This window comes from Salvelinus namaycush, chromosome 21 (genome assembly GCF_016432855.1).
Source record: "Salvelinus namaycush isolate Seneca chromosome 21, SaNama_1.0, whole genome shotgun sequence".
Taxonomy (NCBI): domain Eukaryota; kingdom Metazoa; phylum Chordata; class Actinopteri; order Salmoniformes; family Salmonidae; genus Salvelinus; species Salvelinus namaycush.
The window spans coordinates 39059081-39110693 of record NC_052327.1 but is presented as its reverse complement, the minus strand read 5'-3'; the positions used below and the strand labels follow the sequence as shown (position 1 = coordinate 39110693).

Below are 51613 nucleotides of genomic sequence, written 5' to 3'. Positions count from 1 at the left end.
ATGATCTCCTATACCTGATCATGGCCAATTACAACCAGGCTCGTTATGCAGATTATGCAAATTAAGTCAGAAGCAGAAAGAGGTGGTGAGAGATCACACGAGTGTGCGCAAACATACACATGCTGCAAAACTGCACACTGACACACACTGTGTAAGTCTATACTCCTGAGTGTGTTTGTGAGTGTGTGTATGTGTGTGTGTGTGTTCGGTGATAACAGTAACCTCCTGCATGCTGTGGCCAGGTGGCAGGCACTCAACAGGCTGAATATTGAAGCAACATGGTGTATCATTTTGTTTTGTGCGCACCTCAGTTGGATTGCACTCCCCCACAAAGAACACACACACAGACACACACATAACATTAACACTGTTCGTAACGCACACACGCGCACACACACACACACACACACACACACACACACACACACACACACACACACACACACACACACACACACACACACACACACACACACACACACACACACACACACAGTCAATTCCACTTTGAAATGCTTCATGAACATGCAGATGGTGCAAACAGGACCCGAGGGATCACTGTGTGTGTGTGTGTGTGTGTGTGTGTGTGTGTGTGTGTGTGTGTGTGTGTGCGTGCGTGCGTGCGTGCGTGCGTGCGTGCGTGCGTGCGTGCGTGCGTGCGTGTGTGTGTGTCTGTGTGTGTGTGTGTGTGTGTGTGTGTGTGTGTGTGTGTGTGGGTGTGTGTGTGTGTGCGCATGGAGTCTATCTCCCTGTCAGATATTAACAGTGTTAATGTTAGCCAGTGTATTTTCATTTGGCTAATCCTGCTACCATCTGCTCCCCGTCACACAATGAGCTGCTGAATTAAAAAGTTACTGCCCTGTGTGTGTGGTGTGTGTGTGTTTGGTGTGTGGTGTGGTGTGGTGTGTGGTGTGGGGTTTGTGTGTGTGTGTGAGCACACCAACGAGGAGCTGCCCTTATCATCTCAGGCCAAAGATCACACACTCTGTGCCACGTGCCCAGTTCACTGAGTCAGTGCGTGTGTGTGTGTGTGTGTGTGTGTGTGTGTGTGTGTGTGTGTGTGTGTGTGTGTGTGTGTGTGTGTGTGTGTGTGTGTGTGTGTGTGTGTGTGTGTGTGTGTGTGTGTGTGTGTGTGTGTGTGTATGCGTGCGTGTGTGTGTGTGTGCGTGCGCGAGCGTGTTCGCGCTCATTTTGTAAACTGTGTGAGTGTGTGTGTATGTGTATGTGTGTAAAACTCTCTGAGCCTATGTTATACCACAGTTATATAAATGCAACATACAGTATACAACACAATGTCCTATTCTCTATACGACAGAGGTTCTTGTCATTTCTAGACAATGCATTGCTGTTGACTAACTCCACCTATCAAAACTCCTGTTATCAGTGTGTGTTGTGTGTGGATCCTCTTTAATTCATTGGTAACAGTGGATCCTCTTTAATTAATTATCCAATGCTTCAAAGCATTTTGTTTGTTACAAATTCAAGTAAACACACAGAGTAGTGGACAGAATAGAGAGTGAGTGTGTGTGCTTGCATTTGTGTGTGCACATGCGTTTGTGTGTGTGTGTGCGCGAGTGAGTTTGTGCGTCTGTGCATTTGTGTGTGTCTGTGTTTCTGTTTGTCAAATCAAATCAAAATGTATTTGTCACATGCTTCGTAAACAACAGGTGTAGACTAACAGTGAAATGCTTACTTACGGGCTTTTCACCAACAATGCAGAGAGAGAAATTAAAAAACAATAGAAATAGAATAAATATCCAATGAGTAAGCATAACTTGGCTATAAACACGGGGTACCAGTACAAAGTCGATCTGGAGGGGTACGAGGGAAATGAGGTAGGGGTAAAGTGACTAGGCAGCAGGATAGATAATAAACAGCAGCAGCAGTGTATGTGATGAGTCAAAAGAGTTAGTGCAAAGGAGGATCAAATGCAGATAGTCCGGGTAGCTGTTTGGTTAAGCTTTTACTGCAGTGGACTAAATCATGGTCACAAAGAGAGATCGTTAGTAGTCTTGAACAAGTCTACTTTGAAGCAAAAGTATACATATCACAAACATGGCTAAAAAAAGAAGACACCTGTACCATGTCAGATATAGAGTTGAAAAATATTACATTGTGAGTTTGCATCCCAATTATGCACTTTATATACATCACAGAAGACTGAAATATAACAAAACTGTTTGACATAGAAACATCATATTTTTGTAGTTAAAAAAAAATATATATACTAATTTATTATGATATTATGAAAAATATTAATAGCATTCCACCCATGAGACCAAAGAGAGTGCTTTTGGTCATTGACTGCAGGAAAGGGATAACTATTTAGCAGTCTTATGGCTTGGGGGTAGAAGCTGTTCAGGGTCCAGACTTCGTGCACTGGTACAACTTGCCGTGCAGTAGCAGAGAGAACAGTCTATGGCTTAGGTGTCTGGAGTCTTTGTCAATTTGTAGGACCTTCCTCTGACACCACCTGGTATAGAGGTTCTGGATGGCAGGGAGCTTTGCCCCAGTGTTGTGCATGACCGTATGCACTACCCTCTGTAGCGCCTTGCGGTAGAATGCCAAGCAGTTGCCATACCAAGTGGTGATGCAGCCAGTCAAGATGCTCTCAATGGTACAGCTGTAGAACTGTGTGTGTTTTTGCGTGTGTGTGTGTGTGTTTGTGTGTGCGTGTGCTAAGTGAAATGACAGTTAATTAACAGCTCGTTAGAGACAGCAGCTCCTTTGATCAATTAGAGCTGTTTGGATGTTTGTTTTCCGGCCCCAAGACGTTACCCAAACACACTTGTTTATTCATCCCCCTCTTCTGTGCATCCTTTCCATCTTTGAAGGGTAGAAAGTGTGAGGATTCTTTATGTTATGTTCATCTTGGTGAGAGAAGGTGTCTTGTTCGCACATGATTGGGGAGCTGTGTCTGTTTGTGTGTGTGTTTTCTGTACCCTATGTAATACAGCTGTTGTCAAGGTCTCCTATATTTTATTTTTTATTTATTTAACATTTATTTAACTAGGCAACAAATTCTTATTTACAATGACGGCCTACACCGGCCAAATCCGGACGACACTGGGCCAATTGTGCACCGCACTATGGGACTGCTAACCATGGCCAGTTGTGATACAGCCTAGAATCGAACCAGGGTGTCTGTAGTGACGCCTCTAGCACTGAGATGCAATGCCTTACACCGCTGCTTAGACCGCTGCTTAGACCGCTGCTTAGACCGCTGCGCACTCTTTAGCTACTAGTTAGTCCTGGCAAACACTGGCACACACAGCAATTGCTTAGTGACATATTGTTTCACTGGCGACATTAACAGCATGATAACCCATTGTTTGTGTGTGTGTGTGTGTGTGTGTGTGTGTGTGTGTGTGTGTGTGTGTGTGTGTGTGTGTGTGTGTGTGTGTGTGTGTGTGTGTGTGTGTGTGTGTGTGTGTGTGTGTGTGTGTGTGTGTGTGTGTGAGAAAAAGGTTTATGAGGGGGGTTTATGGGTGTAGTAGGCTTGGTGTCCTTGTAGCTCTCACACATCATGGAAATCCATGCAGAGGTCAAGTCATACACAGCCACCCAGCTCCTAGAAATGCCACAACAGCTAATAAATATGGCTGACTAACATACACGTCAACCATTCTGCTTTTTGACCTTATTGACTCATGATAAATGATCTGGTGTGTGTGTGTGTGAGAGAGAGTCTGCACAGTCAAACCACCACTGGGGTACAGTCTGTAAAGGTCACATAGAGCTCTATCCTATCGTAGCCTCTTCTCTCTTCTCGCTCTCTCTCCTCCTTTTTACCTCTCCCTATCTCCCCGTCCATCACTCCCCCTCTCTGCTGTTGCCAAATAATCATTGTAGAACCTTAGTAGATGTGGCTGACACACTGTCTCCACAGCAACCACACTTAGACCAGGAGGGGGGCTAGGAGCCCATTCACTCTGTAGACAAGGAGAGAAACACACATACGCACGCACGCACAGAGACACACACACACCACACACACACACACATGCACACTCACACGATGACAAAGCATCACATAATCACTTTGGTTCAATCATTTATGAAAGCAGATGTATAATTCAATAACCAGCATGAAAGATTCAGGAAGTGAAGCGCATTGTTTAATCAAACTCTGCCCTCCCTCCCTCTCTCTCTGTCACTCTTTCTTTCTTTCTCCCCCCTCACTCTCTCTTTCACTCACCCCCCCTTCCTCCCTAGGCTCTAATACCATATTGGTAGTGTACACCAGTTTCCCTGTATGTGTGTACAACTGCACCTCTACTCTCCATAACCTCTCCATCAGACCATGCAATTAATTGGCTGGAGAATAAAATAGGCTTCACCTGCTGAGCCAATGACAGACAGCACAACCTGAAGCAGGAAGCACAGGTATCATCTTACTGTATCTCCACACAGCACTCCAGTTACACAGTTAAACACAGCTCAACACAGTCAAACAGTTAAATTACAGCTGAACTCAGCAAACCACACAGCACTCTGGTTTGTTGCTACACACCTATAGTTAGCACAGTCCACCACCCCTACCCCTGTGTGTGTGTGTGTGTGTGTGTGTGTGTGTGTGTGTGTGTGTGTGTGTGTGTGTGTGTGTGTGTGTGTGTGTGTGTGTGTGTGTGTGTGTGTGTGTGTGTGTGTGTGTGTGTGTGTGTGTGTGTGTGTGTGTGTGTGTGTGTGTGTGAGTAGAGATCCTCCAGGAAAGGTGGGGAGGAGGCGCAGGACATACTCCTCACCCCGGACCAGGCCCTAATCCCCGAGACTCGGGAAGAGAAAGAGACAGCGCAAGAGAGGCCGACGTGTGGACACCCTGGCTAAACTATGTCGGCTAGTAGATAAACCTCCATTCTATTGGCAAACATACAATCACTGGAGAAGAACTGGATGAGCTCCATTCGAGACTATCCTATCAACGGGACCTGAAGAACAGTAATATCCTATGTTTCTCAGTCGGGGCTGAACAAGGACAGAGATAATTTACATCTAGCTGGTTTGTCTATGTATCAGCAGGACACAACGACAGCTTCGGGTAAGCTTAAGGGGGGAGGGGAGTGGTCATATTGTTAACAGCTGATTCGCAATCTTTAATATTAAGGAAGTCTTGAGGTTCTGCTCACCTCAGCTTGCCAACTATCATGGATTGCAAAGGGAAACCCAGCCACAAGCTGCCCAGTGACGCGAGCCTACCAGACGAGCTAAATGCCTTATATGCTCACTTCAAGGCAAGCAACACTTGAACCATACATGAGAGCACAGCTGTTCTGGATGACTGTGTGGTCACGCTCTCGGTAGCCGATGTGAGTAAGACCTTTAAACAGGTTAACATTCACAAGGCTGCAGGGTGAGATGGATTTACCAGGATGCATACTCAGAACATGTGCTGACCAGCTGGCAAGTGTCTTCACTGACATTTTCAACCTCTCCCTGACCCAGTCTGTAAAACCTACATGTTTCACGCAGACCACCATAGTCCCTGTGCCTAAGAACACCAAGGTAACCTGTCTAAATTACTATCGCTGCAAAGCCCTCACATCTGTAGCCTTGAAATTATCATGGCTCACAACACCATCATCCATCATCCTAGAAATAGCCTAAGGCTCATTGCTTAAAACAGATTTTTTGATGCTTGTGGTTGTATTCATTTGGGATCTATCGCATCCCGCAACTGTCCCAGACTATGTTTGGAATATTTATTTCTCGCACAGAATAAGTAAAATGTTGTACTATGGGGGATAGTAGATTGACATAGGTTAGTGCTTTTACTGTTCGTTAGGCCTTCTCATCTTGTTGGCTGACAAAAAGTAAATGTGAACATTTCTTCCAATATCTTCCATATGTGCAACGGAATTAAATAAGGATGCATGCAGTTGCATCCCCATGTTTGTCTTCGCTTGTGGTCTGTGAGAAAGACCCGATCACGTGACGGTGAGTCATGTGAGTGAAAGGTGCTTCGGCACACAGCCGGGAGAAGGGAATAATAATTTTCAGCCCAAGGGCACAATGGCCACTGGCCGCAAAATACATGGATTATTTGGGGGGGCCTTACGGTCACACAAAGGGGATGCAGCTGGGACATTCGAGGAATTATCAAGTGCTTGTCAAATTGTGAATGAGAGACTGATTTAGTGTGTACAGCCTGTGCTAAAAACAAAGCAGAGCTCATGCCCTTAATGCAACTTTTTTTCAAATCATCATTAGAGTCACGTCATGTAGCCTAAACTAAAAAACTAAACATATAGCCCAACATTTGTATCACAACTAAAGTAACATAAATAACTCTAAATTAAGCACATAGTTTAAGGACACAAGGCGAGACCCAAATGCAGACAGATGGTTGAGCTCCAATATTTATTAATCCAAGGGGTAGGCAAAAGTTAGGTCGGGGACGGGCGAGAGTTCATAAACCGAGTCAGAGTCCAAAACAGTGCCAGATGAAGGGCAGTCTCGAGGTCAGGCCAGGTAGGGGTTCAGTAACCAGATCCGAGTCCAAACAGCACAAGGGAATAGACAGAACAAGCAGAGTGGTCAGGCAGGTGGGTTCGGAGTCAGGACAGGCAAGGGTTGAAACCAGGAGGACTAGAACCAAAAGAGACTGGGGAAAAAATAGGAGCAACGAAAACCGCTGGTTGACTTGGCAAACAAGATGAACTGGCACAGAGAGACAGGAAACAGGGATATATACACCGGGGATAATAAGCGACACCTGGAGGGGGTGGAGACAATCACAAGGACAGGTGAAACAGATCAGGGTGTGACACATAGGTCAGCTATGTTCACCTCTTTGCATGTGCGCACTCCCTCAAATCCTTTGGTGTCACGAATGTTATGATGAGTGGACCAAAGCGCAGCGTGATCTGGGTTCCACATCTTTTTATTACTAGGTGAAACTCACAGCAAAACAAAAACAATATATCTCAAAAAGAAACGTGAAGCTAACAATAGTGCTAACAGGCAACTATACATAGTCAAGATCCCACAAAGCACAATGGGGAAATGGCTGCCTAAATATGATCCCCAATCAGAGACAACGATAAACAGCTGCCTCTGATTGGGAACCATACCAGGCCAACATAGATCATTATTCACCTAGATAACCCACCCTAGTCACTGTCACGCCCCAACCAACATAGAGAATAAGCAGCTCTCTATGGTCAGGGCGTGACATTTGGAGAAAATAGCCTTTCTATTTTATTCAACTGTGTTCAATTGTATTCTTCATACTATGAAATAATATAAAATAATGCCACGTAATTCTAAGCAAATCTTGTCTGCTAAATGAACTAGTGTTGCCCACGGCCATATGGCATAGCCAGATCAGGGCCTAACATAAGGACAACTCAGAGTATGCTATTCTGTTCTTCTGAAATAGACTACATTTTCTTCATATCCTGTTTCTTTAGATCTGTCTAAAATAAATAATGGATTTATTGTGATGGTGTAGGCTATATTACATGGATTTATTAGACTTTTTCAAATGCAGATATTCCAAAGGTCTGCATCAGTCTGTCGTGGAAATTCTTACACAAGGACACTCGAAGTCAATCTTAAATGAATCATTGTTTATTTGTCAGCGCGCTGGATAGGTTCCAACCAACTCAATGCACCATGTCAATCAGGAACTCTCCTGGGCAGTCCCAGCAGTTTTCTTATATACAGCTATACACAGACAAGTTATATTTGCATGATTTAGCATAATTAATTAATCATTACAATTTTGTTTCATTCATGTGACAGACCAATACCTCACGAGGCTTCTTCTCTCTAAGCTGAGACCTTGAAACTGAGATATCTTTTGTTCGTTCTCAAAACAAGGTCTGGGCGTACTGCCAAATTGCAGCTACTGATAGTGAGGATTTGTACAGTAAGCCACTTGTATTAACACAGAAATTGTTATTAGAACAGCACATGAATAGAAAACAGAAATTAGTTATAAGAAAAGCACAAACATTAAAATTCCCATTACAAGTCGCTTGTAACCTATGCATGGTAGTCAGGAATGCTAAATGTGTTTATGTTCATTAACGGTCAATTACCGGGAGACCGGCAGTTATTTGCTTGTCAATCAACGGCTGAAAAAAATTCATGACTGGCCACAGTCCTAACCCGGACTATCTGCATTTACCCTTTTTGCACTCACTTTCTTTGACTCATCACATACGCTGCTGCTACTGTTTATTGTCTGTCCTGTTGCCTAGTCACTTTATTCCTAGTTATATGAACACTACCATTCAAAAGTTTGGGGTCACTTAGAAATGTCCTTGTTTTTGAAAGAAAAGCTATTTTTTTGTCCATTAAAATAACATCAAATAGATCAGAAATACAGTGTAGACATTGTTAATGTTGTAAATGACTATTGTAGCTGGAAACGACAGATTTTTTATGGAATATCTAAATACAGAGGCCCTGTATATATTATTATGTCGCTCTTGCTGCTGGTGAGTCTCTGATCCACCTCTACGCAGACGACACCATTCTGTATACTTCTGGCCCTTCTCTGGACACTGTGTTAACAACCCTCCAGACGAGCTTCAATGCCATACAACTCTCCTTCCGTGGCCTCCAACTGCTCTTAAATACAAGTAAAACTAAATGCAGGCTCTTCAACCGATCGCTGCCTGCACCTGCCCGCCCGTCCAGCATCACTACTCTGGACAGTTCTGAATATGTGGACAACTACAAATACCTAGGTGTCTGGTTAGACTGTAAACTCTCCTTCCAGACTCACATAAAACATCTCCAATCCAAAGTTAAATCTAGAATTGGCTTCCTATTTCGCAACAAACCATCCTTCACCCATGCTGCCAAAGATACCCTCGTTAAACTGACCATCTTACCGATCCTCGACTTCGGCGATGTCATTTACAAAATAGCCTCCAACACCCTACTCAACAAATTGGATGCAGTCTATCACAGTGCCATCCGTTTTGTCACCAAAGCCCCATATACTACCCACCACTGCGACCTGTACACTCTCGTTGGCTGGCCCTCGCTTCATACTCGTCGCCAAACCCACTGGCTCCAGGTCATCTACAAGACCCTGCTAGGTAAAGTCCCGCCTTCTCTCTGCTCGCTGGTCACCATAGCAGCACCCACCCGTAGCACGCGTTCCAGCAGGTATATCTCACTTGTCACCCCCAAAGCCAATTCCTCCTTTGGCCGCCTCTCCTTCCAGTTCTCTGCTGCCATTAAGTGGAAAAACTACAAAAATCTCTGAAACTGGAAACACTTATCTCCCTCACTAGCTTTAAGCACCAGCTGTCAGAGCAGCTCACAGATCACTGCACCTGTACATAGCCCATATATAAATAGCCCAAACAACTACCCCTTCCCCTACTGTATTTACTTATTTATTTGTTTTGCTTTGCTTTGCACCCCAGTATTTCTACTTTGCACATTCTTCTACTTTCAAATCTACCATTCCAGTGTTTTAATTGCTATATCGTATTTACTTCGCCACCATGGCCTATTTATTGCCTTTACCTCCCTTATCTCACCTCATTTGCTCACATTGTATATAGACTTATTTTTCTACTTTATTATTGACTGTATGTTTGTTTTACTCCATGTGTAACTCTGTGTTGTTATATGTGTTGAACTGCTTTGCTTTATCTTGGCCAGGTTGCAGTTGTAAATGAGAACTTGTTCTCAACTTGCCTACCTGGTTAAATAAAGGTGAAATTATTATTTTATTTTTTTAAATCAGGAACCAGCACTCCTTTGTTTCAATGGCACGTTGTGTTAGCTAATTCAAGTTCATAATTTTAAAAGTCTAATTGATCATTAGAAAACACTTTTGCAATATTGTTAGCACAGCTGAAAACTGTTGTTTTCTAATATTAAAGAAGTCTCGAGGTATTGCTCGCCTGAGGTAGAGTACCTTATGATAAGTTGTAGACCACACTATCTACCAAGAGAGTTCTCATCTATATTATTCGTAGCCGTCTATTTACCACCACAGAACGAAGCTGGCACTAAGACCGCTCTCAACCAACTCTATAAGGCCATAAGCAAAGAAGAAAATGCTCACCCAGAAGCAGCGCTCCTAGTGGCCGGGGACTTTAATGCAGGCAAACTAAAATCAGTTTACCAAAATTATTACCAGCATGTCACATGTGCAACCAGAGAAAAACAAATCCTAGACCACCTTTACTCCACACACAGAGATGCATACAAAGCTCTCCCCCACCCTCCATTTGGCAAATCTGATCATAATTCTATCCTCCTGATTCCTGCTTACAAGCAAAAACTAAAGCAGGAAATACCAGTGACTTGCTCAATACAGAAGTGGTCAGATGACGCAGATGCTACACTACAGGACTGTTTTGCTAGCACAGACTGGAATATGTTCCAGGATTCATCCAATGGCATTGAGGAGTACACCACCTCAGTCATTGGCTTCATCAATAAGTGCATTGATGACGTCATCCCCACAGTGACCGTACGTACCTATCCCAACCAGAAGCCATGGATTACAGGCAACATCCGCATCGAGCTAAAGGCTAGAGCTGCCGCTTTCAAGGAGCGGGAGACTAATCCAGACACTTATAAGAAATCCTGCTATGCCCTCAGACGAACCATCAAACAAGCAAAGCGTCAATACAGGATTAAGATTGAATCCTTCTACACCGGCTCTGACGCTCGTCGGATGTGGAAGGGCTTGAAAACTATTATGGACTTCAAAGGGAAACCCAGACGTGAGCTACCCAGTGGCGCGAGCCTACCAGACGAGCAAAATACCTTTTATGCTCGCTTTGAGGCAAGCAACACAGAAGCATGCACGAGAGCACCAGCTGTTCTGGATGACTGTGTGATAACGCTCTTGGTAGCTGATGTGATCAAAACCTTTAAACCGGTCAACATTCACAAAGCCGCCAGGCAAAACGCATTACCAGGACATGTACTCAAAGCATGCGCGGACCAACTGTCAAGTGACTTCACTGACATTTTCAGCCTCTCCCTGACTGAGTCTGTAATACCTACATGTTTCAAGCAGACCACCATAGTCCACGTGCCCAAGGAAGCGAAGGTAACGTGCCTAAATGATTACCACCCCTTGGCACTCACGTCAGTAGCCATGAAGTGCTTTGAAAGGCTGGTCAAGGCTCACATCAACAGCATCCTCCCGGACACCCTAGACCCACACCAATTAGCATACCACCCCAACAGATTCACAGATGACACATTCTTAATCGCACTACACACTGCCCTTTCCCACCTGGACAAAAGGAACATCTATGTTAGAATGCTGTTCATTGACTACATCACAGCGTTAAACACTGCAAGCGGTACCGGAGCGCCAAGTCTAGGACCAAAAGGCTCCTTAACAGCTTTTCCCTCAAGCCATAAGACTTCTGAACAACTAATCAAATGGCCACCCGGACTATTTACATTGACCACCACCACTTTGTTTTTACACTGCTGCTACTCGCTGTTTATTATCTATGCATAGTCACATTACAAATTACCTCGACTAACCTGTACTCCCGCACATTGACTCGGTACCGGTACCCCCTGTACATAGCCTTGTTATTGTTATGCACATTTCTTGTGTTACTTTTTGATTGATTAGAATTTTAAACTTTAGTTTATTTAGTAAATATTTTATTAACTATTTCTTGAACGGCATTGTTGGTTAAGGGCTTGTAAGTAAGCATTTCACGGTAAGGTTGTATTCGGCGCATGTGACAAATAAGATTTGATTTGATTTGAAAAACTGTTATTTTTATCTTTTGCAAATTATTTTTTTAAATTGCATTTAAAAAATAAAATAAAAACACATTTACATAAGTATTCAGACCCTTTACTCAGTACTTTGTTGAAGCACCTTTGGCAGCGATCACAGCCTCAAATCTTCTTGGGTATGACGCTACAAGCTTGGCACATCTGTTTTTGGGGAGTTTCTCCCATTCTTCTCTGTAGATCCTCTCATGCTCTGTCAAGTTGGATGGGGAGCGTTGCAGCACAGCTATTTTCAGGTCTGTTGATCGGGTTCAAGTCCAGGACATTCAGAGACTTGTCCCGAAGCCACTCCTGCGTTGTCTTGGCTGTGTGTTTAGGATCGTTGTCGGGTTGGAAGGGGAACCTTTGCCCCAGTCTGAGGTCCTGAGCGTTCTGGAGCAGGTTTTCATCAAGGATCTCTCTGTACTTTGCTCAGTTCATCTTTCCCTCGATTCTGACTAGTCTCCCAGTCCTTGCCACTGAAAAACTTTGCCTTCTGGAAGGTTCTGGAAGGTTCTCCCATCTCCACAGAGGAACTCTGGAGCTCTGTCAGAGTGACCCTCTGGTTCTTGGTCACTTATCTGACCAAGGCCCTTCTCCACATATTGCTCAATTTAGCCAGGCGGCCAGCTCTAGGAAGAGAATTGGTGGTTCCAAACTTCTTACATTTAAGAATGATGGAGGCCACTGTGTTTTTTGGGACCTTCAATGCTGCAGACATTTTTTGGTACCCTTTCCCAGATCTGTGCCTCGACATAATCCTGTCTCAGAGCTCTACAGACAATTCCTTCGACCTCATGGCTTGGTTTTTGCTCTGACATTATATAGACATGTGTGTGTCTTTCCAAATCAAGTCCAATTAAGTTGTAGAATCGTCTCAACGATGATCAATGGAAACAGGATGCACCTGAGCTCAATTTCGAGTCTCATAGCAAAGGGTCTGACTAGTTATGTAAATCGAATCAAATCAAATGTTATTGGTCACATACATGTGTTTAGCAGATGTTATTGCAAGTGTAGCGAAATGCTTGTGTTTCTAGCTCCAACAGTGCAGTAATATCTAACAAGTAATATCTAACAATTTCACAACAATACACACAATACACACATATTTAAATTAAATGAATGGAATTAAGAATATATAAATATTTGGATGAGCAATGCCAGAGCGGCATAGACTAAGATACAGTATAATAGAATACAGTAAATACATATGAGATAAATAAGGTATTTCTGTTTTTTATTTTGTATACATTCGCAGAAGTTTCTAAAAACCTGTTTTCGCTTTGTCATTATGGGGTATTGTGTGTAGATCGGTGAGGGAAAAAATGAATTTTAGAATAAGGCTGTAACATAAAAAAATGTGGAAAAAGTGAAGGGGTCTGAATGCTACTGAAAATAGCATGCACCTACAGAGTGAATCTGGATGGGTGGAAGTGGTATGGCCCAGCAGCAAAAAATGACAAAAGGTGAAAAGCTACACAGCTAAAATATTGCTCCTTGGTGGTAAGTAGCTTGTTTCTTGTTGTTAATGTGGGGAAATACAGTGGGGCAAAAAAGTATTTAGTCAGCCACCAATTGTGCAAGTTCTCCCACTTAAAAAGATGATAGAGGCCTGTAATTTTCATCATAGGTACACTTCAACTATGACAGACAAAATGAGAAAAAAAATCCAGAAAATCACATTGTTGTAACGGCTGATTTCCTCCTCTTCGTCTGAAGAGGAGGGGTAGGGATCGGACCAAGACGCAGAGTGGAATGTGTCCATGATTTATTAACAATAAACTGAACACTACACGAAACAAAATAACAAAAGCGAATCAAACCGAAAGACAGTCCCGTGTGGCACGAACACTGACACGAAATACAAACACCCACAAACACACACGTGAACCCCGGCTGCCTAAGTATGATTCTCAATCAGGGACAACGATTGACAGCTGCCTCTGATTGAGAATCATACCAGGCCGAACGCACAAAACCCCAACATAGAAAACAACACATAGACAACCCACCCAACTCACGCCCTGACCATACTAAATAAATACAAAACAAGAGAAAATAGGTCAGGAACGTGACATAACCCCCCCCCCCTCAAGGTGCGAACTCCGGGCGCACCCCCTAAAACTCTAGGGGAGGGTCTGGGTGGGCGTCTGTCCGCGGTGGCGGCTCTGGCGCGGGACGTGGACCCCACCTTAACAATGTCTTTGTCCGCCTCTTTACTCGCCCCCGTGGCCTCCTCCTAACAACCACCCTCCATGTCAATCCCACTATACCAAAGGGCAGCACCGGACTGAGGGGCAGCACCGGACTGAGGGGCAGCACCGGACTGAGGGGTAGCACCGGACTGAGGGGCAGATCCTGGCTGGCGGGCGGCTCTGGCGGATCCTGGCTGGCTGGCGGCTCCGGCGGATCCTGGCTGGCTGGCTCTGGCGGATCCTGGCTGGCTGGCTCTGGCGGATCCTGGCTGGCTGGCTCTGGCGGATCCTGGCTGGCTGGCTCTGGCTGATCCTGGCTGGCTGGCTCTGGCGGATCCTGGCTGGCTGGCTCTGGCGGATCCTGGCTTGCTGGCTCCGGCGGATCCTGGCTGGACAGTTCTGGCTGGTCCTGGCTGGCTGGCTCTGGCGGATCCTGTCTGGCGGACGGCACTGGCTGCTCCTGTCTGGCGGACGGCACTGGCTGCTCCTGTCTGGCGGACGGCTCTGGCTGCTCCTGTCTGGCGGACGGCTCTGGCTGCTCCTGTCTGGCGGGCAGCTCTGACGGCTCGGGACAGACGGGCAGCTCTGACGGCTCGGGACAGACGGGCAGCTCTGATGGCTCGGGACAGACGGGCAGCTCTGACGGCTCGGGACAGACAGGCAGCTCTGACGGCTCGGGACAGACGGGCGGCTCAGATGACGCTGGGCAGGCAGGCAGCTCAGACAGCGCTGGGCAGGCAGGCAGCTCAGACAGCGCTGGGCAGGCAGGCAGCTCAGACAGCACTGGGCAGGCAGGCAGCTCAGACCGCGCTGGGCAGGCAGGCAGCTCAGACAGCGCTGGGCAGGCAGGCAGCTCAGACAGCGCTGGGCAGGCGAGAGCAACTGGAGAGAGAACCCGGAGAGACAGCCTGGTACGGGGGGCTGCCACCGGAGGACTGGTACGTGGAGGTGGCACCGGAATTACCGGACCGTGAAGGAGGACACGCGCTCTTGAGCACCGAGCCTGCCCAACCTTACCAGGTTGAATGGTCCCCGTAGCCCTGTCAGTGCGGCGAGGTGGAATAGCCCGCACTGGGCTATGCTGGCGAACCGGGGACACCATTTGTAAGGCTAATGCCATGTACGCCGGCCCGAGGAGACGCACTGGAGACCAGATGCGTTGGGCCGGCTTCATGACACCCGGCTCGATGCCCAACCTAGCCCTACCAGTGCGGCGAGGTGGAATAGCCCGCACTGGGCTAAGCATGCGTACTGGGGACACCGTGCGCTCCACCACATAACACGGTGTCTGACCAGTACGACGCCCTCTCACTCCACGTTAAGCACGGGGAGTTGGCTCAGGTATCCTACCCGGCTTTGCCACACTCCGCGTGTGCCCCCCCCCCCCCCCCCCCCAAGACATTTTTGGGTCTGACTCTCGGGCTTCCGTGCTAGCCGCGTACCTTCATACCGCCGGTTCCTCTCTCCGGTTGCCTCTGCTCTCCGAGCTGCCTCCAGCTGTTCCCATGGGAGGCGATCCTTTCCAGCCAGGATCTCCTCCCATGTGTAGCAACCCTTGCCGTCCAAAACGTCCTCCCATGTCCAATTCTCCTTTCTGCGCTGCTGCTGCTGCTGCTGCTGTCGCTGCCCTTTTCCACTCTGCTTGGTCCTTTGGTGGTGGGTGTTTCTGTAACGGCTGATTTCCTCCTCTTCGTCTGAAGAGGAGGGGTAGGGATCGGACCAAGACGCAGAGTGGAAAGTGTCCATGATTTATTAACAATAAACTGAACACTACACGAAACAAAATAACAAAAGCGAATCAAACCGAAAGACAGTCCCGTGTGGCACGAACACTGACACGAAATACAAACACCCACAAACACACACGTGAACCCCGGCTGCCTAAGTATGATTCTCAATCAGGGACAACGATTGACAGCTGCCTCTGATTGAGAATCATACCAGCCGAACGCACAAAACCCCAACATAGAAAACAACACATAGACAACCTACCCAACTCACGCCCTGACCATACTAAATAAATACAAAACAAGAGAAAATAGGTCAGGAACGTGACAATTGTAGGATTTTTAATGAATTAAAGTTCTGCTTTTCTGATGTATCAAATACTTATGTCATGCAATAAAATGCTAATTAATTACTTAAAAATCATACAATGTGATTTTCTGGATTTTTGTTTTAGATTCCGTCTCTCACAGTTGAAGTGTACCTATGACAAAAATTACAGACCTCTACATGCTTTGTAAGTAGGAAAACCTGCAAAATCGGCAGTGTATCAAATACTTGTTCTCCCCACTGTATATATATACATATACAGTATATATACAGCACCAGTCAAAAGTTTGGACACACCTACTCATTCTTTATTTTTACTATTTCTCTACATTGTAGAATAATAGTGAAAACATCAAAACTATGAAATAACACATATGGTATCATGTAGTAACCAAAAAAGTGTTAAACATATCAAAATATATTTTAGATTTTAGATTCTTCAAAGTAGCCACCCTTTGCCTTGATGACAGCTTTGTACACTCTTGGCATTCTTGATACACACGGGAAACTGTTGAGTGTGAAAAACCCAGCACTGTTGCAGTTCTTGACATACTTAAAACAGTGTGCCTTGCACCTACTACCATACCTTGTTCAAAGGCACTTAAATCTTTTGTCTTGCCCATTCACACTCTGAATGGCACACATACACCATGGCTTAATTGTCTCAAGACTTACAAATCCTTCTGTAACGGCGTTCCTCCTCCTCTTCATCCGAAGATGTTAATAGTTAATCCCAGCTTCCGTATTCCCCTCTGAATGACCACCCTCCTATTCCACCCACTTAATTTAAAGGGTACCGTCGAGATAAGGGGCAGCACCGGGATAAGGTAGCTCAGGACAGAGAGGTAGGTCAGGATAGAGAGGTAGGTCAGGATAGAGAGGTAGCTCAGGATAGAGGGGCAACTCCGGACTGAAGGGCAGCTCCGGACAGAGAGACAGCTCTGGACTGAGGGGCAGTTCTGGATGGCTGGCTCTGGCGGATCCTGGCTGGACGGCTCTGGCGGATCCTGGCTGGACGGCTCTGGCGGATCCTGGCTGGACGGCTCTGGCGGATCCTGGCTGGACGGCTCTGGCGGATCCTGGCTGGACGGCTCATGGCTGGCTGACGGATCTGGCTGCTCATGGCTGGCTGACGGATCTGGCTGCTCATGGCTGGCTGACGGATCTGGCTGCTCATGGCTGGCTGACGGATCTGGCTGCTCATGGCTGGCTGACGGATCTGGCTGCTCATGGCTGGCTGACGGATCTGGCTGCTCATGGCTGGCTGACGGCTCTGGCAGATCCTGTCTGGTTGGCGGCTCTGGCAGATCCTGTCTGGTTGGCGGCTCTGGCAGATCCTGTCTGGTTGGCGGCTCTGGCAGATCCTGTCTGGTTGGCGGCTCTGGCAGAGCCTGTCTGGTTGGCGGCTCTGGCAGATCCTGACTGACGAATGGCTCTAGCGGCTCCTGACTGACTAACGGCTCTGACGGCTCGGGACAGACGGGCGGCTCTAACGGCACTGGGCAGACGGATGGCTCAGATGGCGCTGGGGAGACGGATGGCTCAGATGGCGCTGGGGAGACGGATGGCTCAGATGGCGCTGGGGAGACGGATGGCTCAGATGGCACTGGGCAGACGGATGGCTCAGATGGCACTGGGCAGACGGATGGCTCTGGCCGGATGAGGCGCACTGTAGGCCTGGTGCGTGGTGCCGGAACTGGAGGCACCGGGCTAAGGACACGCACCTTCAGGCTAGTACGGGGAGCAGGGACAGGGCACACTGGACTCTCAAAACGCACTATGGACCTGGTGCGTGGTACCGGCACTGGTGGCACCGGGTTGAGGGCACGCACATCAGGACGAGTACGGGGAGAAGGAACAGTGTGTACAGGGCTCTGGAGACGCACAGGTGGCTTAGTGCGTGGTGCCGGAACTGGAGGCACTGGGCTGGAGACACTCACCATAGGGAGAGTGCGTGGAGGAGGAACAGGGCTCTGGAAACGCACTGGAAGCCTGGTGCGTGGAGTAGGCACTGGTGGTACTGGGCTGGGGCGGGGAGGTGGCGCCGGAAATACCGGACCGTGCAGGCGTACTGGCTCCCTTGAGCATTGAGCCTGCCCAACCTTACCTGGCTGAATGCTCCCCGTCGCCCGACCAGTGCGGGGAGGTGGAATAACCCGCACCGGGCTATGTAGGCGAACCGGGGACACCATGCGTAAAGCTGGTGCCATGTAAGCCGGCCCAAGGAGACGTACTGGAGGCCATATATGAAGAGCTGGCTTCATGGCACTTGGCTCAATGCCCAATCTAGCCCTACCAGTGCGGGGAGGTGGAATAACCCGCGCCGGGCTATGAACACGTACAGGAGACACCGTGCGCTCTACTGCGTAACACGGTGTCTGCCCGTACTCCCGCTCTCCACGGTTAGCCTGGGAAGTGGGCGCAGGTCTCCTACCTGCCCTCGGCCCACTACCTCTTAGCCCCCCCCCCAAGAAATTTTTGGGGTTTCTTCACGGGCTTCCGTGCTAGCCGCGTACCTTCATATCTCCTCTCCTGGGCTGTGGCTGCCTCCTTCTCCTCCCCAGAGCGGCGATTCACTCCAACCTTAGCCCATGGTCCTTTTCCTTCCATGATTTCCTCCCAAGACCAGAAATCCTGTTTTGTGCGCTGTCTCTCTCTCCCGTTACACCGCTGCTTGATCCTTTGTTGGTGGGTGGTTCTGTAACGGCGTTCCTCCTCCTCTTCATCCGAAGAGGAGGAGCAGGGATTGAACCAAAATGCAGCGTCGTGATATGACATGATTTATTAAAGTAAAGACGAAAAAACACGAAAACACTTTAACAAACTACAAAACAACAAACGACGTAGACGCACCTGAACATAAGAACTTACATGACACGAAGAACGCATGAAACAGGAACAGACTACATAAACCGAACGAACGAACAAACAAACAAACCGAAACAGTCCCGTGTGGCGTAACATACACAGACACTGACACAGGAGACAACCACCCACAACAAACAATGTGAAAACACCTACCTTAATATGGCTCTCAATCAGAGGAAATGAAAACCACCTGCCTCTAATTGAGAACCATATCAGGTCACCCATTAACCAACACGAAACACATAACATAGACTGCCCACCCAAACTCACGCCCTGACCGACTAACACATACAAAATAACAGAAAACAGGTCAGGAACGTGACACCTTCTTTAACCTGTCTCCACCCCTTCATCTACACTGATTGAAGGGGATTTAATGTTTTGTATACTCATTGTGTACCTCAGTCACAAAAATCTTTGCCTCAGTGGTCTCAGTCAGATGCACTTTTGCCAGCTGTTTTCTTAAAGCCACGGCGACCATGCTAAAGGCTATTACTGCATTGGAAGGTTAAAGATCAATAAAACATCTCAAATATACGTCAAATCGAGAGCTTGGGACTTTTTGTAAAACATCTGTTATTGACATAGCCTTGTTCTGTTCAATGTTCTCTACCTACAGTATATAGTACTCTAAATACCCTTATTCATGATGTTAAATCCAAAATAATCAAAATTACTGACACCATTCAAACCAAAGTGGGTTCGTAACTTTAAAGCCATTTATCTCAGAATCATATTTTTGCAGATAGAACCTTATAGTCCCAAGCTCTCAATGTCTATACATTTCAACTGTTTTACATTGCTATTAAGATTTTTACTGTAGGATCATTTGGCTACAGAAGACAATTACATTTACATCCGAAGGCTCGAAGGGGCATGACTCACGCAAGGCTCATCCACGACCTCCGGAGGTGGCGTAGAAGATGTGACAAGTTCGCAAGCTTACATTACAGTAAAAGGTCTAGCCACAAAAAGCTCTCACAGTCTCACTTCAGAATCTGACGTTTGTTCATGAACATAACATTTCCAAAGTTTAGGCATTCATTTCGAATGGTTAAGTTAAGGGTTAAGGTTTGGGATAGGGTTCAAACAAAAACAACTCAACGGTTAATTTTAGGCATTCATTTTGATAGGCAAGGCAGGGCTCCCCATTAGGCCGCCCACGGGGCAAATTCGGCCCTTGAGTAATTTTATTTGTCACCCAACTTTTCAGAACAAATTTAAATAATTTTTGTTGTTGGGCATAAAAGACAGTAGAATCACCAAGAAAGTCAAGTCAAAGTGATTTTAATTGAGGAAACATGTTCCCAAGTACTCCCATGCATAAATAGAGAGTCATATTGATCGTATCCCAATGTAATCAAGGTTTGAAATTATCATTTTTGGGGCAAATACTATATCTGTTTGCGGTCAATATGCAGTGTACAAATTATGTTCTTGCCCCCTGACCTTCTGCTCAAGGAAAAATCGGCCCACGGCTGAGTGTAATTGGAGACCCTTGAGGTAAGGGTTATGGTTTGGGATAGGGTTAAAACAAAACATGTATAAACGAGTGCCTATCACTGGGATTGAACACGCAACTCTCGGAGCCGCAGCTCACAACTTATGCCCATCCGCTATCCCTGTCCACAACGCCCTAGCATACCGCCTGATAATAGCGCTCACCGTTGCCCCTAGTGGACGGTTTTTAAGTAATCTCCAGACGTCCTGGGTACCTGGACATACGTCGAATCTCGCCTTGGATCTTGAGAGACCTGGGTGCTAGCAGAGGGTAATTTCTCAAAACATCTAGAGAATCTCGTCGTGAGAATTTTCTTAGACTTTCTATCCATCTCTCCCTCTCTATCTGTCTATCCCACTCTCTCCTCCTCTTCTCGCTCTATTTCTCTCCTTCTCTCTTTCCCCCCTTCTCTACCATCTGTACATCTGTCTGTCCAAACGTGTGAGCAGAGCCACAGTCAAACTGATCATGAAATTAGCCTACTGTGTGTGAGTGTGTGTGTGTCTTTGGCCCTGCTCTGTTTGTCCAGATGGTATATCACTGCAGAGCCAATGGCCATCTCACTCTCTGTCTTTTTATAATTCTCTCTCTTTATTTCTCTGCCTCTCCCTGTCTCACCTTGTCAGTCATTTGGTCTCACCCTGTCCTGACCACCATTCACTGTGCAGACTGGAAACACAAGAATCACTACTATATAATGTGTCACATCAACAACGCTCCCCAAGTGGCTTTTGAACTTAACTCAGCACCCTGATCACTGACCCCTAACCTCTGACCTGAGCCTGTGATCTCTGAACTGGGCTATATTACTGCTCTCCCTCTGTCCCTGGAGAGACATTAATCACATCACTTTCGGAGAGTGAGAGGGAGAAAGAGAGAAAGGGAGGAGAGAAATTGATGACAATGTCAGACCTCCTCTCCTAAACAGGGTAAATTAACACTGCAGAAACAAAGTGATATAGAAACTCCTACACCACTAATACTAGCTTGCTCATGGCCACATTTATCCACAGTTTTGCTTTTCTAGCTCTATTTCCTAGAACTCAATCAACATCTATTTGTGTACAGCCAAGCATATTCGGACAGACAGTCTGACAGCCAGTCAGTCTAACCTGGGTTGGCCCTGATCTATTATTGACAGTGAACATACTGTGCCAGTCAGTCATTTTTCTAAGTTCATTCTCTGACTTCAGTTATTACCTAGGGGGGGTCTCATCCCACACGCTACTCTCAATTAATCAGCCTGCAGAACAGATGTCAGGGACAATGAAAGATATAGAAAGATCTGGAAGCCTTGGGGAGGGGTGGCTAGGGGAGAAGGGATGAGGAGGAGGAAGGAAAGATGGGGGAGGGTGGTTGGTGGGAGAAGGCGTGTGGGATGGAGTGATGGGGGAAGGAAGGAAAGAAAAGGGGGAGGGGGAATGAAAAGAGACAGTTGGTTTGATGTAACTGTCAGGGTCTCTTGTGTGTACTGTATACTGTATAGGTGTAGAGTGCCTGATAAGGGTGTGGCCTGTATATGGAGGGAGTCTTGTACACCAACCTGGTCTCAGAGCATTTTGTATTATTCTGTACGTAAACCAAGACTCTACATTTAGTATGATATGTTACGTTTCGTATGGTGTGTATTATTTTGTGGATGTCCACCACCCATGTGATATGTTATGAATTACAATTCGTATGATATATTACGAATTTGCAAAATGTTTGATATGTTACGAATTTTCGAATGTTAGCTAGGCTTAGGGTTAAGTTTATGAGTTAGGTTAAAGAGTTAAGATTAGGGTTAGGGGAAGGATTAGATAAAAGGGTTAAGGTTAAGAGAAGGGTTAGCTAACATGCTAAGTAGTTGCGAAGTAGCTCAAAAGAAGTAAGTAGATGAAAAGTTGCTAATTAGCTAAAATGCTAAAGTTGTTCGTAATGAGATTCCAACTCACAACCTAACATATCACACTAAATGGAATGTCTCAGATTTATGTACAGAATAATACAAAAAGCTCAGAGACCAGGTTGTGTACACATGCATGCATAGAAATACACACACACAGACACAAATACACACCCCCGCCCCATTTCCGCTGGGGTTACTAGCCTGACCTAGGAGCTAGCAGCTAATCGTTAATGAAGAAGGGAAGAATGGAGGAGTGAAATAAACCACCCAGCTATTACAGTTTTTATTCATTGCGTACAGGTATTTTTTGGAACAATGTTGTCGATTTTCAAAACAGAGTCCACAAGACACAGAACTCAGTGGCCTTTTGCAAAACATAAATACATTCATCAATACTATACTATACCGTCAAAATTGCAAATAATGGGCCTCCCGAGTGACAATTCGCTGATGACATATGTAACGATCGTCTGTGGTGGTAGAAGGATCGGACCAAAGCGCAGCGTGGTAAGTGTTCATGTCTTTAATATAAATCCAAACTGAACACAGGAACAAAAACAATAAACAAATGATCAAACGAAACAGTACCGTGTGGCGACAAACACTGACACGGAAACAAACACCCACAAACCAAAAGACAAACAGGATACCTAAATATGGTTCCCAATCAGAGACAATGACAAACACCTGCCTCTGATTGAGAACCATATCAGACCAAACGACAAACCCAACATAGAAACACAAAACATAGATAACCCACCCAACTCACGCTAACCCTGACCACACTAAAACAAAGAAAATACAAAAGAACTATGGTCAGAACGTGACAACATATGTATTTTAAGTTTTGCAAAAGGTGGTTTAAGATATGCAAGTCATGTACAAAGGCAAAAAAATTATCAGAAGTTCTGTGAATGTATTTGAGCATCTGATCATTATTGTTCTGCTATAGATACGTTTCAACACGGATCCAAAAATTGCTTGTATGAGAAAAATCCAATACACCATGCTCCATAAACATGGCCTGAGCCCTACAGCGTACCATAATGAAATGGCTTATCTCTTCTGCTGCTCCACACCTGCTACAGCTGCGTGTTAGTGTGTGTGTGTGTGTGTGTGTGTGTGTGTGTGTGTGTGTGTGTGTGTGTGTGTGTGTGTGTGTGTGTGTGTGTGTGTGTGTGTGTGTGTGTGTGTGTGTGTGTGTGTGTGTGTGTGTGTGTGTGTGTGTGTGTGTGTGTGTGTGTGTGTGTGTGTCAGGAAAACAAACACTGAACATTTTTCCTTTGCTACACCGAAGAGAGAGGATCGAAAACCTGCCAAGACGAACTGTGATAGTGTCAAACAGATAAATAGCATTCTTGACAGATTTCTGCTGAGAGAGAATCATGTCTTATTCAGTACAGCAGACGTACACATTTCATAGGTTACGAATAAGCAGTGGGGGGAAAAGTTCCCAATTGTCATACTTGAGTAAAAGTATAGATACCTTAATAGAAAGTTACTCAAGTAAAAGTGAAAGTCAGCCAGTAAAATACTACTTGAGTAAAAGTCTAAAAGTATTAAATATACTTAAGTATCAAAAGTAAATGTAATTGCTCAAATATACTAAGTATCAAAAGTAAAATAATAAATAATTTTAAATTCCTTAAATGAAGCAAAGCAGACGGAACCATTTTCTTGTTTAAAAAATGTATGGATAGCCAGGGGCACAATCCAACACTCAGACATTATTTACAAAATATGCATTTGTGTTGAGTGAGTCTGCCTGGCCAGCGGCAGTAGGGATGACCACTTGTTCTCTTAATAAGTTATTGAATTTGACAATTTTCCTGTCCTGCTAATCATTAAAAATGTAACGAGTACTTTTGGTTGTCAGGGGAAATGTATGGAGTAAAAAGTACAGTATTTTCTTTAGGAATGTATATAAAAATATAAATATAAATAGTAAAGTAAAGTACAGATACCTAAAGAAACGACTTAATTAGTACTTTAAAGTATTTTTACCAAAGTACTTTACACCACTGGGAATAAGTCACACATACTTGTACAAAGAAAGAGGAGGAGGGAGAGAGAGAGTTGAGGGGGAGAAGAAGATAGGAAAGAAAATGGAAGAGGGAGGATAGACAAATATGGGGGATGGAAAAACTGTACATGGTATACAACATGTTCATCAGTCTGTCTCTATTAGGACCTGTTCATCCCCAGCAAGATACACATTCAGCAACAAACACTCATGTAATAATGATGAACACCAAACATGTATTCCTACTGTTGTGTGGTGTAAGGCTGTAGGAAACACACAGCCACATGATTATTTGGAACATTTTAGTCATTTAGCAGACACTCTTATCCAGAGCGACTACAGGAGCAATTAAGTGCCTTGCTCAAGGGCACATTAGCAGATTTTTCACCTAGTCAGCTTGGGGATTCTAACCAGCAACCTTTCAGTTACTGGCCCAAAGCTCTTAATCGCTAGGGTACCTGCCGCCCTAATGAAGTCTGACAACAAACTAAGTCTTGCTTGCTTCTATATGGTTCCAATGTGTAGTCTCAGTGCAGATTGTGGGCTGCTTTCTAAAGTACATAACATGCTGTCCATATTCAGTGAGGGTACAAAACATTAGGAACATAAGAACACCTTCCCAATATTGAGTTGCACCCCCCCTTTTGCCCTCAGAACAGCCTCAATTTGTCAGGGCATGGACACTCCAATGCTTCCCACAGTTGTGTCAAGTTGGCTGGATGCTTGAAGAGGAAAAAGAGAGCCGCTCACTTTAGGAGCTCAGATGCAATAATGTAATAACCTAATAACCAACGTTACGACAGACAAGCTGTCTTCATCAGGGTAAGTTGGCTGGACGTCCATTGGGTGGTGGACCATTCTTGATACACACAGGAAATTGTTGAGTGTGAAAAACCCAGAAGCGTTGCAGTTCTTGACACAAACCAGTGCACCTGGCACCTACTACCATACCTTGTTCAAAGGCACTTACATCTTTTGTTTTGCCCATTCAACCTCTGAATGGCACACATACACAATCCATGTCTCAATTGTCTCAAGGCTTAAAAATCCTTCTTTAACCTGTCTCCTCCTCTTCATCTACAATGATTGAAGTGGATTTAACAAGTGACATCAATAAGGGATCATGGCTTTCACCTGGATTCACCTGGTCAGTCTGTCATGGAAAGAGCAGGTGTCCTAAATGTTTTGTACACTCAATGTAGATACAGGTACAGTATCACATTACCAAAAACCCCATGCTAACAACATCTGCCACTGCATGCTCATTTTAGATACAATCACTTTTGAGTATTTAGTCTTTATTAGGATGCCCATTATCTGCTACCAAAGCAGCTATTACTTTTCCTGGGGTCCAAACAGGGCTAAAGCAGAACAACAGCCTACAACAGCCTATGTCATAAATGAAAATATACATCATACAAGACATTATTAAATTATTACTCCAATATTACACATTTACTATATAAAATCCACAATACCGCGGCGTGTGTGTGTGTGTGTGTGTGTGTGTGTGTGTGTGTGTGTGTGTGTGTGTGTGTGTGTGTGTGTGTGTGTGTGTGTGTGTGTGTGTGTGTGTGTGTGTGTGTGTGTTTGTGTGCGTGCATGCGTGCATGTGTGTTTGTGTGTCTTGTGAGGTGTTGTTTTATCTTTATTTATTTTGTATTTATTTTTTACTGCTCACGCAAGGTACTTGATGTGGAAGAGTTCCATGTAGTCATGGCTCTAGGCAGTATTGTGTTTTTACCATAGTCTGTGCTGGACTTGGGAACTGTGAAGAAACCCCTGGTGGCATGTATTGTGTGGTATATTTGGGTGTCTGAGCTGTGTGTTAACTGTTCGAACAGACAGTTTGGTGCTTTTAAAGTTGTTATATTGCCACATTATTCATTACAAGATTTAGATGAGGTTGAGGGATTAGCTAATGATTTGTCCCAAATACAATGCTTTTAGTTTTTGATATATTTAGGACTAGTTTATTACTTGCCACCAATTCTAAAACTGACTGCAGCTCTTTGTTAAGTGTTGCAGTGATTTCACTTGCTGTGGTTGTTGAGGCTCACTTACACACACCCGCACACAGATATAAGCCGTATCGAAGTACAGTATATCACAAAAGTGAGTACACCCCTCACATTTTTGTAAATATTTGAGTATATCTTTTCATGTGACAACACTGAAGAAATGACACTTTGCTACAATGTAAAGTAGTGAGTGTACAGCTTGTATAACAGTGTAAATTTGCTGTCCCCTCAAAATAACTCAACACACAGCCATTAATGTCTAAGCCGCTGGCAACAAAAGTGAGTACACCCCTAAGTGAAAATGTCCAAATTGGGCCCAAAGTGTCAATATTTTGTGTGGCCACCATCATTTTCCAGCACTGCCTTAACCCTCTTGGGCATGGAGTTCACCAGAGCTTCACAGGTTGCCACTGGAGTCCTCTTCCACTCCTGCATGACGACATCACGGAGCTGGTGGATGTTAGAGACCTTGCACTCCTCCACCTTCCGTTTGAGGATGCCCCACAGATGCTCAATAGGGTTTAGGTCTGGAGACATGCTTGGCCAGTCCATCACCTTTACCCTCAGCTTCTTTAGCAAGGCAGTGGTCGTCTTGGAGGTGTGTTTGGGGTCATTATCATGTTGGAATACTGCCCTGCGGCCCAGTCTCCGAAGGGAGGGGATCATGCTCTGCTTCAGTATGTCACAGTACATGTTGGCATTCATGGTTCCCTCAATGAACTGTAGCTCCCCAGTGCCGGCAGCACTCATGCAGCCCCAGACCATGACACTCCCACCACCATGCTTGACTGTAGGCAAGACACACTTGTCTTTGTACTCCTCACCTGGTTGCCGCCACACACGCTTGACACCATCTGAACCAAATAAGTTTATCTTGGTCTCATCAGACCACAGGACATGGTTCCAGTAATCCATATCCTTAGTCTGCTTGTCTTCAGCAAACTGTTTGCGGGCTTTCTTGTGCATCATCTTTAGAAGAGGCTTCCTTCTGGGACGACGGCCATGCAGACCAATTTGATGCAGTGTACGGCGTATGATCTGAGCACTGACAGGCTGACCCCCCACCCCTTCAACCTCTGCAGCAATGCTGGCAGCACTCATACGTCTATTTCCCAAAGACAACCTCTGGATATGACGCTGAGCACGTGCACTCAACTTCTTTGGTCGACCATGGCGAGGCCTGTTCTGAGTGGAACCTGTCCAGTGAAACCGCTGTATGGTCTTGGCCACCGTGCTGCAGCTCAGTTTCAGGGTCTTGGCAATCTTCTTATAGCCCAGGCCATCTTTATGTAGAGCAACAATTCTTTTCTTCAGATCCTCAGAGAGTTCTTTGCCATGAGGTGCCATGTTGAACTTCCAGTGACCAGTCAGTATGAGGGAGTGTGAGAGCGATGACACCAAATTTAACACACCTGCTCCCCATTCACACCTGAGACCTTGTAACACTAACGAGTCACATGACACCGGGGAGGGAAAATGGCTAATTGGGCCCAATTTGGACATTTTCACTTAGGGGTGTACTCACTTTTGTTGCCAGCGGTTTAGACATTAATGGCTGTGTGTTGAGTTATTTTGAGGGGACAGCAAATGTACACTGTTATACAAGCTGTACACTCACTACTTTACATTGTAGCAAAGTGTCATTTCTTCAGTGTTGTCACATGAAAAGATATACTCAAATATTTACAAAAATGTGAGGGGTGTTCTCACTTTTGTGATATACTGTACATAACATGTGTGTATGTGAGTGTGTGTTGAGCTGTCTAGTCATAGCGGGGCAATTGGTGTTAATTCCACACCTGTCTGATATCCAGCAGATCTGAGTCGTTAATAGAGACCAGTACAGCCTCAGGGGAGACTCACACTCTCTATTCTCTCTCTTTCTGTCTATATTGTTGTCCCCCTGGGTCTCCTCTCACTCTCCTGCTATCCCTCCCTCTCTCGTTCTCTCTCTCATTTTTGAATCCAGTAAATTAGCAGGCACAAGTGATGATTCTGAGAAGATGATTTTAAACTCCAGCACTCTGATGATCTTAATGCTCCTCAGATTTAATGGATCTTATACCAATGTTTGCTCGAAACCAATTCTGTCATCAAGTTTGCTGACGACACCATGGTTATAGGCCTGATAACCAAAAGCAACGAGTCAGCCTATAGTGAGGTAAATGGACTGGCATTGTGTTGCCAGGACAACAACCTCTCCCTCAACATCAGCATTACAAAGAAGTTGATTGTTCACTTCAGGAAGCAGAGGAGGGAACATGCCCCAATCCACATCAAGAGGACTGCAGTAGAGAGAGTCAGCGGTTTTAAGTTCCTCGGTGGACACAGAGGACTTGACATGGACCAATAACACCACCACTCTTGTCAAGAGGGTGCAATAGCGTCTCTACATCCTATGGCGGCTGAAGAAATTCAGCATGCCACCCCGGGTCCGCTCCAAATACTACCGCTACACCATCGAAGTGTCCTGACTGGTTGCATTACGGCCTGGTAGTGGAGTTGCTCTGTCCATGAACGCAAGGCCCTCTGGCAGGTATGTGAAGACACACCCCAGCCCGAGCTGTTCACTCTCTCACCATCAGGTAGACGGTATCTGAGTATGAGGTCTGATACCAACAGGCTCAGAGATAGTTTCTATCTACAAGCCGTCAGATTGCTGAACACTTGAACTGGACTGACCACCTACTCTGATTCTCCACACCTTAGCACACATTCACTCACTCACACACCCACACAGACATACACACACACACACACATACATTCATGCTACACACCCATTACAACTGCTGCTAGCAGACTCTTATTATGATTGCTAAATATTGCACAATTTAAACACTTGCCCCACAATCCCCCCTTCCCCAAAACACATGTAAATATTGTAAATTGTGTATCTATAAATTGTGCCTTCCTTAAAATGTTTATTCTATTCTACTGAGCCATTTACTTTGTTCGTATTCGTATCCTTTTTTATTTCTAATTGTTGTTGCATTGTTGAGAAGGAACCTGCAAGTAAGCATTTCATGTGTATCCCGTACACATGACTCATAAAACTTGAAATGTTTTAGTATCAATAAACCGGTTTTCTCTGGTTGTGATGGACCACATATGCCTTCTGCTAGCCAGACACTGTCTGATATCTCAGTTCACACTGAACCAGGCAGAAAGCCAAATTTCAAGTTCAGTGGAAGCCACTCCTACTGCTCAGAACAAACAGGGAAACTAAACGTATTTCTGAGACTCTGCTGCTCAGTCTGTTAGTCTGTGTATCACCATGGCAGAAGCAATTTTAGAAGATAAGGATTTGATTACCTGTTCAATCTGTCTGGATCTACTGAAGGATCCAGTGACTACTGCCTGTGGACACAGTTACTGTATGGGCTGTATTAATGACTGCTGGGATCAGGATGATCTGAAAGGTATCTACAGCTGTCCCCTGTGCAGACAGACCTTCACCCCAAGACTTGTTCTGAGGAAAAATCCTCTACTGAATTAGTGGAGAAACTGAAGACAGAACTCCAACCTGCTCCTCCAAATCTCTGATAAGATGGACCTTTAGGTGTGGGGTGACATCTGCACTGGGAGAAAACTCATAGCTGTCAAGTCCTGTCTGGTGTGTCCTGCCTCTTACTGTGAGTCTCACCTGAAACTTCATAATGACCTCAACCCGGGAAAAAAACATGAAGCCACTGGACAACTACAGAAGATCTGCTCTCATCACAATAAATTGCTGGAGGTTTACTGCTATACCGATCAACAGTGTATCTGTCTGCTGTGTGTGCTGGATGAACATAAAGGCCATGATACAGTCTCAGCTGCAGCAGAAAGGACTGAGAAACAGGTAAGGATTGGAACAGTTAAATATCACACATCTACATATAAACATTTGTTCATCTCTTTTACTCTGGCATCGAGACCAGTGACTGAGAATAGTGTAATACGAAGAGTAGAGAGACTCACACGTAAACATTTTGTTTACGTAACCTGTTGCTAACTCTTTGCTACCTCATGTTCCATCTGGTTAATATTACATTTACATTATTATTATTAGGTTTACATATAAAACAGAGAATGGTAGGTTAAATTTGAAAAGAGGTCATCCAATCAGTGTAAAGCCCAACCCATTTGAGCTGAGAATGGAGTGTTTTCTGTCTGTTCAGTAAAATCACCATTTGTACAGAAAAGCCAGATCTCTCACATAAAGAAGAAACTCCAATGGCAAGGCAATGGGAGAAGATGGAGCAAGATGAAACAGTGACAACATTCAGATACTACCTTGTCAGATGCACAGCATCCTGTCTGATAGCAATTTAATCATCCTATGGGTATGATACTTTTCTTTGCAGAAGCAGTTGGAGGAGAATCAGCAGAAATCTGAGCTGAAAATCCAGGATAGAGAGAAGGAAATGCAGAAGCTGAGACAGGCTGTGGTCTCTCTGAAGGTGAATGTGAGGTCCATATATAGTGAAATTACAGTCAGGCTGTCTGGGGTCCTGGCGAGAGCTGAGTGAATAGGGTGGTTGAAATCGACCCCATCCTCTCTGTGTCGTAAAAATGCTCTGCACAGGTGTAATTGGAAGACAGTGAGAGGACCTTTACAGAGCTGATCCGCTCCATTGATGGAAGGCGCTCCGAGGTGAAGGAGCTGATCAGAGCCCAGGAGAAGGCTGATGTGAGACAGGCTAAAATGTGACTGAAGCAACTGGAGCAGGAGGTGGCTGAGCTAAGGAGGAGAGATGCTGAGCTGGAGCAGCTTTCACACACAGATCACATCCATTTCCTCCAGGTGACTTCTCTATCCTAGATGTCCCTCACAAATGACTATCCAGTGACTATCTCTAGACTTCTTTCTCAGTGAAATGTACTTAAAAAACAACCTTTGTCTTTGTCAATATCGTAGAGTTTCCAGTCCCTCTGTGTCCCTCCTATATTTGAGGCTATACCCACTATCATTGAGCTCCCGAGTGGTTCAGCGGTCTAAGGCACTGCATCCCAGTGCAAAAAGCATCACTACAGTCCCTGGTTCAAATCCAGGCTGTATCACAACTGGCCGTGATTGCGAGTCCCATAGGGCGGCGCACAATTGGCCCAGTGTCGTCCAGGTTGACCTGGGTAGGCCGTCATTGTAAATAAAAATGTGTTCTTAACTGACTTGCCTAGTTAAATAAAGGTTCAGTTAAAAAATGTATTGTCTCGTTTAAGCATGCAAGGAAATTTGACTCTGACCTGAAAGAGTGACTGCAAGCCATCTGCAAGGAAGAACTGGACAGGATATCTGGGAAAGGTCAGTAGAAAGCTCTTAAGTCTTATTTTTGTAAATTAGTTTTTGCTAGATATTAAATAATTTCTGCTATTTGATGGCTAAATTACCATCACTCAGTGATGTTGCCCTCCTAAAAGTTGTTGTGTAGCCTACTGATGATGGGTGTCTGTGGTTAAAGTTCCAATTGTTCGCCCTTCTGAGCAAGAGACCAGAGAGAATGTGAGTAAAGTGCAAACATCAATGCACACACATACTTCATGTTCACGGACTGTAAACATTTATTTTTTTTAAAGCTAGCTGGAACCGTTCTGAGTGGTCAGCTTCTGAACCACCCGCTAAATGCTGAATGCTAAGGATCCACAGAGGGTTCAATAGGAACCAGGCAGTTGTATGAATTTTTTGTCACTACCTACCAACTCATTCCATACGATCAGTGACAAATCTGTATTATAAACATGCATATGAAAAAGTAAATAATAGCAGAGAAATATAAACCCAGATAAATGCAGGCTACACATGCTAATTGCAAAAGGTACACCGTTACAACTGTGGATATGTAAAGGCTATAGGCCTATAGAGGCCAGTAAAGGCAAATGTGTAGGTCTGCCTGCTGATAATATCTGGAAGAAAACATAATGGATGGACCACATTCAGAAGCTAACCTAATGCAGAAACTCATTAAATAATACAGCTGCGAGCAGCAATGAACAGGTTTCACACGATGACAAAAGGGACTCAAGATCAGTTGGTTAACAAAGCAAGCACTCTATCATGTAGGAACTATCTTCCTTTATGTACAATCATTAGTCTAAATACAACATCTGGAGTGAATCTGACGTATGGTTCATGACGGGAAGATGATTTTGAGCATTAGTGTTACATATGCAAAGAATAAGTTGCTAATAGTTGCCTTGTTTTTTGAGAAATCAATACCAAATTCAGTGTAGTTCATTTTAGGGACATCCATGATAGCGATGACAAGTTGATAGGCCACTGTGGATTTACAGTGGTTTAAATTGACACGTAAAACCTGATTTCCTGATTTATCGATAACTCCGCCATCTCTTAACCAATCCCTTGACTTTTCTCAAACTAAGTTAAAAGTGTTATGGTATGATATAATAATGGCTCTGGAGGAGATGGCTGCCGTTTTATGGTCCCCTAACCAATTGCTATTGTTTGTGTTTTTTTGCTAAATTTGTAGGTCTGGGTGCCTTGTAAGGATCTAACGGCGAGTGGGTAATCTGCCTTTACCATCGGTCCTATTAGCCAATAATAAAAGGGATAATAATAATAGACGAGCTACGAGCACGTATATCCTACCAACGGGATATTAAAAACTGTAATATCTTATGTTTCACCATGTCGTGGCTGAACGATGGCATGAATAACATATAGCTAGATGGGTTTTACGCTTTTTCGGCAGGATAGAACAGGCGCCTCTGGTAAGACAAGGGGTGGCGGTCTATGTATATTTGTAAACAACAGCTGGTACACGAAATCTAAAGAAGTTTTGAGGTATTGCTCGCCTGAGGTAGAGTATCTCGTGATAAGCTGTAGACCACACTATTTACCAAGAGAGTTTTCATCTATATTCTTCGTAGCTGTATATTTACCACCACAAACCAATGCTGGCACTAAGACCGCACTCAATGAGCTGTATACAGCCATAAGCAAACAGGAAAACGCTCATCCAGAGGTGACGCTCCTAGTGGCCGGAGACTTTAATGCAGGGAAACTTAAATCCATGTTACCTCATTTCTACCAGCATGTTAAATGTGCAATCAGAGGGAAGAAAACTCTAGACTCTTTGACAATTTTTAGGGCCTTCCTCTGACACCGCCTGGTATAGAGGTCCCGGATGGCAGGAAGCTTGGCCCCAGTGATGTACTGGGCCGTACGCACTACCCTCTGTTGTGTCTTGCGGTCGGAGCCCAACCAGTTGTCATACCAGGCGGTGATGCAACCAGTCAGGATGCTCTCGATGGTGCAGCTGTAAAAGGCTTCTTAACAGCTTATACTCCCAAGCCATAAGACTCCTGAACAGCTAATCAAATGGCCACTCGGACTATTTGCATTGTCCCCCCTCTTTTACGCTGCTGCTATCCTCTGTTTATTATCTATGCATAGTCACTTTAACTCTACCTACATGTAGATATTACCTATATTACCTCGACTAACCGGTCCTCACGCACATTGACTCTGGACCAGTACCCCCCTAGTTATTTTACTGCTGCTCTTTAATTACTTGTTACATAATTTGTTTTATTTTTTACTTGTCTATTCTTTACTTAACACTTATTTTTCTTAAAACTGCATTGTTGGTTAAGGGCTTGTAAGTAAGCATTTCACTGTTGTATTCTGTGAATGTGACAAATAACATTTGATTTGATTTGATATGGTTCATGAGAATACATTTTTCAAAGTTAAAAAAATATCCATGATGGTGGAAAATCTAGCATGACAGACCTTATGGATCCTTGATGCACATTTGTTCAGCATTAGGAAAGACACCTACAGCACATACATAGTTTCAAGTCTCTATGTCAAATTAGGTAGCTGATATGAGGGTTTATGTGGGACTGCTTATAAAAGCGCCACCTATTGGCCAATCGGAGCCGTTATTTTTGACAAAGTTCCTTTACACATCCTTTCAACAAAATAAATCAATGTTGTTTACACATCCTTTCAACAAAATAAATCAATGTTGTTTACACATCCTTTCAACAAAATAAATCTATGTTGTTTACACATCCTTTCAACAAAATAAATCAATGATGTTTACACATCCTTTCAACAAAATAAATCAATGTTGTTTACACATCCTTTCAACAAAATAAATCTATGTTGTTTACACATCCTTTCAACAAAATAAATCAATGATGTTTACACATCCTTTCAACAAAATAAATCAATGTTGTTTACACATCCTTTCAACAAAATAAATCAATGTTGTTTACACATCCTTTCAACAAAATAAATCTATGTTGTTTACACATCCTTTCAACAAAATAAATCTATGTTGTTTACACATCCTTTAAACAAAATAAATCAATGCGATGACGTTGAATCAACGTGGAAAGTTTATTGGATTTGCAAAAAGTCATCAACATAAGGGAATTTAGTATTTTTTCACCTAACTTTTAACCTAAATCCAATGACATGGTGAAATGTTTTGTTGAATTTACATTTGGTTGAGTTGTCAACTAATGTGAATTCAACGTGAATTCACATTAGTTGACAACTCAACCAAATGTAAATCAAAACTAGACTTTAAAATTACGTCTGTGCCCAGTGGGATGTTAGCATATTATCTAGCTTCGGGACCGCAACTATGGGAGTCTGTTGGGACATTGGGATGACATGTCCCAACAGACTCCATAGATGTGGTCCCGAAGCTACATTGTATCATGCTGGCACTACAAACAATACTAAACAAACCCCTAAGTCAATGCTAGTGTCAGACAACACCAGGACGTATTGTCCTTAATTTGATCACTTTTTTGTTGCTGAGAATCTTCCTGCCCAGCAGGAAATGCAAACTTGTAGTGTATTTCAGGTTTTAAAAGGCTTCTAAAGTTTGTAATTTCCACTTTCAAATGTCATACTTGATTTGTCTTAATGAAAAATGTATCAACCCCTACGAAAAATGTCCATTAAATATAATCCACATAATAATTCACATTTCCTGTTGTTTTAGGATTATTTTCCTTGTGTAGCAAACTGGCTCAAATTAAGATCCTACATCTGTAGAGGCATGCGTGAAGGTCAACACCAAACAGAGGCATAAAAGCATAGCAAACATTATACAAACACTACTCATGGTTGAATGGACGCACACATCACTCAACTTGACTAGGCTATCTCTACTGCCGAAGACTACGCCCATTATTTCCCACTCTCTTTTGGAAATTCACCTGACTCACAAGGAAAGGGCGCCGGGAGGTGATTGGCCAACATATGGCCTTTTTGACACGCTTTATTTGATCCTCTTCCTAGACTGCTGCCCGCTGACATTGGATCCCAGCACATCCACTCCTGTGTCTGTCTGAGAGGAACAGAAAGGTGACCAGGAGGGATAAGGTCCTTGTCATCAACATAAATCTAGCCACTGGAAACAGGTGTTGTTTAGAGAGGGTCTGTCTGGAGCCTGCTACTGGGAGCTAAAGTGGAGCGGGGTGGGCGTTGATGTAGCTGTCTCATATAAAGGGATCAGCAGGCGAGGAAGTGGTAAAGAGTGCTGGTTTGGAGGTAATGATCTGTCCTGGAGGTTGTACTGATCTGCATTCAGATTCTGTTTCTACCACAATAGTAGAGGGACTGATATACCTGCCATTCGTTGCTCCAGGGATGGAGTGTACCTGGACCACAGGGCAGAAACTCTGTCCTTTTACAATGTCTCTGACACAATGACCCTCCTCCTCAGAGTTCAGACCACATTTACTCTGCCTCTCTATCCTGGGTTTGGGGTTGATTAATCTATAAGGATACTGACACCTATTTGGCGGTAATTAACAAGTACTGTTTAAAAAAAAAAATGTACCTGATTACACTGTACTTGCCTATGTAACTACTATGTAAATAGATAAGTATTATGGACATATTGTAAAGTGGGGCCATTATTTTTGTACTTTGGAAAATGCCCTGCTGATTTGGAAATGAGATTCCTCTACAAGGAAGTGGACTTGACCACCTACCTGTGTCCTCACTGAAAATCCCCCACATCAATCATCCTCTCTACACCGACAATATGTACAGCAAAGGATAAGTTCAGCTGCTGTACAACATACTTAATGCCAACCATAGGACAATGTGTTTAGACTGTAAATAGGGTAGGCTACCATAATCTGGCCACAGTCACCTTTAACTGCAAAAAAAACATTATTCTGCCGTTTCATATTGTCATGTCTTAATTGTTATCATGTCATGTATGTTTTATTTATTATTTATTCCAGGTAACAACCTAGGTTACATAACTGGTTCTGTACAGGCATGAGCAGTCTCACATGATCCCTGAATACCAAATCAACCCATACATAGGCGCTTGTGTAGATCAGAGAGGATTGGATAGGTAAGGCAATATGGTGTTTGCTCCATCTTGTCCTCTGAAAGACCATGTGGAATTGTTGTCATTTTATGGGACACCTGTCTAATTCTCCCTGATCTCAAAAAGTTTTAGATTGTAAATGCCTTTGCTTCTCAGTCTTTTTCTTTCATTTATTTTTCTCTCAGTAGAGTTTCCAGTCTCTCTGTGTCCTTCCTGGATCTGAAGCCTTACCCAGCATCTCTGTCAACTCACACAAATCTTATGATTGTGTGAAGAAATGTGTCTCTGACCTGAAAAGGCCACTACAAAACTTGATGAAAAAGAACATGGTGAAGATATCTGGAGCAGGTAATGATGAACACATATTGACAGAAATATATCTGGGAAATTGAATATTTTTACAAGAATATACACCATGTTCTCTAGTACAGTAACAATTACATGTTGTTACCAAGTGATAATTGTGGACCAATGACCATTAATATGACTATTTTTCTTCATTAGTGAAAAGGGTTTACATTGTTCCACTTACTAATCCCAAGACCAGAGAGTTCTTGAAATGTAAGCAATTTTTTTCTAATTCTACTACGAAATATACATACAGTACAGTATATACCCCACAAGTATGCATACTCATGACCATTTACTAGCAATCACAGAAACACAAACACACACACCTAACTGCTTTAAAAAAATATATATATATGTTTTTCTCAGACTCCTGCCAGCTCACCTTGGACCCAGACCCAGCCAATGAGTACCTCTGGCTGTCTGAGGGGAACAGAAAGGGGGTATGTAGAAAAGAGTCTCAGTCCTATGCTTACCATCCAGACAGATTTATCGACATTGACCGGTGTTGTGTAGAAAGGGTCTGTCTGGAGCCTGCTACTGGGAAGTAGAGTGGAGCAGGGAGAGAGTTGAAGTAGCTGTCTCATACAAAAGCATCAGCAGGGATGGAGAGGAATATGAGAGTGATTTTCGATGGAATTATCAGTTCTGGTGTTTGAACTGCAACCCACCCATCCGCACTTTCTGGCACAATCAAAACATGATGGATATCCCTGTCCCCCTCCAGAGTAGGAGTGTGCATGGGCCACAGGGCAGGAACTCTGTCCTTTTAGTGTCTCTGACACAATGACCCTCCTCCACAGAGTTCTGACCACATTCACACAGCCCCTCCATCCTGTGTTTGGGTTTTATTATCATGACTCATCTGTGAGGATACTGACACCTATTCAATGATAAGCATATACAGTTTAGTTGATTTATTCACACACAAAAAAACAAGTGAAAGACATACAGTGCAGGTGACGTTGGAAACAAGGTAAAAAGGTGTGCAGGTGACGTTGGAAACAAGGTAAAAAGGTGTGCAGGTGACGTTGGAAACAAGGTAAAAAGGTGTGCAGGTGACGTTGGAAACAAGGTAAAAAGGTGTGCAGGTGACGTTGGAAACAAGGTAAAAAGGTGTGCAGGTGACGTTGGAAACAAGGTAAAAAGGTGTGCAGGTGACGTTGGAAACAAGGTAAAAAGGTGTGCAGGTGACGTTGGAAACAAGGTAAAAAGGTGTGCAGGTGGCGTTGGAAACAAGGTAAAAAGGTGTGCAGGTGACGTTGGAAACAAGGTAAAAAGGTGTGCAGGTGACGTTGGAAACAAGGTAAAAAGGTGTGCAGGTGACGTTGGAAACAAGGTAAAAAGGTGTGCAGGTGACGTTGGAAACAAGGTAAAAAGGTGTGCAGGTGACGTTGGAAACAAGGTAAAAAGGTGTGCAGGTGACGTTGGAAACAAGGTAAAAAGGTGTGCAGGTGACGTTGGAAACAAGGTAAAAAGGTGTGCAGGTGACGTTGGAAACAAGGTAAAAAGGTGTGCAGGTGACGTTGGAAACAAGGTAAAAAGGTGTGCAGGTGACGTTGGAAACAAGGTAAAAAGGTGTGCAGGTGACGTTGGAAACAAGGTAAAAAGGTGTGCAGGTGGCGTTGGAAACAAGGTAAAAAAGGTGTGCAGGTGACGTTGGAAACAAGGTAAAAAGGTGTGCAGGTGACGTTGGAAACAAGGTAAAAAGGTGTGCAGGTGACGTTGGAAACAAGGTAAAAAGGTGTGCAGGTGACGTTGGAAACAAGGTAAAAAGGTGTGCAGGTGACGTTGGAAACAAGGTAAAAAGGTGTGCAGGTGACGTTGGAAACAAGGTAAAAAGGTGTGCAGGTGACGTTGGAAACAAGGTAAAAAGGTGTGCAGGTGACGTTGGAAACAAGGTAAAAAGGTGTGCAGGTGACGTTGGAAACAAGGTAAAAAGGTGTGCAGGTGACGTTGGAAACCAGAGGATTTATATGAAAACCACAACAATAAAAATATGTATATGAAAACAACAAAATTATATGTAACAAAACAGATTGTTCAATCAACAAATATGTATAAGCAAATTAAGTATAAACAAAGTGTAAACAAATTAGTCATACGTGCACTTCAATGGTGGAGGGAATGATGGTGAAGTATGAGAGGGTAGTAGTCAATTATACATACTTGATTATTAAGTTGCTTGGCTGTTGCACTATAACTGAAATCGGTGTTTTTGGGACGTTAGAAAATATTTGTAATGTAACTAATACTGTATGTTGATTATGTGCCTTCATGAAGTTAACTGCTTGATTGTATTGTATCATGTTTGTGTTAAATTATGTAGAATAAACATGTAGACCACATGCCCCACCTCCAGCAGTAGTGGCTGTGGTGGATATGCACTTGTTTTGGTCACTAGTAACATTTCCATCATTGGGAAAGTGTGTTTTGCATAGCCCAGTGCCCCAGGTGGGTGGAGATTTCGGTTAAGGACCAATGGATTGGTCTAAAATGTACAAACACCGCCTACCCGGGGCACCTTGCAATGCAAAACGAATTCGCCCAATGTTCTATACATGATAACACCCACATACAGGCAAAATTCTGAACATTTGTTTTCAAGATGTGAATATCACAGCACTGAGAATGCACTGTGACAGCCCATGTATGCCCTCTACTGGGCCGTCCTGGTATTTTATTTGAGTTCACACCATAGAATAATAAACTCAGCAAAAAAATAAACGTCTGTCACACTGTCAACTGTGTTTATTTTCAGCAAACTTAACGTGTAAATATTTATATGAACATAAGATTCAACAACTGAGACATAAACTGAACAAGTTCCACAGACATGTGGACTAACAGAAATGGAATAATGTGTCCCTGAACAAAGGGGGGGTCAAAATCAGAAGTAACAATCAGTATCTGGTGTGACCACCAGCTGCAATAAGTACTGCAGTGCATCTCCTCCTCATGGACTGCACCAGATTTGCCAGTTCTTGCTGCGAGATGTTACCCCACTCTTCCACCAAGGCACCTGCAAATTCCCGGACATTTCAGGGGGGAATGGCCCTAGCCCTCACACTCCGATCCAATAGGTCTCAGATGTGCTCAATGGGATTGAGATCCGGGCTCTTCGCTGGCCAAATTACTCACAGAACGAGCAGCATGGCTGGTGGCATTGTCATGCTGGAGGGTCATGTCAGGATTAGCCTACAGGAAGGGTACCACATGAGGGAGGAGGATGCCTTCCCTGTAAAGCACAGCGTTGAGATTGCCTGCAATGACAAGCTCAGTCCGATGATGCTGTGACACACCGCCGCAGACCATGACAGACCCTCCACCTTCAAATTGATCCCGCTCAAGAGTACAGGCCTCGGTGTAACGCTCATTTCTTCGACGATAAACGCGAATCCGACCATCACCCCTGGTGAGACAAAACCCCGACTCGTCAGTGAAGAGCACTTTTTGCCAGTCCTGTCTGGTCCAGCGATGGTGGGTTTGTGCCCATAGGCGGCGTTGTTGCCGGTGATGTCTGGTGAGAACAGGCCTACAAGCCCTCAGTCCAGCCTCTCTCATCCTATTGCGGACAGTCTAAGCACTGATGGAGGGATTGTGCATTCCTGGTGAAATTCGGGCAGTTGTTGTTGCCATTCTGTACCTGTCCCGCAGGTGTGATGTTCGGATGTACCGATTTTGTGCAGGTGTTGTTACACGTGGTCTGCCACTGCGAGGACGATCAGCTGTCCGTCCTGTCTCCCTGTAGCGCTGTCTTAAGCGTCTCACAGTACGGACATTGCAATTTATTGCCCTGGCCACATCTGCAGTCCTCATGCCTCCTTGCAGCATGCCTAAGGCACGTTCACGCAGATGAGTAGGGACCCTGGGCAACTTTCTTTTGGTGTTTTTCGGAGTCAGTAGAAAGGCCTCTTTAGTGTCCTAAGTTTTCATAACTGTGACCTTATTTGCCTACCGTCTGTAAGCTGTTAGTGTCTTAATGACCGTTCCACAGGTGCATGTTCATTAATTGTTTATGGTTCATTGAACAAGCATGGGAAACAGTGTTTAAACCCTTTACAATGAAGATCTGTGAAGTTATTTCGATTTTTACTAATTATCTTTGAAAGACAGCGTCCTGAAAAAGGGACGTTTTTTTGTTGTTGCTGAATTTAGTATACTAGTGGGGTATTCCAGGAAGCAGGATTATTAAATTACCCAGCTAACATTGATAAAACAGCCACATATGACTTGATTTTCTGGTTGATTAAGAAAGCTATATTTGTATATGGGTTGTTGAGTCAATTACAAGTCTATATTTCTCAAAAAGAGGAACTTATTTCAAGCAATTTTGTTAGCTGGCTAACTCATTTATCCAGCATTCTAGAACAGTTGAATATAAACAAAACATGTCCGATACGGCTGCTCAGTGATAGAGCTGTAAAGTTTGGTCAGAGTTGTCTCCAACACACCAACCTTCCTCCAAATTAACGGAAATCAGATTCAGTCAATAATCTCTACCCTCCTAACATCTTCAGTATCCAAGATGACGTAGCAGTCGGACGTGTGTTTTGTCTTGTCCCGTCCGGTGTAAATATCGTTTTCCTCGTTTGTTTCTGTATATATTTCGTACATATTTTAATCTCACTTTCCATCTACGGGCTGAATATACTCTCCTGCAACCCGCCTCCCCCAATGTGGTACGGATCTGCTATTTCTATACTTTAGAACCGGAACCCCCTTCAGAAGCTAGCCAGCTAACTAGCTACTACTCAGTTAGCCACTGCTAGCGGTCTTCAACGTTAACTAGGACACCAGCCAGCCTCAGCTCGGTCAATACCTGCCAGTCTGCACAGGGCGATATCAACACAGAGCATATCTGACTGCTTTTTCTCTTCTACATCTCCGGATTCCTACCGCAAGCTCTGAACCTTTACACCGGATCATCGCAACTAGCTAGCTGCAATCCGAGTGGCTACTCCTGGCTAACGTCTCTGTCCCGAAGCAAGCACCGGTTAGCCTTGAGCTAGCCTCGAGTTGCTAGCCGAAGAGGTCCAACAGCTAATTGTTGGGCTACAATACCTCTTTTGCCAATTGGCCTGGACCCTTTACTTCCGACACGGAGCCCCGCCGATCCATCACGACTGGTCTGCCGACATAATTGTCCGAGGTGGTTTCAACAGGCTTTTCCGTTGTGACATCGCCAAAGATCTATCTGCTTGCCACGGCCCGCTAGCTTTCTGAATCGCTGTGTCTCCAGCTCGCCTAGCGTACTAGCAACTACAGAAATGCCCCGACTCACTTATTGCTGCTCCTTGGACCCTGTGATCACTCGGCTACTCATGCCTCTCCTAACGTCAATATGCCTTGTCTACTGCTGTTTAGGTTAGTTATTATTGTTTTATTTCACTATAGAGCCCCCAGCCCCACCCTAAATGCCTTAGATAACTCTTTTGTCACACCCTCCACACATGCGGAGACCTCACCTGGTTTAACTGTTGCCTCCAGAGACGCAACCGCTCTCATTGTCACTCAATGCCTAGGTTTACCTCCACTGTACTCATATTGTACCATATCCTTGTCTGTACATTATGCCCTGAATCGATTCTACCACGCCCAGAAATCTGCTCCTTTAATTCTCTGTCCCCAACGCACTAGACGACCAGTTCTTATAGCCTTTAGCCGTACCCTTATTCTACTCCTCCTCTGCTCCTCTGGTGATGTAGAGTTTAACCCAGGCCCTGTTGCCCCCAGCACCACACCTATTCCCAAGGTGCTCTCATTTGTTGACTTCTGTAACCGTAAAAGCCTTGGTATCATGCATGTTAACATCAGAAGCCGACACCCTAAGTTTGTTTTATTCACTGCTTTAGCACACTGCGCCAGCCCTGATGTCCTAGCCGTGTCTGAATCCTGGCTTAGGAAGGCCACCACAAATTCTGACATTTCCATCCCCAACATTTTCAGACAAGATAGAACTGCCAAAGGGCGCGGAGTTGCAATCTACTGCAGAGATAGCCTGCAGAGTTCTGTCATACTATCCAGGTCTGTGCCCAAACAATTCGAGCTTATACTTTTAAAAATCCACCTTTCCAGAAATAAGTATCTCACTGTTGCTGCTTGTTATAGACCCCCTCAGCCCCCAGCTGTGCCCTGGACACCATATGTGAATTGATTGCCCCACATTTATCTTCAGAGTTCATACTGTTAGGTGACCTAAACTGGGATATGCTAAACACCCCTGCCGTCCTACAATCTAAGCTGGATGCCCTCAATCTCACACAAATTATCAAGGAACCTACCAGGTACAACCCTAAATCCGTCACCATGGGCACCCTCATAGATATCATCCTGACCAACTTGCCCTCTAAATACACCTCTGCTGTCTTCAACCAGGATTTCAGCAATCACTGCCTCATTGCCTGCGTCCGTAATGGGTACGCGGTCAAATGACCACCCCCCATCACTGTCAAACCCTCCCTTAAACACTTAAACGAGCAGGCCTTTCTAATCGACCTGGACCGGGTATCCTGGTAGGATATTGACCTCATCCCGTCAGTAGAGGATGCCTGATTGCTCTTTAAAAGTGCTTTCCTCACCATCTTAAATAAGCATGCCCCATTCAAAAAATGTAGAAATTAGAACAGATATAGCCCTTGGTTCACCCAAGACTTGACTGCCCTTGACCAGCACAAAAACCAGCACAAAAACATCCTGTGGCGTACTGCATTAGCATCAAATAGCCCACGCGATATGCAACTTTTCAGGGAAGTCAGGAACCAATATACACAGTCAGTTAGGAAAGCTAAGGCTAGCTTTTTCAAACAGATATTTGCATCCTGTAGCACTAATTCCATAAAGTTTTGGGACACTGTAAAGTCCATGGAGAATAAGAGCACCTCCTCCCAGCTGCCCACTGTACTGAGGCTAGGAATCTACGATAATCGATCATTTCAATAAGCATTTTTCAACGGCTGGCCATGCTTTCCACCTGGCTACCCTTACCCCGCTCAACAGCTCTGCACCCCCCACAGGACCTTGCCCAAGCCCCCCCCCCCCCACAGGACCTTGCCCAAGCCCCCCCCCCCCCCCCCGCTTCTCCTTCACCCAAATCCAGACAGCTGAGGTTCTGAAAGAGCTGCAGAATCTGGATCCCTACAAATCAGCAGGGCTAGACAATCTGGACCCTCTCTTTCTAAAATTATCATGCCGAAAATGTTGCAACCCATATTACTAGGCTGTTCAACCTCTCTTTTGTATCGTCTGAGATCCCCAAAAATGTTAAAGCTGCCGCAGTCATCCCCCTCTTCAAAGGGGAAGACACTCTAAACCCAAACTGTTATAGACCTATATCCATCCTGCCCTGCCTTTCGAAAGACTTCGAAAGCCAAGTTAACAAACAGATCACCGACCATTTTGAATCGCACCGTACCTTCTCCACTATGCAATCTGGTTTCTGAGCTGGTCATGGGTGCCCCTCAGCCACGCTTAAGGTCCTAAACGATATCATAACCGCCATCGATAAAAGACAGTACTGTGCAGCCATCTTCATCGACCTGGCCAAGGCTTCGACTCTGTCAATCACACATTCTTATCGGCAGACTCGACAGCCTTGGTTTCTCAAATGACTGCCTCGCCTGGTTCACCAACTACTTCTCAGATTTCAATATGTCAAATCGGAGGGCCAGTTGTCCGGACCTCTGATAGTCTCTATGGGGCTGCCACAGGGTGCAATTCTCAGGCCGACTTTTCTCTGTATATATCAACGATGTCGCTCTTGCTGCTGGTGATTCTCTGATCCACCTCTACGCAGACGACACCATTCTGTATACATCTGGCCCTTCTTTGGACACTGTGTTAATCTGTAAATAGCACGCCCAACTACCTCATCCCCATATTGTTATTTATTATTTTGCTCCCCAGTATCTCTACTTGCACATCATCATCTGCACATCTATCACTCCAGTGTTAATGCTAAATTGCAATTATTTCACCTCTATGGCCTATTTATTGCCTTATCTCCCTAATCTTACTACATTTACACACACTGTACATAGACTTTTTCTATTGTGTTATTGACTGTACTTTTGTTTATCCCATGTGTAACTGTGTTTTTGTCGCACTGCTTTGCTTTATCTTGGCCAGGTCGCAGTTGTAAATGAGAACTTGTTCTCAACTGGCCTACCTGGTTAAATAAAGGTTAAATATATCTTTTTTAATATTCATATACAGGTGTGGACATCGGAAACAGGAAAAAAAAGACATCCAGACATACAATTGTTATGACATCCTTGTTTATTGTTTTGAATTGATGACAATGGCTAAGGAAGATAATTAGTAGATAGAGTAAGGCATCATATTGCAGAGTTTAAAAAGTAGACAAAGAAAATACAAAAAAGCAAAAAGTGTGGTTCAGCTAAAGAAAACATATTCTTGAGAAAGATCAGTGTGTGAGGAGCTACAGCCTGACTCTCACAGGAACATCCTGGGGCTATTCACTGGGGTTCTGGATGACTATCAATAGATACTCCTTGTCTGGAAGAGAGAGGAGGAAAACAAACGGTAAAACCCCTGAATGTGTCTCATTACATTTCACTGAATGCGTTTTATTAAATGTAATTGTTTCATTAACTTTACCTTAAACAATTAATGAAATAGTTAAGAAATGAACCGCACAATATCGATATGTCAGATATATTGATGTTCACATGTGTCTGGGCCTCCCTCGAGAACCTGAACCACCTCTGCTTCACTCACCAGGTGCCACCATGATCTCATGCTTCTTGGAGCGGATGCGGAGGAAGGTCAGGTCGTTCTGAGGGTCGAGGTCTCGGACTGTGCTCCTGGCTTTCATAGTGAGCTGGTGCAGCAGGCCAGCATACTGCACCGTAGTGGAGTTGTCTAATGTAGTTCTGATTGGGATACCTGAGAAAGACCAACACATAGCATCAACTTTAGTAGAGGTGATGAGAGTAGTACTGATTAGTTAGCCTGCTAGATACATTCAAATTGTATGTCTAAAGTGTAAAATTGTCTCCACATATTTGTGGCTATAGGTACAGCTCCTATAAGAGAATGTAGGCATGGGATTGTATTGCTTACCCTCGGCATTAACAACTATTGTTCCAATTACACCTTTGTGAGTTTGAATTCTCTTTAGTGTCTCCTCAACTTCTGCCTGTTTAGGGGAGAAAATAAAACAGCACTAAATCTTTATGCTATAGCAAGCAGCTTTAGCACGCTCATCTGACCAAGACAGTCAACAGTTAGCATAATGTTACCGCATTCATAGAAGCCAACCACTTTAGCGACTATTGATGATAGTATCTTCTGACTGGGGAAGTTTTGTTAAGAGCATTGAAGCTTGCGCTAAACATTAACACGCATCGCTGCGGTATGTTTTTGGAAATATAAGCAATATATCTTCAGAAATAAATAATTTACAAAAAAAAGCTTAAATTACTACACACCTTTATAGGGTTAGTGTTCCCACATGGCCATATCCACATGTAACATCGCTGGTTTATGGAAAACAGACGGAAGACAGTCGGCCAACTGTGATAATTGGCTACTGTATCTAGCGTGCTCCGAACACCTGTGTGTAAGTGTAGTTCGTCAACTGGAGGCACACAAATTGTGAATCTGTGCAAAACTGCCCAAGAACACTAAGGTAACCTGCCTAAATGACTACTGACCCGTAGCACTCACATCTGTAGCTATGAAGTGCTTTGAAAGGCTGGTCATGTCTCACATCAACACCATTATCCCAGAAACCCTAGACACACTCAAATTTGTATACCGCCCCAACAGATCCACAGATGATGCAATCTCTATTGCACTCAACACTGCCCTTTCCCACATGGACAAAAGGAACACCTATGTGAGAATACTATTCATTGACTACAGCTCATCGTTCCAACACCATAGTGCCCTCAAAGCTCACCACTAAGCTAAGGACCCTGGCACTAAACACCTCCCTCTGCAACTGGATCCTGGACTTCCTGACAGGCCGCCCCCAGGTGGTAAGGGTAGGTAACACATCTGCCACACTGATCATCAACACAGGGCCCCTCAGGGGTGTGTGCTCAGTCCCCTCCTGTACTTCCTGTTAACTCATGACTGCATGGCCAGGCACGACTCCAACACCATCATCAAGTTTGCCGATGACAACAGTGGTAGGCCTGATCACCAACAACGATGAGACAGCCTATAAGGAGGAGGTCAGATACCTGGTCGTGTGGTGCCAGGACAACAACCTCTCCCTCAACGTGATCAAGACAAAGGAGATGATTGTGGACTACTGGAAAAGGAGGACAGAGCACGCCCCCATTAACATCGACAGGGCTGCAGTGGAGCAGGTTGAGAACTTCAAGTTCCTTGGTGTCCACATCAACAAACTATCATGGTCCAAACACACTACGACAGTCGTGAAGAAGGCACGCAAAGCCTATTCCCCCTCAGGAGACTGAAAAGATTTGGCATGGGTCCTCAGATCCTCAAAAGCTACAGAGGGTAGTGCGGACGGCCCAGTACATCACTGGGGCCAAGCCTCCCGCCATCCAGGACCTCTATACCAGGCGGTGTCAGAGGAAGGCCCTAAAAATTGTCAAAGACTCCAGCCACCCTAGTCATACACTGTTCTCTCTGCTATTGCACGACAAGCGGTACCGGAGCGCCAAGTCTAGGTCCAAAAGGCTTCTTAACAGCTTCTACCCCCAAGACATAAGACTTCTGAACAGCTAATCAAAGGGCTACCCAGACCCTTCTTTTACACTGCTGCTACTCTCTGTTTATTATCTATGCATAGTCACTTTAACTCTACATATTACCTCAATTACCTCGACTAACCCGTGCCCCGCACATTGACTCTGTACTGGTAAACCCCTATATAGCCTCGTTATTCTTATTTTACTGTTATTTTACTGATGCTGTTGAATTATTTGTTACTTTTATTTATTTATTTTACTTATCTACGTTTTACTTAACACGTTTTTCTTAACTTCTTAAAGCATTGTTTAAAGGGCTTGTAAGTAAGCATTTCACTGTAAGGTTTACACCTGTTATATTCGGCGCATGATTTTTATTTGAAAGACTCTTCCTGATATAAAAGATAAGGGGGATATCAGCATATGTTTCGAAAACAGGTTTGAAATCGATGAATGTCTTTCCTAAACATTAAAACACAGTGTCGGAATTGTGGTTCACATGGAGCTAAATACGGTCGAACGTAACCGCTGAAACCCCTTTAGGAAGGGTTTTCGAGAGCTAGCATAACGTTAGCTAGCAAGCTTACGTAAAGTGGGATGGGTTGATAATGGATATTTGCTGTTGTTGCCGTCACGTATCTAACCCTTTACATAACTATTATTAAACTAGTTACATGAGGCAAAACATGTAATGTTAATAAAATTATTCATTATATTTTTTGTACCATATTTGAAGGTGCTGTCAATGTTGTTGTAGTCTAGCAGGCAGATTCCTTTCTTCACTAGCGTTCTGTTCTTTCTTCCTCAGTGATACCGCTGTGAAGCAGGCAAGAATAACTAAGTACTTCTTGGTCAAGGATTTTTGGAATCCTTCAGAATAAGAGTCCCGTCCTGTATACTATGTAAGTGAATAATTTGGGCGAATATTAAGGAAATTGTGCACAATTATCGATATATTTTTCATAGAAAAACGAATTAAACGCATTTCTATGAAATATTATGTGATTTATTTGTTGATTTTTAAAATGATTTCAAACCTAAATGGTCAACAATGTTTTTGTGTGTGTACGCCACAGGAGGTTGGTGGCACCTTAATTGGGGAGGACGGGCACGTGGTAATGGCTGGAGCGGAATAGATGGAAAGGTATCAACAACATCAAACACATGGTTTCTATTCGCATCGTTCCAGGCATTATTATGAGCAGTCCTCTCCTCAGCAGCCTCTAGTGTACGCCTATCATTTATTGCACCATACATGTGTCTCAGTATTCTACTCAGAAGCACTTCTAGATTCCACATACACAGATTTTACATCCCAATGGGTGTCGCTGCTCATTCTGCGGCCCGTAAAGAGTGGCATATCAGCTTAAATCCAATCTGTTTTTCATATTGGACATATTGCATATTGCACTGTACACAATTTTCTGTATGTTGTGTCGCAGTTAAAGGGGGGAGCTTCTAGTTTCCAAATCCACAGAGTATACATTCCGAATAGCATTGCTGCTCATTCTACAAACAAACAATCGGTTTATTCAAAATGTCAAGAGAGATGCAATTTGGTAAAAAGCATGATTTATTCATAACAAATATCATGATGAAGTAAATTAATTAAATACTTTTCATGAAATTGATCATCAACAGTAACACAGAAGTTTCAAATGATATGCAAGATCCTCTTCATCTCATCAGCAGAGTCAGCACTGGGCACAAACTGGTTCAATCAACATTGTTTCCACTTCATTTTTGGAAAATATCAATGTGATGATTGGGGTGATACCACCCTATAAGATACTAAGATACTGCCTAAAAATATATATTTTATTTGTCTAGCCAAAACACCTGATTCACATTTTGGCAGGTAAGGATGGCTGATTTAAATGTGTAAAGTCTGCAGCCTTCTCATTATTAGGATAAATTAGACAATTTACAGGTATGTCAGTCAGTTAACACTCCATCTACTGATCAGATTGTTTCCATTGTTTATCTTAAGTAATTAGCTTCTCACCTAATCACCTGCTAATAGTCAGAATTTGTCACCTTCATTATCAAATCAAATCAAATTTGATTGGTCACAAACACATGGTTAGCAGATGATAATGCGACTGTAGCGAAATGCTTGTGCTTCTAGTTCCGACAGTGCAGTAATATCTAACAAGTAATCTAACAATTCCACAACAACTACCTAATACACACGAATCTAAAGGGCTGGAATAAGAATATGTACATATATGGATGAGCGATGACCGAGCGGCATAGGCAAGATGCAATAGATGGTATAAAACACAGTATATACATATGAGATGAGTAATGTAAGATATGTAAACATTATTAAAGTGGCATTATTAAAGTGACTAGTGATCAATTTATTAAAGTGGCCAATGATTTCGAGTCTGTATGTAGGAAGCAGTTTCTCTGTGTTAGTGATGGCTGTTTAACAGTCTGATGGCCTTGAGATAGAAGCTGTTTGTCATTATTGGGCAAACCAAGGGCGCAAGTCTGGTATGGAATGGCGTTTTATTTCCCACTGGAAGCAAGAAAATAGTAAACTAAAAGAGTTAATTTATTGTTTTGTAATTAACATATAGTCCTGAATTATTCAGTCAGCAGAGAGTTAAAGCGACAGTACAAAAGGGCAGACTGGATCCTGATTTTATGAACACAAACAATGGATAGTTTTTCCTGTACAGGGCTATATTTATGTATGGAAAGGAAAGGGGGATACCTTGTCAGTTGTACAACTGAATGCCTTCATCTGAAATGTGTCTTCCGCATTTAGCCCAACCGCTCTGAATCAGAGAGATGCGGGGGCTGCCATAATCAACATCCAAGTCTTCGGTGCCCGGGGAACAGTGGGTTAACTGCCTTGCTCAGGGGCAGAACGACAGAATTTTACTGGCCCAACGCTCTAACCACTAGGCTACCTGCCGCGTGTAATTTGTATGGTCTAATATGTATGTCCAACATGAAAAACGGATTGGATTTAAACCAGTCACGGCGCAGTTTCGTGGGAACCGCCAGCAAGGTCCAAGCAAGGCCAGAGAGAAAAAAGGCAGTTTTATAGCTAATCTCATGCTATTTTACACATTTTGCGATGAGGTTGAGAGAAAGAGATGCTGTTTTAGAGCTCATGGATTCTTCAAAGATTGGACAATGTAAACTTTTGCTCCACAATATTTGCCTTAATATGAACAAAATGTGAAATATATATTTTGATAGACCAAAGTATCAGCTATCACACCATGTAACCGAACTACCAATTTTTTATGTGTATTTTTTTATAAAATGCAACTAACTGGATTTATGTCAACTCCGTCAGACACCAGAAAAGGCATTTCATTTTTACTATTATTGTCCAACAAGTGTTTAAAGGCCTTGATTGTTAAATTCTAACATTAGATTATTCAAATATGTAATACAAATCTTGAAACTTCCTTTTGTTTTGTTTTATAGCACTATTAAATGTTCCAGGGCTAATTTCGTTAGCATTTCGATATGCTTTTTCTAGATTTAGAACATAAAATGATTAAGCAAACATTATGCCTTAGGCCTAGCACAGAAAATACTTCAATTGTTTAAGTGTAACAGGGTTATATTGGTGATTCCCCTTGCCACTTTATTGTTAAGCCAATGGGTTTTTGGTTTTAGTTTTGTCTTGCCTTCACCTACTCAACATGGCATCTTATTGGCTGGTTTGCGTAGCTTGCTTACGAGGGAGGATGTTTCAGTTAGAATCGTCCCAGTGAACAAGCACCAAACCAACGGTAAGTTGTTGGTTGCAAAGCACTGTACGTCAAAAGTGATTTTTATACTCCCAAGTGATGATTTAAATGTACAATTTATATCAACCGGTTTGTAAATGTTATTCGAACATCACACATAAGATGCAGTGTTTTTTGGAGAATATTGGTTGTGCATTTTGTTGTAAAGAATTCCCGCCAGTACTAGCTAGCAACTTACTGTGTCTGGTGGGGGGGGTTCATA

The 51613-nt window shown here is 43.9% G+C and overlaps 1 protein-coding gene and 1 pseudogene across 2 annotated transcripts; one reads left to right on the top strand and one right to left on the bottom strand.

The window, feature by feature from the left end:
• The first annotated feature begins 29560 nt into the window (after nt 1–29560).
• LOC120065898 lies at nt 29561–37495 on the top strand (annotated as a pseudogene).
• Nucleotides 37496–45203: 7708 nt separating this feature from the next.
• Nucleotides 45204–48461, bottom strand: LOC120066729 (dynein light chain roadblock-type 2-like). 2 transcript variants are annotated; one of them, XM_039018192.1, is made up of 5 exons: nt 48358–48451; nt 46397–46521; nt 46029–46104; nt 45684–45851; nt 45204–45461 (listed from the first exon to the last, which is right to left on the bottom strand). In XM_039018192.1, the coding sequence occupies exons 2-5, from the start codon at nt 46433–46435 to the stop codon at nt 45418–45420; spliced, it is 327 nt and encodes a 108-aa protein (XP_038874120.1). In that variant the 5' UTR covers nt 46436–46521; nt 48358–48451; the 3' UTR covers nt 45204–45417. The 2 variants fall into 2 exon arrangements, with proteins under 2 accessions (XP_038874120.1, XP_038874121.1); XM_039018193.1 differs by lacking the exon at nt 46397–46521 and having other exon boundaries at nt 48358–48461.
• Nucleotides 48462–51613: the final 3152 nt, after the last annotated feature.

Excerpts from the sequence above, each read along its gene's own strand:
- LOC120066729 (XM_039018192.1), bottom strand. The coding sequence starts at position 46,435 with ATGTGGATATGGCCATGTGGGAACACTAACCCTATAAAG. Across the intron at positions 46,105-46,396 it reads GGAACACTAACCCTATAAAG|GCAGAAGTTGAGGAGACACT; the intron begins GTGTGTAGTAAT and ends TCCCCTAAACAG. Across the intron at positions 45,852-46,028 it reads AATAGTTGTTAATGCCGAGG|GTATCCCAATCAGAACTACA; the intron begins GTAAGCAATACA and ends GGTCTTTCTCAG.